The following is a 57,463-nucleotide window of genomic DNA, read 5'->3' on the forward strand; positions in this document are numbered from 1 at the left end:
AAGTAAGTCCAAAGAAACTCCCAGGTGTTTACCTTGAGTTCTGGGAGCTCGCTCATGCCATTCCCTAAGATATAGGGAGCATTGGAAGGGGAACAGATTCAGGGCATATTACAGATGATGAGTTCATTTTTGAATAGGATGACTTTGAGGTTACCTATAAGATTGCCAGGTTTCCCTCGTAGCTCAGCTGGTAAAGAATCTGCCTGTAATGCAGGAGGCCCTGGTTTGATTCCTGGGTCAGGGAAGATCCCCTGGAGAAAGAATAGGCTATCAATTCCAGTATTCTTGCTGAGAAATCCCATGGACAGAGGAACCTGGGGAGGTTCATGGGCTTCCCTGGTGGCTCAGACAGTAAAGAATCCACCTGCAATGCAGGAGACCTGGGTTCAATCCCTGGGTTGGGAAGATCCCCTGGAGGAGGGCATAGCAACTCACTCCAGTATTCTTGCCTGGAGAATCTCCATGGGCAGAGGAGCCTGGCAGCCTATAGTCCATGGGGTTGCAAAGAGTTGGACGCAACTGAGCAACTAAGCACAGTACAGCACATGAGATAGCAAAATAGGGATATTCCAGAGGCAGATAGATATATGGGTCAGGTGCTTAGGAAGTAAAGTCTAGGCTGGAGGTGTAGATAACAGAGTTGAAACCATTAGGATATATGAGACCACCTGGAACAGACTAGCTATCATACTTTCCTGCTACCTCAACAGCCCCGAAGTCTGTGAGTCCCCTGCCCAGGAGAAAAGGCGCACAGTATGAGGAAGCTGGTCCCTGCCACAAGTTCCCCTTCTTGTCCTATCCTGACTGTGACCTAGTGAAATCAAGCACACCAGTGAAACCCCTTCATTCCTTTTGCTGTGTACATCACCCTGATCCTCAGGGAGGAACTTGCCCACCGTCTTCAGGCTCTCCCAGCTTGGTTGAGCTGGGTCCCTTAGTGATCCTCCCACATAGTCCCCTGTATGGCATGCCTGCCTCTCTCTTCTACAGCTTGTGAGTATGGTAAATCTCTTTCACTTTCATATGCCTCAATGTGGTGTTATTCCATATCCATACTGATCATTAAAAAAAAATTAAGAAGATAGTTATTTCTTAAACATACTTAATCTCATTCTGCTCACTTTTTTTTCAAGCTTTAAACTTTTTATTTTGTATTGGCGTGTAGCTAGTACAATACAATCGGTGTTGGAGAAGACTCTTGTGAGTCCCTTGGACTGCAAGGAGATCAAACCAGTCAATCCTAAAGGAAATCAATCCTGAATATTCATTGGAAGGACTGATGCTGAAGCTGAAGCTCCAGTACTTTGGCCACCTGATGCAGAAGAGCTGACTCATTAGAAAAGACCCTGATGGTGGGAAAGATTGAAGGCAGGAGGAGAAGGGAATGACGGAGGATGAGATGGTTGGATGGCATCATGGACTCAATGGACATGAGTTTGAGCAAGCTCTGGGAGACGGTAAAGGACAGGGAAGCCTGGCGTGCTGCAGTCCATGGGGTCCCAAAGAGTCGAACGTGACTGAGCAACTGAACAACAGCCAATTAACAATGTTGTGGTGGTTTCAGGTGAAGAGCGAAGGGACTCAGCCATACATATAATCCCATTCTGCTGTTAATGTGTACAGCATTCTAACTGATACTGCTGGAGCTTGTGGTGGGGTGAGGCAGATGACCAGCAAAGGCAAGTCTGGGAAACAGGAAAGCACTGGGCACAGTAGAAAACATTAGAGAGAGCTAGAGGAGTCAGTAGTGAACTTGGTTGTCTGGGAACTTGAAGGTTGTCTGTTTCTAGAACAGAAAATTAAAGCCAGAGTTTGAAGGTTATAGGCTGGCACTTCATCATAAATTACAGACAGATGCTGCAGATAGATGCTCTCTCTCTCTGTTTCCTGACAATGTAAAGAAGATAAGGATAAAGGCACTAGGATTGCACCAGTTTATAATAGTAAAGGACATTTGGAAGCAACTTAAATATGTGCCAATGGGAGAATGTATACCTTGGTTACAGTCAAAGAATGGAATTCTATCTTCAGTCAGAATGAATAAAAAAGAATGCCATATATCATTATAAACCTCAAACATAATCTGATAAATGTAATGTAGCATCTTGGGTTGGATCCTAGAACAGGAAAAGGACATGGAAATGGAAAAACTGGTGAGGAAGTTCCCTGGCAGTTCAGTGAGTAGGAATCCAAGCCTCCACTGCAGCGGGCATGGGTTCAATCCCTGGTTGGGGAACTAAGATACCAAAAGCCACAGGGCAGCACCAAAAAATAAACTATATACTATTATTTAGTTTACATAATTGATACTGTATCAGTTATATCCATAAAACTAGAAAAAAACTTGGAAGATAAATATATTGGTGATCACTGTTACTCTTTATATGTTTAATTTTTTTTTCTAAGAAAGGAGAAAATACCATAAGGACTTTCTGAATTGTCACATTATATAATTGTAGAGCAGAGCTTAATTTCTCAATAATGTCACCTCAGACCTCAGTCCCAGGCTCACAGTAACTCTGTCAAAGTAGAAATTTTTAAAGCTTAACTCAGAAGATTGGGAAAGCTGATTGAGAGAGCAGTTAAAGAACAGAGATTTACATAATTACATGGGAAGGGAATGTTTAAATAAGTTTGCTAAAGTAGAGGCTTATGGACTGACTGTTTGTGTTCCCCAAAATTCAGATGTTGAAATGTGATGGTAATAGGAGGTGGAGCTTTGGGGAAATAATTAGGTAAGGAGGCTGGAACCCTCATGAATGGGACTAGTGCCCTTATGAAAGGGACCCCAAAGAGCTCCGTCCCTCTCTTTCAGGCATGTAAGGATATAATGAGAAGACGGCAGTCTGCAGCACAGAAGAGGGCCCTCAGCAGAACGTGACCATGCTGGCACCCTGATTTTGGACTTTCATCCTTCAGAACTGTGAAAAATAAATTCCTATTGTTTATAATCCACCCAGTCTATGGTACTTTGTTATAGCAAAACAATGAACTGCACTACATTTGGAGTTATCTTCTCTACTAGCCAAATATCATTTACACCTTTACGAGGCAAAAATCTACAAGTCAACTTGTAACTTCAGTGAATCTAGGCTGTAATTAGTAGTAATAGCAAGTCAAAGGTACATCCCCTAGAGAATTAACTAATAAATCCTATTGGGCTATAGTATAACATTGAAAAGACTCAAAAGAGTTATGTTGTCATTATGGCAGAATAAGAGCTTTCTACCATCGTCCTCCCAAAGAGCAACAATTTAGGCAATTTGAGATTGAACAAAGATGATAAGAGGACCAGTTCTGCTTTGCTTCCCCCAGAGAGGCACAGCTCAGTGCTCAGAGGGACCGTTTTGGCCCATGATCCCTCCCATGGAGGAAAGTGAGCTTGTGAGTGCGTCCCCAGCATCCTCAGTTTGCAGGTCACTGCCAAAGACTCCCACTTCTTTGCTGCTCCATCCAAAACCTGAGGTGTGCCGCACAACAGAAAGATAGGGAGCAGCAGTAGAGCCCTCAGAGGCCATCCAAGGGACACACATCCTAGTAACCGTGTCACAAACTCCATCAGGAGGTCTGCGCATGGGCCACTGGAGATGCTTCACCTTCAAATCTCCCCAACTGCCCCACGTCACCCCCAGAAGTCCACATGCCTCACCCCTACCTCAAGACTGGCTCCCTATCAGTGCTCCCAGCAGCGGTAAGAATGAGCTTTTGCAGTTGGTTAGCAAGCACACCAACTTCTAATTCATTGACTATGCTAAAGCCCTTGACTGTGTGGATCACAACAAACCCTGGAAAATTCTTAAAGAGATGGGAATACCAGAACACCTTACCTACCTCCTGTGAAACCTGTATGCACGTCAAGAAGCAACAGTTAGAACCAGACATGAAACAATGAACTTGTTCCAAACTGGTAAAGGACTATGTCAAGGCTGTATATTGTCACCTTGCTTTTTCAACTTATATGTAGAGTAAGTAAGTAAGTGAAGTCACTCGGTCGTGTTTGACTCTTTTCGACCCCGTGGACTGTAGCCCACCAGGCTCCTCCATCCATGGAATTTTCTAGGCAAGAGTACTGGAGTGGGTTGCCATTTCCTTCTCCAAGGGGTCTTCCTGACCAGGGGATTGAAGCCGGGTCTTCCGCATTGTGGGCAGACGCTGTCTGAGCCACCAGGAATCCATATATATATATATATACATACACTGCTGCTGCTGCTAAGTCTCTTCAGTTGTGTCCAACTCTGCGTGACCCCATAGACGTCAGCCCACCAGGCTCCCCCGTCCCTGGGATTCTCCAGGCAAGAACACTGGAGTGGGTTGCCATTTCCTTCTCCCAATGCATGCAATTGAAAAGTGAAAGTGAAGGCACTCACTCTTAGTGACCCCATGGACTGCAGCCCACCAGGCTCCTCCATCCATGGGATTTTCCAGGCAAGAGTACTGGAGTGGGGTGCCATTGCCTTCTCCGATATATATATATATATGTAGAGTACATCATGCAAAATGCAGGGCTGGATGAAGCACAAGCTGGAATCAAGATTGCTGGGAGAAATATCAATAACCTCAGATATGCAGATGACACCACCCTTAGGGCAGTGAAGAGGAACTATCCTAAAGGAAATCAGTCCTGAATATTCGTTGGAAGGACTGATGCTGAAGTTGAAACTCCAGTACTTTGGCCACCTGATGCGAAGAACAGACTCATTGGAAAAGATTCTGATGCTGAGAAAGATTGAAGGCAGGAGGAGAAGGGGCCAACAGAGGAGAAGATGGTTGAATGGCATCGCTGACTCGATGGACATGAGTTTGAGCAAAGAAGGCTGAGCACCAGAGAATTGATGCTTTTGAGCTGTGGTGCTGGAGAAGAACTTTGAGAGTCCCTTGGACAGCAAGGAGATCAAACCAGTCAGTCCTAAAGGAAATCAGTTCTGAATACTGGAAAGACTGATGCCAAAGCTGAAGCTCCAACACTTTGGCCACCTGATGGGAAGAACTGACTCTTCCCAATGGAAAAGATCCTGATGCTGGGAAAGATTAAAGGCAGGCGGAGAGGGGGACAAGAGAGGATGAGATGGTTGGATGGCATCACCGACTCGATGGACATGAGTTTGAGCAAGCTCTGGGAGATGGTGAAGGACAGGAAAGCCTGGTGTACTGCAGTCCATGGGGTGGCAAAGAGTCACACATGACTGAGCAACTGAGCAACAACAAAGCAAGCACACTGAGAAAGCCAGTCCAACTCTGTAGGCCTGGGAGAAATCACAAACTGAAGCATTCAGTGCCATTACCAAGAAAGTATGCAAGCTAAGGATTCTACCACAAGAGGGGACAAGTATGGAGCAGTGTACGCTTAGAAAAGGTCTGAGAAAGCCCCAGAATACCTAGCAGGGGTGACAGAAAATATTTCTACCCCAAAGCCAGTCATTAAGAATGAAATCGGTGATTGCCACTTCAAGTAGGCAGATAGCAATGCAAGGCTTCAAGTTATGCAAACAATCAAGGAAACATGACACCACAAAAGAAAAAAATTTTTTTTTAGTAACCAACCTCAGAGAAATGAATATCTGCAATTTGTCCAATAAGGAATTCAAAATAGCTGTTTTAAGGAAATTTGGTGAGCTATAAGTAAATATCAAAAAAGACAATTCAATGAAACCAGGAAACCAAGACATGAACAAAATAATCAGTAGAATAATTGAATATTGAAATATTGAAAAATAGTTCAATAGAGAGATAGGAACTTTAAAAAAAAAGCACCAAACAAATTCAAGAGGTAAAGAATACAATAAATGAAATGGAAAATGCAATAAACAGAAAGCATAAACAGCAGACAGGATACAGCAAAAGGAAGAACCTGTAAAGGACAGGACAGGATATTTGAAATTATCCAGCTAGAGGAGAACAAAGAACAGTCTTGAACATTCTTACCAAACAAAAAAAGAGTGAAGAAAGCCTACATGAATTATATGATACAATATGTCATATATGCAAACAATACAGTAAGACTCATACACATGAGCCTTCAAGTTGAAAACTTTCAACGATGCACATATGTGTTCTATCAACATCAGGCTTGAGTGAAATTGCAACTTGCCCTCTTTCTCCCATTGCTGACAGTCCTTTAGCTCTACCATATTCTACTTCTCCTCCTCCTCCAATTAGCAACTTACCTGTTGACTCAATGCCAGCCCCTGATGCCAGCTGTTGTACTTACTGTACTTTTCAAGGTACTACTATACTGTAAGATTTAAAATATTTTCTTTATTTTTGTGTTTATTTTTATATATTACTTGTTTACTTTTATATATTACTTGTTTACTTTTTATATATTACCGTATGTTATTTTTATATATTATTTTTGTATATTATTATTATTGTATGTTATATATATAATATTCTGAAGAGTATTATACATCTATTAAAATGCAGTACTATATGTCAGTTGTGTTAGCTGGATACCTAGGCTGACTTTGCTGGACTTACAAGCAAATTGAACTTATGAACATGCTCTCAGAGAGGAACTCATTCATATGTAGGGGACTTACTATATTTGCATTATAAGAGTCCCAGAAAGAGAAGAGACTGAGAAAAGGGCTGAATGCTTATTTAAAGGAGCTGAAAAATTCCCAAATCTGGAAGGAGATATGGACATCTAGATACACGAAGCTCATAGGTCCCCATATAGATTCAACTCAGAGAAGACCTCACTGAGGCACATTATAATAAAACTGTCAAAAAAGAAAAACAGAGAATTTTGAAAGCAGAAAAAAAAATTATTTAACTCATCTCATGCAAGTGAACCCCCATAAGGCTATCAGTGAAGTTCTCAGCAGAAACCTTGCAAAAAAGAAGATCATAGAGTGATATGTACAAAGTGCTAGAAGAAAAAAAAAACTTTCCACCTAAGAACAATAATAATAAAAAACTGCTCAGCTAAGAATACTTTAGCGGGCAAACTCATCCTTTAGAAATGAAAGGGCGATAAAGACTTTCCCAGACAAACAAAAGCTGTTCACACCACTAGACCTACTTGTTCTAAGAACTGGGAGTTCTTCAACCTGGAATGAAAGGACAGTAATTAGTAATATGAAAACACTGAAAAGTATAAAGTTCACTGATAAAAGTAAGTATATAATCAAATTCAGAATACTATTGTGATATGGTAAAGTGTTATCCATTTAACTCTAGTATAAATGTTAAAGGACAAAAGTGTTAAATATAACTATAGTTATAATAGTTTTAACACATATACAATATAAAAAGATGTAAATTGTGACATTAAAATCATAAAATGGGGGAGCAATAAAAAAGTAGAGGTTTTGTATGTGATCAGTTATCAGCTTAAATAAAATTGCTATATTAATAACTATATGTTGTTTTATGTAAGCCTCATGGTAATCACAAAATAAAAACCCATAATAGATAAAAAGAAAGGAATTGAGGCATACCACTATGGAAGATCATCAAACCACAAAGGAAGACAACAAGAAAAAAAGAAAGGAAAAATGGAACTGTAAAACATCCAGAAAACAATTAACAAGATGGCAATAGTAAGTTTTTCTCTATCAATAATTACCTTGAATGTAAGTGTATTCAATTCTCCAAGCAAAAGACAGAGTGGCTGGATGGATAAAAAATAAGACCCAACTATAAGCTGCCTAATAGAGACTCACTTCAGCTTTACAGACACACATAGTCTGAAAGTAAAAAGATGAAAGAATACATCCCATGCAAATGGAAACCAGAAGGAGAGCAGGTGAGCTAAACTATATCAGAAAAATAGACTAAGTAAAAAATGTTATGAGACAAAGAGGTCGCTATATAATGATAAAAGGATCAATGAAGCAAGAGGGTAAAACGATTGTAAATAAATGCACCCAATAAGAGCACCTAAATATATTGGGCAAATTAACAGATATTTAATTTAATAAAGGTAATAATATGCAACAATACAATAATAGTAGGAGGCAGTTCCCCATTTTTAACAATGGATAAATTACCAAACTGAAAATAACAGGGAAACATTGGACTTGAACCACACTTTTGAACAAAAAGAACTGATATATTACATTCTATGCAACAAAACAGAATACACATTCTTCTCAAGCACACACACAACCTCCTCCAGAATAGATCATATATCAAGTCACAAACAGGTCTTAGCAAAGTTAAATAGACTGAGATCATACCAAGTATCTTTTCCAACCATAATACTCTGAAACTAGGAGTCAGTAACAGGAGGAAGACTGAAGATTTCACAAATATATGGAAATTAAACACACTTCTGAACAATCAGTGAGTCAAGGAAGAAATCAAAAGCCATGCCACCAAAAATCTGTTAGGATAAAATAATTCAGTAATGTTGCAGAATACAAACTTGACATACAAAAATCAGTTGAGTTTCCATACACTAACAGCAAATTTTCAGAAAGAGAAATTAAGAAAACAACCCCATTTACAATAGCACCAAAAACAATAAATAATAAATTTAATTAAGGGGGGACAAAAGACTTGGATAATGAAAACTATAAGACATTGATGGAAGAAATTGAAGACACAAATAAAGAGAACAATATCTCGTGTTCATAGATTGGAAAAATTAATATTGTCAAAATGTTCATACTAGCTAAAGCCATCTATAAAGTCAGTGCAATCCCTACTAAAATTCCAATGACATTTTTCCTCCAAAAAAAAAAAATTCCTAAAATTCATATGGAACCACAAAAGACCCCCAAATAAACAAGCAATCCTGAGAAAGAAGAACAAAGTTGGAGGCAAAATACTTTCCAATTTCAAACTATATTACAAAGCTATATTATCAGGATAGTATGGCACTAGCATAAAAATAGACACATAGACAAATAGAACTGAATCAAGAGCCCAGAAATAAACCTACACGTATAGGTCAATTGATCTTTGACAAGGGCAACAAGAACACACAATAGGCAGGGGGGAGTCTCTTTAATAGAGTGTTAAGAGAACTGAATATCTACATGTAAAAGAGTGAAACTGGACCCCTCTCTTACACCACTCACAAAAATTAACTGAGTGAATTCAAGACTTACATTCCTTACATGTAAGTAAGTAAGGAATTCCCTGGTGGTCCAGTGGTTAAGAATCTGCTTGTCAATGCAGGAGACACAGGTTCGATCGCTGGTCCGGAAAGATCCCACATGCCTCAGGGCAGCTAAGCCAGTGCTCCGCTACCAGGCTTGCACTCTAGGGTCCGTGCTCTGTAAGAAGAGAAGCCACTGCAATGAGAACCCCACACAGTCAGCTAGAGAGTAGCCCCCTCTTATCATAACTAGAGAAAAGCACACACAGCAACGAAGATCCAGTGTAGCCGAAAATAAATAAAATAAAAAACTTTATTGAAAAAGAAAAAAAGACTTAAAGTAAGACCTGAAATTGTCAAACACCTAGAAGAATACATAGGGGAAAACTCCTTGCCATTGGTCTACATAACATTTTTTTAAATATGACAACAAAATCAAAAATAAGCAGTTGAGCCTTTTTTAAAACTGAAAAGCTTCTACAAAATGAAAAGGCAACCTATGAAACAGGAGAAAATACTTGTAAATCATCTATGATCGATAAAGGATTAATATCCAAACATAAAGAATTCATACAACTCAACAGCAAAAAACCAAATAACCAATTGAAAAAAATGAGTGGAGGACTCAAATAGACATTTTTCCAAAGAATACATTAAAAAAGGGCAACAGGTATATGAAAAGATGCTTCACATCACTAATCATCAGGGAAATGAAAATCAAAACCCCAATAAGACATCACTTCACACCTGTCAGAATGGCTGCCACCATCAAGACAAAGGTAACAGGTGTTGACGAGAATGTGGAGACAGAGGAATCCTTGTGCACTGTTGGAGAGACTGTAAATTGGTACAGCCTACTATGGAAAACAGTATGGAAGTTCCTAAAAAAAAAAAAAAAATAGAGCTACCATATTACCAAAAGGTCCTTTCCTGGGTATATATCTGAAGGAAATGAATTCAGTTTCTTAAAGAGATACCTGCATTCCCATGTTCATGGCAACATTATTCACAATAACCAAGACATGGAAGCCACTTTATGGAAACCATAAAAACTAAGGCAATCCTGCCACTTGCAACAACACGGAAGGACCTTAGAGTATTTTTACTAATGAAATAAATCAGACAGAGAAAGACAAATACTATAAGATCTCACTTATGTGTGAAATCTAAAAAAGCTGAATTCATAGAAACAGAATGGTAGTTGAAGGCAAAAGGAGGAGGCAGCAGAGGATAAGATGGCTAGATAGCATCACCGTCTCAATGGGCAAGAATTTGAGTAAACTCTGGGAGATAGTCAATGCCAAAGAATGCTCAAACTACTGCACAATTGTACTCATCTCACACGCTGGTAAAGTAATGCTCAAAATTCTCCAAGCCAGGCTTCAGCAATACATGAACCGTGAACTTCCTGATGTTCAAGCTGGTTTTAGAAAAGGCAGAGGAACCAGAGATCAAATTGCCAACATCCGCTGGATCATCGAAAAAGCAAGACAATTCCAGAAAAACATCTATTTCTGCTTTATTGACTATGCCAAAGCCTTTGACTGTGTGGATCACAATAAACTGGAAAATTCTGAAAGAGTTGGGAATACCAGACCACCTGATCTGCCTCTTAAGAAACCTATATGCAGGTCAGGAAGCAACAGTTAGAACTGGACATGGAACAACAGACTGGTTCCAAATAGAAAAAGGAGTACATCAAGGCTGTATATTGTCACCCTGTTTGTTTAACTTATATGCAGAGTACATCATAAGAAACGCTGGACTGGAAGAAACACAAGCTGAAATCAAGATTGCCGGGAGAAATATCAGTAACCTCAGATATGCAGATGACACCACTCTGATGGCAGAAAGTGAAGAGGAACTAAAGAGCCTCTTGATGAAAGTCAAAGAGGAGAGTGAAAAAGTTGGCTTAAAACTGAACATTCAGAAAACAAAGATCATGGCATCTGGTCCCATTACTTCATGGGAAATAGATGGGGAAACAGTGGAAACAGTGTCAGACTTTATTTTTGGGGGCTCTAAAATCACTGCAGATGGTGATTGCAGCCATGAAATTAAAAGATGCTTGCTCCTTGGAGGAAAAACTATGACAAACCTAGACAGTGTATTAAAAAGCAGAGACATCACTTTGCCAACAAAGGTCCATCTAGTCAAGGTTTTTCCAGTAGTTATGCATGGATGTGAGAGTTGGACCATAAAGAAGCTGAACTCTGAAGAACTGATGCTTTTGAATTGTGATATTGGAGAAGACTCTTGAGAGTCCTTTGGACTGCAAGGAAATCAAACCAGTCAATCCTAAAGGAAATCAGTCCTGAATATTCACTGTAAGGACTAATGCTGAAGCTGAAGCTCCAATACTTTGGCTACCTGATGCAAAGAGCCGACTCATTAGAAAAGACCCTGATGGTGGGAAAGATTGAAGGCAAATGGAGAAGAGGGTGGCAGAGGATGAGATGGTTGAATGGCATCACTGACTCAACGGGCATGAGTTTGACAAGCTCCAGGAGATGGTGAAGGACAGGGACCTGGTGTGCTGTAGTCCATGGGGTCCCAAAGAGTTGAACACAACTGAATATAAACATGCTGAACTATGTTGAACATATAAATATAAACTAATAGAAATTATTTCTTTGAAGAATCAAATAATCAGCATATGAAATAAAAGTTTAAGGAAGAACTGGGCTTTTTGACATTATATCTTAAATGAATAAAGTATTAACTTTCAAAAACTAAGAAAAGTAAAGCACATGGTTACATAAGATGTGAGATTCTGAGTGACAGGTATATATGGGAACACTCTGTATTATCATTGAAACTGTTCTGAAAATTGAGTTATTTCAACATAAGTTTTTTTAAAACTTCAAAAGAAGGAACATGTAGTGATCCTTTTGCCTTATTACCAGTTTTATACAATTTTTCTTAATAGTCCCCTGTTATGATCATAAGTATTCTACCAAAGATTATTCTTGATCACAAAGTAAGCCTGGCCTCACGTTGTTTGGCCTGATTCATGTACATCAAGCAGTAAGTCTTCTCATAGCCTGGTCAGCAGAGCTCGAGCGACATGGTGATGAGCAGGTACTAAAGCCAGATGTAATCTTTGTCCAGAGATTTCATAAGCAATCTAGGATTAAACTTTTAAAGACTTTCATTATTTGCCATTCAATCTTATGGCTAGGAAACATACCCCCCAAATTATTTCCACCATGTTTTACCTATAGTACTATAAAGACAGTGAGTCCTTTCTCTTTAAGATTTCCCAAATCAGCTGAGGTTTGGCTTACCAAACCATAGGAAGGGCCTTCCCTCCTATCTGAAGGGCTGCAATGCTGTAAACAGTAGAACATATAAGATGCCATTTCAGGTTCCTGGGAGGGCTTTGTGGGATTTGATTCCACATGTGAATTGAAACCCTTGCTCCTTAATCCGGTTTGTAGGATTGAATGAGATATATTCTTGAAGATGATGTTCCAGGAATGGGTGTCACTGCACAACAGATTTTTCCAATTTTGTACTGGTGTAAAGAAGGACCGACACTCATTATTGAACTCATGCTGATATCACTTTCATATAATGCTTAAGATGAAGAAAAACAAGATTTGTACACCAACGTTCACAGCAGCAATATTCACAATATCCCAAAGATGGAACAACCCAAGTGTCCATCAACAGATAAATGGATAACCAATGAGATCTATCAAACAATGGAATATTATTCAGCCATAAAAAATGAAATCCTGACACGTGCTACAACATGAATAAACCTTGAAAACATTATAAACAGAAGAACCAGGGCACAAAAGGTCAAGTATTGCATAATGCTACTGACATGAAATATCTAGAATGGTCAAATTCAAACAGACAGAAAGTAGACTAGAGGTTACCTGAGCTGGAGCATGGGTTGGATGGGAGAGTTACTGTTTAGTGATCACAAAGATTCTATTTGGGGTCATGAAAAATTTTGGAAATAATTAATACTGATAATCAAACAACATGGTGAATGCAATTAATGCCACTGAATTGTACATTTAAAAATGGCTAAAATGGCAATTTTTATGTTACATATATTGTATAATTTTTTCAGATCAGTCAAGGACATTTTTAAAATATTATTTTTTATTGAGGTAACTGGTTTATAACATACAAGCTTCATGTATACAATATTATACTTCTATATACACTACATTATACTCACCACCAAAAATTTAGTTTTCATCAGTCACCATAGTTGATCCCCTTTACCCATTCCTCCCTCCCTCCTGTCCCTACCCCTGCTCCCTGTTGAAATCACTCTTCTGTTCTCTGTATCAGCATGTCTGTTTTTGCTTGCTTTGGTCTATTCATTTATTTGGAGCATGTTTGCTTTTTATATTTCACAAATGAGTGCAGTCTCATGGTATTTGTCATTCTCTGTCTGGCTTATTTCATTTAGAAAAATACCTTAAGGTCTATCCGTGTTGTCACAAATGGCAAAACTTCATCTTTTTATGACTGAGTAATATTCTACTGTATATAGTTACTGCATCTTTTTATCCATTCATCTGTTGATGGACACTCAGATTGTTTTCAGGTCTTGGTTTTTGTAAAAAATGTTGCAATGAACACAGGAGTGCATATATCTGTTCAAATTAGCATTTTTGTATTCTTTTTACTGCAATTAAAAAATTAATATTGCAATATACCAAAACCATAAACCATTAAATCATACGCATTAAATGTGCTAGTTGTATGGTATCAACAAAGCTGTTTTGAAAAAAGAAAGATTAAGACAAACATAAAATTTAATGTGTTTAATTAAACCAAAGTATAATTCTGACAAATTTTTTGATAGCAACAGTAATTAGGTTCTGTAATGTTTGTTGTTGTTTCGTCACTAAGTTGTATCTGACTCTTTGTGACCCTGTGGAATGCAGCACGCTAGGCTCCTCTGTCCTCCACTGTCTCCCAGTTTGCTCAAATTCATGTCCATTGAGTTGGTGATGCTCCCTTGGAATTTCTAAGTGACTGAGAGTAATAAATATGTTTTTCGTTATGTCAATGAAGTGACTTTTGGACTGTCTCTTTTAATCACCTAAAGATGGGAGCTGGTCACCAGAGGAACCAACCGTGTGGTTGGAGGGTTGGGAACTTTCAATCCCAATCTGATTTCTGGGAGAGAGTGAGGAGCTGGAGGTTGAATTGATTGGCAATGACCAATGATGTAATCAATCACGCATGCTAATTTGCTTCAGTCATGTCCGATCCTTTGTGACCACGTGGACTGTAGCTCACCGGGCTCCTCTGTCCATGGGATTCTCCAGGCCAGAATACGAGAGTGGGTTGCCATTTCCTCCTCCAAGGGATTTTCCCGACCCAGAGATTGCACCCGAGTCTCTTATGTCTCCTGCATTGGCAAGCGGGTTCTTTACCACTAGTGCCACCTGGGAATAGTGGCCTATGTAATGCCTATGTAACAAAGTGTCCATAAAAACCCAACAGGATTTTGGGTTCAAAGAGCTTCTAGGCCCCACAGAGTTTCTGGGAAAGCAGAGCACCTGGAGAGGAAATGGCAGCTCCAAGCCCTTACCCCATGCGTTACCTTATGCGTCTGTTCCATCTGGCTGTCCCTGAGTTATAGCCTTTTGTAATAAACCAGTCATCTAGTGAGTAAAATGTCTCTCTCAATTCTGTGAGCCTCTCTAGCAAACTAATCAAACTCAAGGAAAGAGTGGATTGTAAGAACCTCCAAAATGTAGCCAGTTAGTCAGAAGCACAGATAACAGCCTTTAGAGAAGGGCAGGGTGGGGGAGGTTGTAGGTCTGAACCTTTCATCCGTGGGATCCCATGCTGTCTCCGAGTACATAGTGTCAGAATTGAGCTGAATTATGGGACACCCAGCATTACTCGTTATTGTGGGGAAATCTACACACACACACACACACACACACACACACACAATCGGGTCCAGGAACCTATAAGTTTTGATAAAATATTTGTTCGTGATAGACAGTTCTCAATGTTCTTGCTCTCTGAAGCAGAACCTAGTCACTTCGGTAAAAGTTATAATAAAGGTGATTGAAACTATACCAGGAGCAATAGTGTTAGAGGACTATATTGTGTATTAGAATGTTTGTGCATGAGAAAATAAAAGCAAACTGAAAATATCAAATAAATTAAAATATGTGTTTGTATTTGGAAAATCTGGAAAACGACATGTTTGTATTTTAGACAAAATTTTCAGATCAGTCTGACTTGTCCAAGGATTAAAGCTTACTCGATTACGTGAACTTGGATTTTGTATAAAATTGCCTCTGAGTCAGTCATTTCTATGAGGAAGTGTTTTTTTTTTTTTTTCTTTAACCCTTTTAAAGTATTAGAAGCTCAGTTTCTTTGTGTTCTGGGAATTTGGGCAATATTGGATTTATGTAAGCTCTTGTTAGTCTCTATAAACCAATCAGAACAAATCTCCTTTAATTTGAAAGTTTTTATAATCTAATTTGTTAACACCCTTAGGAGGTAGGAAAATATTCCAAGCTGGAATAATGAGATTTCAGGCTTTTCTCAAAGAAGTAAAAAATAATAATAAAAAGAAAAAAAACCTCTAAAAACAAAACAAAAAGTCTTTTCTCATTTATAGGCCTACAGGTGGTCTTTCATTTTACAATTTGCAGCTTCAGTTTTACAACTTTAGCAGAACAGTAGTACAACTAGTCATTCGAATAGACATTGAATCACAAAACTGCTCAGTCCAGATCTCAAAGGGCTCTTCTTTCCATTAGGCACAAAATATTTTAAAGTGACTTATCTCACAAATAAACAATCAGACAAACAAAAAGCACTAACAAACCAAACAATCTTTATCATATCTCACCCAACAGAGAGACCTCATCATCCCCTGGCAGAGATTACCAAATATCAATCATAAAACTAGATTCCTGACCTTTGCTGCTAATCTTGGGAGAAACTCATCACCCCAGCACAATTAGATTCTTTTTTTGTTGTTGTTGGTTTTTTGTTTTTATTTTTCTGCTGTACAGCTTGTAGGATCTCGGTTCCCCCACCTCGGTAGTGATGAACAGAGTCCTAACCACTGAATAGCCAGGGAATTTCCTGATTAACTTCTAGTATTAACAGATTATCAGGAATGCAATTCAGCCTGGCATAGAGGGCCCTATGGAAAGGGGCCCAGCTCAAAAGACAAGTTAGACAAATCACAGACAGACTTGACCAGAAACCAAAACAAAGAATCAAAAGGAAAAACGGAGAAGCATTGTTAGCAAAAGTAATGTTCTAGGCTTCCCTCATAGCTCAGTTGGTAAAGAATCTGCCCGCAATGCAGGAGACCCGGGTTCGATTCCTGGGTTGGGAAGATCCCCTGAAGAAAGAAATGGTAACCCACTTCAGTATTCTTGCCTGGAGAATCCCATGGACAGAGGAGCCTGGCTGGCTACAGTCCAAGGGGTTGAAAAGTCGGACATGACTGAGCAACTAACACTTACTTTCACTTTTTCTACTTTGAATTCCTTGTATCACAGCGTGACCTGTGGGAGAGCAGGGAAGGGAATGGGAAAGAGGTTCAGATTAAATTGCACTTGAGATCTCTTACTCCATACACATCTTTCTCTTTTGCCTCTTTTGTTCTCTGACATGTCTCTTTGTGTCTTCACATCTCTTTGAAGATGCCTTGCCTCTCCTCTACTCCCTCCAACTTCCTGTCCTGGTCCCTACCCTGCCCTAAACACACCATGAACAGTGGAGTTCTATCTGAAATCTAACTTGAGTGATTTCTTTTGAGGTTTCTCACCTGGAAACTGAGGAGGAAATTTTATATGGAGGGATCATCAACTCTCATAGTCCCCCAACATTCCATTGGACTTTTAGAACTTCTTAATCAATCTTCCTCAATTTGCATCTTAGAGGAAGAGATGATGGAAAGGAAATGTATAAGAATAGGGACAATGGACTTGCCTGGTGATACAGTGGATAAGAATCTGCCTGCCAATGCAGGGGACACAGATTTGATCCCTGATTGGGGAATACTACTCATGCTGTGGAACTAAACCTATGTGCCACGACTACTGAGCCCGTGCACCTAGAGCCTGGGCTCCACAACACGAGAAGCCACCACAGTGTACTGCAATGAGGAGTTGCCCCTGCTCGCCGCAACTAGAGGAAGCCCGTGAGCAGCAACGAAGACCCAGCACAATCGAAACTAAGTAAATGCATTTATAAATTATTTTTTAAAAAAGAGTAAGGATGGGGTGCGTTGGAGATAAGATGGAGATGGCAATGAAGACAGATTCACCATCACCAGGGATGGGTAGTGGAAAAGGGTAGAAATATACCCTGGCAGAAGCGGGAACTGATGATAAAGATGAATGAAGCTGAAGACAAAAATGAAGATGGAGATGCTGATGGAATGGAGACCAGATAGAGATGGGGATGGGATAGAATCTGAGGATTGGATACAGATCGGAATGAGAATAAAGATGGAAATAAGGATCTGTAGGGATGGGGAATGGAGCTGAGGAGAGGAGTACAGAGATGGGGATGAGAGTGGAGGTAGAATGGGAGAGGAAACAGGAATCATGAAATGTCACTTGGTATCTCCAGCACCTTCAGCTTTCTGCGCCTTGTCGGTTTTGGCAGCTCCATTTTTTGCAGGGTTATTCCCATCCTGGCTGGCATCACTCCTTTTCCCTTTGGGTGCCTTCTCTCTCTTCTTTGCAAGTGCCTTTTTAGGCTTGGGCTCTGACTTTGGAGGAGCAGGTTTAGTGATTACCTCGTAGATCTTCTCTGTGGTTTGTCCTTCACCTCGGCTTTATTTCCTCTAGCATCCCCTTCAGTCTTTCTCTTGGGCAAAATGGCAGAGGGGCTTAGGTGCTAGACACACAGGGATGCTGTTGTGCACGGGTTTTGTTTAGTCCACGGATCACTCCTCCCTCTTCTTCGTTGTTCCCGTCATTGGTAATTCCTATCCAATGACATTCCCACAAATGTTTTACAATATACTTGTCATGTTGGCATTTTCTTTGGGATTGCATTGAATCTATAAATTTATTTGAAGAGACTAAATACATTCTTCCAATCCATAAACAAACATGTCTTTCTATCTCTCTAGATCTTCTGTAGTGCCCACTTCGGCAGCACATAAACTATTTTGATCTTCTGTAATGTCTATCATTACAGTTTTACCATTTTTCCTGAAGAGGTCTTGTACATATTTTGGTAGACATATTCCTAGGACTTCTTTTTTTTTTTTTTTAATACCATTGTGAGTTTTTTATTTCAATTTTTGTTTTCTTACAGGAATATAGAAATAAAATTGATTTTGTTAATGCTGGTTTTATATCTAGCAACTGTGCTGTTATATTTATTTAATCTTTACATTATTTAAGGTTTTTAAATACCTCAAATCATAGGGTCTTCAAATAATGCCAATTTTGTTTCTTCCGTTCCAGTCCTTTATCTTTTCATTTTTCCCTTTTCATACATCACAGACTATGACCTCAAGGACAGTGCTGAATAGAAGCGATGATTGCAGGCATTCATGTCTTGTTCCAATCTCAAAAGGAAAGCTTTGTTGCTTGCTACAGGGTTTTTGTAAACAGCTTTTATCAGGCTAAGGAAATGTCATTCTATTCTTAGTTTGTTAGGAGTGTTCATGAATAGATATTAAATGTTATCAAGTGCTTTTTCTATGTCTATTGAAACTGTCATATGATTTTTCTTATAATTTGTGAATGTGGTGAATAAACATCAATATTTTGAATGTTCAGACTAAAGATATTTATTAGTTGGATTTACATATCTGAAATTCTGTCTTGGTTACTGTTGAAACAGCTTCCACAGATTTCAAATTAATTTTTGTTTAATGTTCATGTTAGAGGAGGGACTCTCTTACATTCAGCACCAAAATCTGTTTTCTGAAACCTCCAGCCAATCTTCTCCCACAGTTACCTGAACAAAAGGGTATAGGTCAACCCTCTAGTACTTTGACAATTAAATTCACTTTAGCAGTTCCCTTTAAAAGTATGTAAAATTGCAAATCAAAAGAGAAAACTGGAACTGTTTGCAGTTTGGATGGATATAGAGCTTATTTCACCTTGATTCAATACCTTTTAATACATACTTGGCAGAATTTCTATAAATCTCAGCAACTTAATTCCACTTAACTAAAATTTCACAGGAAAATCCAGTCTTTGTGCATAAAGGGTAATTTTACCTTTTCTTTATTGGTTAGCACTTTAAATTTTTCTAAAAGAATAATTATTCATAATTTCTAGCAAGTACCATAACTTTCCCCGTCTCTCATTAAAAATAAATCTCAATTGCACATTGTTTCTTCAGTTTAAGTAAACAGAATTTTTGAAAGCAGAGATGAAACCTTCTGGCTATTTAGGTGAGTTGGCAGAGATCCTGACCCCTCTTTCTTCTATTCAGAAACCACACCCAGCAGCTGTCACATAGCCACTGAAACAGCCTGTATCTCTTCAGCCTTGGAAAGACTTTGTATATCTCAAAAGCTTTGAGTCTGTGAAGGGATAAAGAAAATGTGGTGTATAGCTGAACTATTGTTCAGCTTTAAAAAGGAAGGAAAAGGGTGGGGGAATTCAATGAAGGTGGTCAAAAGGTACAAATCCTAGTCCTAAGATAAATGAGTTCTGGGCGTGTAGGGGCCAGCATGGTGACTGTAGCTAACGCTGCTGTGTGGTGTATTTGAAGGTTGCTAAGAGACTAGAACTTCTCAAGGGAAAAACAATTGTTTTTAACTATCTGAGGCAGTGAAAGTTAACTTACTGTGGTAATCATTTCACAGTACATGTATGTGAAGTTACTATGCTGTATACCTTTAACTGATTCAGTGCTGTATGTCCATTATATCTCAATAAAGGGGGAAAATTAAATTAAATTTTAAAACTAAATTTTGGGCTTCCTTCATAGCTCAGTTGGTAAAGAATCCACTTGCTATGCAGAGACCCTGGTTCAATTCCTGGGTCGGGAAGATCCACCGGAGAAGGGATAGGCGAGCCACTCCAGTATTCTTGGGCTTCCCTTGTGGCTCAGCTTAATGTTAAAGAATCCACCTGCAATGAGGGACACCTGGATTCGATCCCTGGGTTGGGAAGATCCCCTGAAGAAGGGAAATGCTACCCACTCCAGTATTCTGGCCTGGAGAATTCCATGGAATATATAGTCCACAGGGTCGCAAAGAATTGGACACAGCTGAACGACTTTCACTTCACTTCACAGAGTAGTCAAAACCATAGAAACAAAAAATAGAATGGTGGTTCTATTCAGGGGCTGGTTGGGAAGAGGAAATAGGGAGTTGCTTTATGAGTATAGAGTTTCGGTTTTGCAAGTTTTGAGATTGGTTGCATAACAATATGAATATACTTAACACTACTGAACTGTACACTTAAAAATAATGAGATGGTAAACTTTATGTTATGCTTTATCCTAATTAAAAATTTTAAAAAGTGTAGAGTCTATATCTGTATCAATGTATCTGGCTGTTAGTTAACAAAACAGATTTCTTTTTTCCTTTGAGGCATCATCAGTATTTTGTTTTTAAAAGACGCTCATTAATTTTTAAATAATGCCAGCTACACTTACAGCTTAGCGCTGTAACAGCACAGGAAATCCATTAGGGATAGGAATTTCACTACTGAAGAGGAGGATCTGAGCTCTTTGCGGCGGGTAAGCTTGAAAAGATTTTTTGGAGCAGTTGGAGCTATGTTTCTTTAGGAGCTGAATTGGGAGGTCATGATCCATATTCAAAGTCCTTTCCTGCCTGTATCCACATCTCAGCTACCTCAGCCCGGAAAGCCCCTCTAATTATATTTGGGGTGAAATCCTTATGGCCTGGAGTGTCCACAATGTAATAATTTGATTTTCTACTTTGTAAAATGTCAATGTCCATCATGACTTTCTTTTCCTTATCTTTGCTTGTGCCATCGGAGACTGTATGTATGTGAATATGGATTTGCCAGTCTCTTTAGAGTGCTATCTATACCTATGCATAGTTCTTCTGTCTATATTACCCAAATGACCCATCAATGACATCACCAAACCAATGACCGCCAGGCTGAGCTGCTGATCCTCTACATTTTCTCCCTGTTCTGCAGTAACAAACAACACCCAGATCTTAGTGGTTTGAGTATGATTGTTGTGCTGTCCTTATGACTAATTAGGGCTTCTTAGGTGGTTCAAGTGGTAAAGAATACCTCCCAATGCAGGAAACACAGGTTCGATCCCTAGGTGAGGAAGATCCCCTGGAGGAGAAAATTGGCAATCCACTCCAGTATTCTTGCCTGGAAAATCCCATGGACAGAGGAGCCCCAGGGGCTACAGTCTATGAGGTTGCAGAGTGAGGTTACAGACACTTTGCAACTGAGTACATGTGCAGGAATTAACTAATTAAGGTTATGCACTTTGGGGCAGGAAAATCAGGTAAGTGATGTCCCCGTCTCAGTGCATCATGTGTGTTAGTTGCTCAGTCGTGTTTGACTCTTTACAATCCCACAGACTGTAGCCCCTACATTCCTCTGTTCGTGGAATTTTCCAGGCAAGAATACTGGAGTGGGTTGCCATTTCCTTCTCTAGGTCAGTGCATCATATCAGAAGACATATGACATCTGTTGTCCTTTTTTTTTTACTGATGATAGTAACTTTCACCACAAACCTCTTCACTGTAAAGTTAAAAAAATAAAAATATAATTTTGTTGGTATGCTAAAAATATTTTTATTGATATACTAAGAAAGGAGAGAAAATGAAATCATATTAAACACTCAAAAAACCAGAAAAGGCAGAGAAAGAGTGGAAGTCAAAAATAGGAACTAGGAACAAGGATAACAAATAGAAAATAGTCACAAGTATGGTAGAAATTAATCTAACTATATCAATAATCACTTTAAATTTCAGTGGTCTAAATATACCAATTAAGAGACAGAGATTGTCAACACAGATAAAAGAATGCAAATATGTGTTTCTACAAGAGACTCAGTTTAATTTTTCTTGGTATGTAATACTTTCATTTTTGCAAGAGAGGAGTATGAAGACACTTGAAAGAGATTAGAAGTTGTGTTCTGTTCTCCCACTTGATGCTCCCCACTGGATGGGATTAAGAAAGCTACTCTACATCTAGGTTAAAGGTGTAGAGGAAGATATACCATGCTAACACTAATCAAAAGAAAGTTGGAGTAGGGATTCCTCTAGTGGTCCAGTGGTTAAGACTGCATTCTCCCAATGCAGAGAACTCAGGTTCAATCCCTGCTCAGGGAACTAAGTTCTCCCAGGCCTCGTGGCACAACCAAACAAACAACAAAAAAAGAAGTTAAAACAAAACAAAACAAAAAAGCTGAAGTAGCTGCATTAATTTACAACATAGCAGACTTTGGAGCAAGAAAATTATCAGGCATAAAGAAAGGCATTACATAATGATCAAAGGGTCAATTCTCCATAAAGTCATAATCCTTCATGTGTATTCACCGAACAACAGAGCATCAAAATACATGAGTCAAAACTGATAGAACTACAGTGCTTGAAATAAATGAATCTACTTTTCTCATTGGAGACTTCAATACTTCTCTATTAGAAATGGACAGATTCAGCAGATCTATGAGTAAGGACATAGGTAAACTCTACAGCACCATCAATCAACTGCATATAATTGACATCTATAGGCTATTTCACCCAACAATAACACAAAACACATTTTTCTTAAGTTCACACGGAACAAGACAGACCACACTCTGGACCATAAAACATACCTTAACAAATGCAAGAGACTGGAAACCATACAATATCTGTCTCAGACAGCAATGGATTTGAATTAGAAATCAATACAGAAGGATAGCTGGGAAATTCCAGAATACTTGCAGGCTAAAGTTACTATTTTTCCTTTCACAATCCACCAGTACTTTGTGGGGAGAATATTTGAGACTATGCTCATTTCCCTTGGTAGTTTTAGTGTTCTTTGAGGATTCTTCCCTGAATCGATTATTATTATTATGGTTGCCAGATATTAATTCCTAACTACCTCATCCTTCTGCATTTATTAATTGGCATTCTACTGTAAGAAATCATTTTTTCTTCTTCTTTGTTTATTTATTTATGTATAACAGTGTCAACTCTTGGATTCTTATTTTACTCAATGCATTCTAATCCATACTCTCACTTATTCTGATGCTTGAATTGTCCCATTTTTGGCCAGATGGAGCCACTTTAATCTACGTCCTGTGTCCTTTTGACATACACCAACGTTCTTTAACTACTTTCTTAATTCCTGCCACAACAAGATTGTCCAAGTTCATGTGTATTTTCCCAAGTTCAACCTACAAGCATTTTTTTGTTTTGTTTTGTTTTGTTTTTATTGTGGATTTAAAAACCAAGATCTAGGCACTAGAAGAGCTCATTGTTACAGAAGTGTTACTGTTTTTATACCCTCTTAGTGGACCAAGCTAGGAAATGTGTATATACATACACACATACACACATATGTCCAAACTAAATTTATTTCAACACTTCCAACTTTAATTCAATAGCACAGGGTTCATTCTAACCTTTCCTCTTTTCACAATTTTAACTTCCTTCTTCAACAGTAAGAAACTTGGTATATGTATTCAATCCTGGAATACACAGAAAAAGAAGTTTGAAAATCTCTAGCCCATACCATTGCAAAAAACAAACCAGGTCTTAGTATTAAACAGAACTCCATATTTCTGTTTTTATTTGACTGAACAATGTGTACACAAAATTCTGTGTTCAAAAGCTATCTGAACTAGCTCTTTTTTTCTTCTTCTGTGTGGTTTTGTTTTTCATTTTAAACACATTTGGTTTCATTTATTTCTTTGTATTCCATTGTAGGCTTCACCTCTCTTTTTGGCTTTTTATTTGTTTTTGTTTTTAGTATGTAAAACACTAGCATGATTCCAAAACTCAGAACTGTAACAACAGGTGTACTCAGCAAAGCATCTCTCCGCTTTCCCATTCTCTGTACCTTAATTCCATCCCCACATTCTTTCCACCCCATTCCTCCCACCCAGTGTGGGTCACCAGTCTCATTCATTTCTGCTGTCACCATTCTATGCTTCTTTGCACAAATAAACAGAAACATGCATATTTTCTTATTTTCATTCTTTCTTACACAAAAGGTAGTATTACTGTAGACACCCTTTTACATGTTTTTTTTTTTCATTTAACAATACATTCTGGAAATTATTCTGTATCTGTTCATCTAGATTCTTGCTCACAGTTGCCTAGTATTTGTGTGTGTCAGACACTGTCCTATGCATTTAGGTTGCTTCCAATATTTTGCAGTGTCAAGCATTGCGGCATGAATAACCTTGTCCATATTTTCATATTGTTAGACACATATCTTCTATAAGTGGGACAGATGAATCAGGAGATAAATACATATGCAGTTTCCATAGATATCACTAAATTCTCCTCCATAGGGTTGTGCCAATTTGCATTCCCATCAGCAATGTATAAGACTATCTGTTTCCCCAGAGCCTCACTGATGGAAATGTTTCATGATTTTTAGTTTTTAACCAGTTTGGTGAGTGAGAAATGGTATCTCAGAGTATATTTACTTTGCATTTTCTGTTATTATGAGTAAAGTTGAACATATTTTCATATGTTTAAGGGCATTTTAATATTTCTGTAAATTGTGTTTTTGGTCTTTTGCTCATATTTCTAACAGGTTTTGGTCTTATTTCCTTCAATTCTTTTTCAGAAAACAATGTATATACTTCTTTAAAGTATATTAATAATAACTATCATTTAAAGCAATAATACTTCTATAGTTCATTTTCATTCCATTTTAGATGAAAGTATATATAAAATTTCAAATTTAGTTAATTGTTCTTATAAAATTAAAATAGCAATTTCCAAATTAAATCTATCGAACATTTCATTCTCTTTGTACTTTTCTTTTTTTTAACTTTCGGCCACGCCCTGCAGTTTGAAGGACCTTATTTCCCCAACCAGGGATCAAACCTGCACCCTTGGCAGTGAAAGTGAAGAGTCCTAACCATTGGACCACCAGAGAATTCCCTCAAATATTTCATTATTAAAAAACAGTTTTAAGATGGTTGGGGGAAAATGGTTGGAAAGGAATGACCACTGAAAAACTCATTCAGTGCAGTGACAGTTCTTGAACACAAACTAGTCATTCCTTCAAATAACAGCGTATATATACGTGTATATATAATATGCATGTATATATATTAGAGAGAAAGAAATGCCAAAAAAAAAACAAAAGAAAAAAGAAAACACATACATGCACACACACTGCCTTAAGAGCGATTTTCTGTTCTTCATTTAGATTATAAAAGGCTTCAAAAGAAAACATAAATTTAATCAATTTTGTTGGTTAACATCTTTCATGTCTTCTTTAAAACTTGACTGGCTAAATTATCCCAATAGTGTGAGTGCCCTACTGTCAATCTTGGGCAGGCTATGGTTTTAAGCATTTTGATACTTCAGCAAAGAATAGTACAAATGATTTAATACAAGGACTTGCACATGGCTGCTAAAGCAACTGGAAATTTTTTTTAATTTTTTTTATTTTTTAATTGAAAGATAATTGCTTTACATGATAACATGATTTTTGCTTGTTTTTTTAAAGAATTATGTTTGGCACCCACAGGTAAAACTATGACTACCTCAATAATGTACTGGACTTGCTTGGTATTAATTTTATTTATATGTGGTACTTCAATACCACTAGATGCTCTGACATTTAATTTAAAACTCTGATTTAACTATCACAACTAAAATTCAGAAATGATTTGCTCAAGATACTCATTTATGCCTATATATTTTTTTAAGACAGCAAATAATTTCATTCTTCTTCAATAAGTTTAACTTCCTTCACTTTGTGATTGTTACAGGGAAGACTATTTTGAGATTTCTGAAAACAACTGCAGATTTATTAAGGAGTGTCAGCAAACATGCCAAGTATATGCCATCTTGCTGGAGACTAAAGAGGCTAATATTTCAATTTCATTCTTACCATCTCTACATTGATTTCTTATATCTGCCTAATTGTGTATCCTGTTATCTTACTTAATTCTTTTACTAAATGAATTAGTTTTATTTATTATCTAGGGATTTTCAGGAATACTATCATATCATCTAAAAATAAAATTAGTTCTACTTTTTTTTCTCAATTTTTATACCTTTAATTGATTTCTCTTGTCTTATTGCAAAGATTTATGCCTTTGGTGTTAGCCAATGTTAACAGTAATGAGGAAAAGGATCGTCTTTGCCTGTTCCTGAACTTAGTGGAAGTGTCTTTGGTGTTTCTGCCTTAAGTAAGATGCTGATTTTAGAATTAAGATACATACAATTTATCATGTTAAGAAAGCACTAGAATCAGATCAAGATGGTGGAGTAGGAAGACATGGAGCTCACCTTCTCCCACAAACACATCAAAAATACATCTTCACATGAAACAAGTCTCTTAGAGAACTAGCCAGAAACTGGCAGAAGAACTCCTATACAACCAAAGCTGCAAGAAAGATTTCCATGCAACCAGGTAGGACAGGAAAAAGGCATAAGGTTGGGACCTCCAACTCTGAGAGAAATCAAAAGAAGGTCCACACAGGTGGACCCTCACCCTGGAAGCAGGGCACCCCAGTCCTGGTGTCCTATACAAAGAAGGCAAGCCCCCTTGGTTGTTGGGAGAACCACTGGGACAGATGGAAGGGTGGAGAATCCTATACTCTACCCACAAAGAGTGCACAGGTGCTGGCTTGCTAACAAACAGGGCAGAGAGAGTTTTACACTGGCAGCTGCCTCGCCACACTCCCCAGTCTGAGTGGGGCAAAAACTCAGGCCCTATTCACTCCATACCACAGTTAGGTGCAAGATCTGGGCAGACTTGGCCCTGGGAAAATATTTGGTCTAGCTACACAGAGACCACCCCCGAGGGCCCTGGGATGTGGCCCAGACAGGAAAGCAGTAGCCATTGTCAGTACTTACTCAAGCAGTGCTAGGAACAAGCACACTAGGTCCCTGTTCCCAACACTGTTCCCAGCTAAACAAACAGCCTGCCCACGCCATGCCACAGTTTGGCACTGGACCTGGGGCAGACAGATCCTGGAAGAAGACTGCCACAGAGGCAGCCCAGATCTCTTGTAGCAAGACAGCAATGTAAATTCCTACAGCCACAATGCCCCAACCTAGCCCCAGCCCCAGCCTAGTGAGTACTCTGACCCTACCCACTCCATGCCACAGCCTTCCACTAGATCTGGGACAACACAACAGGTGAAGAGACTCAAACTTGAGCTGTGTCTGAGCAGAGCTTCAGACACCTACACAAGTAACACATCAGTTCTCTGTGAGCACACGAGCCTCATGTGTTTAATACTCCTCTCTTTGGGGGCAGAGCATGCCCTCAAGGAGAATGGAACCTTTTTGAGTTCAACCCTCAGGGCTTCTACTTCAACAACTGGGGAGTAGACTACACCCTTTTTAGTATGGCAGCAGCCATGGAGCAGAGAAGAAGTCCTGCCTCACACCCTTTACAGGCTTTAGATCCTCCCACACCAACCACAGCCCCTATCAAGGTGATGGTGGCCAGCCACCCTGAGAAAAGATGTGGCTGGTGTCCATATCAAAACCAACCCTGACACCGAAGACACGGGAAGCACGCAGCCTGCACAGGGATGCTCCCAAATAAAAACAGTCTTCAAGACCACAATAGATAATCCAGCAAGATTATCATTTAGAATGGGCAAGAGAAAGAATTTCTCAGACAAGAAAAAAATAATTTAGCAATACTAAAGAGCCTCTTGATGAAAGTGACAGTGGAGAGTGAAAAAGTTGGCTCAAAGCTCAACATTCAGAAAACGAAGATCATGGCATCTGGTCCCATCACTTCATGGAAAATAGATGGGGAAACAGTGGAAACAGTGTCAGACTTTATTTTTGGGGGCTCCAAAATCACTGCAGATGGTGACTGCAGCCATGAAATTAAAAGACGCTTACTCCTTGGAAGAAAAGTTATGTCCAACCTAGATAGCATACTCAAAAGCAGAGACATTACTTTGCCAACAAAGGTCCGTCTAGTCAAGGCTATGTGAGAGTTGGACTGTGAAGAAGGCTGAGCACAAAAGAATTGATGCTTTTGAACTGTAGTGTTGGAGAAGACTCTTGAGAGTCCCTTGGCCTGAAAGGAGATCCAACCTGTCCATTCTGAAGGAGATCAGCCCTGGGATTTCTTTGGAAGGAATGATGCTAAAGCTGGAACTCCAGTACTTTGGCCACCTCACGCGAAGAATTGACTCATTGGAAAAGACTCTGATGCTGGGAGGGATTGGGGGCAGGAGGAGAAGGGAACGACAGAGGATGAGATGGCTGGATGGCATCGCTGACTCGATAGATGTGCGTCTCAGTGAGCTCCGGGAGTTGGTGATGAACAGGGAGGCCTGGCGTGCTGCGATTCATTGGGTTGCAAAGAGTCGAACACGACTGAATGACTGAACTGAACTGAACTGAAACCTACCCTAAAAGAAATACTGAAGGATCTTCTCTAAATGAAAAAGATGCAAGAATCTGTATGAAAGGGAAAATCACAATAGGAAAGGTAAATAGATAAAAGAATTGAAGATCACTTAAACAAGTCAGTACACAGTTCAAAAAATAATCAAAAAATTTTAAAAGTGATTATAACTATAATAAACAGTAAAAACATAAACTTGAAGATATGAAATAAGACATCAAAATTACAAAATGTGGGGAGGGGAATAAAAAGGTAGATCTTTTAGAATGTGTTTGAACTTGAACAACTATCAGTTTAAAGCAAGTGGATAGTTACGGGTCAACATACTTGAAGTCCATGGTAGCCACAAAAAAAAAACATACAAAAGTTTCACAAGAACCAAAAAGAAAAGAACTCAAGCATATTACAGAAGAAAATCATCAAACCACAAAAGGAAAAGACAAAATGAGGAAATTAACAAAGAACTAAAAAACAATGGAAAATAAGGATTAAAATGGTAAGAAGTACATACCTATCAATAATTACTTTTAAGTGTCAATTATCTAAACGCTCTGATCAAAAGACAGTGATTGAATACAAAAAAAAAAAAATAGATCAAGAACCTACAATATTCTGCTTACTCGAGACTCATTTTATGGCAAAACACACACACAGACTGAAAGTTAAAGAATGGAAAAGGTATTTAATGCAAATGGAAATGATAAGAAAGTAAGGATAGCATTAGCCATATGAGACAAAATCATCTTTAAAGCAAAGGCCACAAAGAAAGGATCATGTATATAAGGATAAAGGGATCAACACGAGAGGATATCACTGGTTAACATACACACACCCAACATATGAGCACCTAAATACATAAAACAACACTAACAGACATAAATGGAGAAACGGATACTAAATCAATAATAGTAGGAGACTTTAACAAGCCACTGACATCAATGGATGGATCATCAGAACAGAATATCGATGAGACAACAAAGGTCCTAAATGATGCAATGGACTAGCTGGACTTAACTGTTATGTACAGGACACTATAACCAAAACCAAAAACATAGGGCACATTCTTTTCAAGTGCATATTAAACATTCTCTAGGATAGATCATCACATACTAAGTCACAAAACAAGTATCAATAAATTTAAGAGGATAGAAAACATTTCAAGCATATTTTCTGACCACAATGGTTTGAAACTGGAAACCAAACACAGGGGGGGAAAATGGGGAAAGAACGAACACATGGAGACTAAATAACATGCTACTAAAAAAACAATGGGTCAATGATAAAATCAAAGAAGAAATAAAAATACCTCAAAGACAAAAATGAAAACACAAACTTACAAAATATATGGGATACAGCAAAAGCAGTTCTAAGAGGTAAGGTCATAGCAATACAGCCCTTTCTCAAAAAACAAGAAAAATCTCAAATAAACAACCTAACTTACCACTTAAAGAATTAGAAAAAAAAGAAGCAAAAAGTCCAAAGCCAGATAAAGAAGGAAATTAGCAAGATCAGAGAGGAAATAATTAAAACAGAGATTAAAAAAACAATAGAAAAGATCAATAAAACCAACAGTTGATTTTTTAAAAAGATAAAATTGACAAACCTCTAATCAGACTCACCAAGAAGAAAAGAGAGGACTCATATAAACAAATTAAGAAATGAGAGACTTCCCTGGCAGTCCAGTGGTTAAGATTCCCCATTCTCAATGCAGGGGACATGAGTTTGATCCCTGGTCAGGGAACTAAGATCCCACATGCCTCATTATGCAACCAAAACAGAAATGAAAGAAAAGAAATAAAAACTGATACCAGAGAATTAAAAAAACAAACAGACAAAAGAATACAGTGAACAGCTACTTGTCAACAAATTGGACAACCTAGAAGAAATAGACAAGTTTCTAGAAACATATAACCTGCCAAAAGTGAGTTAAGAAGAAACGGATAATTTGAACAGACCAATTACTAGAAGTGAAATATGATCTGTAATTAAAAAAAAAAAGAAAGAAAGAAAAGTAAACAAACAAAAACAGCAAACAGAATCCCAGGACCAGACCATTTCGCTGAGGAAATTCTACCAAACATATAAAGAAAAACTTACAGCTATCCTTCTCAAACTATTCCCAAAAATTCAAGTGCAAACACTCTCAAATTCATTTTATGGAAGTCACCATTACTCTGATACTAAAATCAGACAAAGACATTATCCTAAAAGAGAAATCACAGGTCAATATCTTTGATGAACGTAGATACAAAAATCTTCAACAAAATATTAGCAAACCCAATCCAATAGTGCAAAAAAAGGACCATTTACCATGATCCAGTTGAATTCAGTCCAAGGTCACAAAGATGGCTCAGGATACACAAATCACGGTGATATGCCATATTAACAAAAGGAAAGACAAAAACCACATGATCATTCAATAGATACAGAAAAAGCATTTGACAAAATTCCATATACGTTCATGATAAAAACTTTCACCAAAGAGGGTTTGGGGGAATATATCTCAACATAACAAAGTTCATTTACAACAAACCCACAGCCAACATAATAGTGAAAAGCTGAAAGACTTCCTGCTAAAGTCAGGAACAAGACAATAATTTCTCTCTCCCCAGTTCATTTTAACACAGAATTGGAAATCCTAGCCACAGCAATCAGACAAGAAAAGGGAATAAAATATACCCAAATTGGACAGAAAGGGGTAAAACTGTCACTATTTGCAGATAACATAATATACTAAATAGAGAATCCTAAAGTCTCTACACAAAAACCAGTAGGACTAATAAATGACTTCAGCAAGGTAACAGGATAGTTGATTAATGTACAGACATCTATTTCATTTCTATTCACTAATAACAAAATACCAGAAAAAAGTAAAAAAGCAATCCCATTTAAAACTGCATCTAAAAAAATACCTAAGAATAAGCTTATTCAAGGAGATGAAAGACCTATATGTTGAAAACTATAAAACATTGATAAAGAAAACTGAAGATGATTCAAAGAAAAAGAAATATATTCCATGCTCTTGAATAGGAGGAATTAATATTGTTAAAATGGCCATACTACCCAAAGCAATCTACAGATTTAATACAATCCTTATCAAAATACCCATGACATTTTCCAAAGAACTAGAACAAATAATCTTAAATTTTATATGGAACCGCAAAAGAAAAGAATGGCCAAGGAAATCCTGAGAAAAAAGAACAAAGCTGGAGGTATAACCCTCCCAGACTTCAGACTATACTACAAATATACAATAATCTACAGCGTGTGTTGGTGTAAAAGCAGACACATAAATCAACGAATCAGAATAGAGAGCTCGTGAATAAACCCATATGCCCATGGTCAATCAATCTACATATAAAACAGTAAAAATAGAACATTTCTGATCACTATATAAAAAATTAAACTGAAAATGATTTAAAGACCTAAATGTAAGACATACCATAAAATTTCTTGAAGAGAACATAGACAAAAACACTCTCTGACATAAATTGTTTCTTACATCAACCATTCTTAGCAATGGTTTCTTAGATCAGTCTCCCAAGGAAAAAGAAATAAAAGCAAAAATAAAGAAATGGCACTAATCAAATTTAAAAGATTTTGCACAGCAAAAGAAACCATTGACAAAACAAAAAGACAGGGACTTCCTGGCAGTCCAGTGACCAAGGCTTCACCTTCCAGTACAGGGGGTGCAGGTTCCATCCCTGGTTGAAGAGCAAAGATCCCACGTGCCTTGCGGCCAAAAAACCAAAGCATAAAACAGAAGCAATATTGTAACAAATTTGGACCTTAAAAATAGTCCACGTTAAAAAAAAAACACAAAAATACAGAATAAAAAAAAAAGAAAAAAAATGAAAAGACAAACTACAGAATGGGAGAAAATATTTGCAAACAACGCAACCAACAAAGTGCTAATATAAAAAATATAGAAACAGCTCATACAACTCAATATTGAGAAAACAGACAACTCAGTCAGAAAAGCGGGCAGAAGACCTAAACAGACACTTTTCCAAAGAAGACAAACAAATGGCTAACAGGCATATGAAAAGATGCTCAAAATTTCTAATAACTAGAGAAATGAAAATTAAAATCATAATAAGGTATCACCTCACACTGGTCAAAATGGCTAGTATCAAAAAGTCTACAAATAATAAGTGCTTGAGAAGGGGCAGAGCAAAGGGAACTCTCCTACACCACAGAGGGAACATAAAGTGGCACAGTCACAATGCAAAACAGTATGAAGCTTCCTTAAAAAACCAAAAATGGACTTCCCTGGTGGTCCAGGTCCTCAGAATCTTTCAGGTAGCTACAAAGTCAAAACTAGTTGCATTACAGTACAAATACGTTATTTGCCTCTTTCACTCTGATTATCTTACTAGTGTGTGGAGTTTTCTAGAAGCTATACGATGTGCTATTGCAACAGATTGAATGCAGATATACGTATAAGAGAATCAGTTGTCTTCTCTTAAGCCAGACATTAAAGAGATTTTTTTTAATGTAAAAATAATGTCGCTCTTCACATGAACTTTTTGTTTTGAGAAATATAGTTGTTTTTCATAAAAATACTACATTGTTGCTTTTAAATTAATTTCTAAAATATTTTTAATTCTCAGTTTTAATATCAAATATAGTAAATAGTGGTAGATATAACCCACAAGTACAAAAGGTCTTCAAGGCACTCAAATTTTAAAAGTGTAACAAAGTCCTGAGACCAAAAAATCTGAGAACAGATACTTGAATGTGGATGGGTGTGTTTGATGGTAGTTTTTATTCTGCAATTTTTTTGGTTCTGTTTTGCGTTGCATGGCTCAACATTTTTCTCTTTTGGTTATTTTCCTCTTTACCATCTAAACTCCAAAGGGTGCCTTCTCCCTTCCTTTTTTGCATTCTATTCCCCTGGAAGAATTGCTTTTCTGAGATTGCCTCCCTAGTCCTGAAATGCCTTTTTATATCCCTTCCCATGGTTGGTGCTCTGATCCACAAGGATTCTTTTTCAGTATTTTTTCCCACAGTAGCAATTTTAGATCAATCTTTGACCTGCTGTTAGCTGTCCCCTCTTCTTTTCTGCAGTTTTTCCTGCCCTTGCTCTCCACAAAGATTTGCAATAGAATCATGAAAGACCTCACTGGGACTTGGTTTTGCTTTTCTACTTACAGGTAATTTGAAGTTTGGGCATTCTCTGTCATCTAGCTATGCTAAAAGTATAGGTTTTGTCTTTTTTTTTTTTTTCTTGCTCTATATCAGGAGTCAAGAAACTTTTTCTTAAAGTTCCAGATAATAAACATTTTAAGCTTGCAAGTTATACTATCTCTATAACTGCAACCCTGCCATTATAGCATGATGGCAGCCATAAAGACAATGCCTAAATGAAAGGGTATAACTGTGTTCCAGTAAATATTTATTTACAAAGACAGTTGCCCATCCCTTAGGACATCACGTGTTGACTCCTCTTCTATACTGCTATTTGGAATGTAAAGATATTCATACTTGCTGCTGCATTTGGAATGTAAAGAGATTCATACTTAGGCAGCAGCTAATCCTTTGCAGGGCTTCCTCAGTGGCTCAGCAGTAAAGAATCTGCCTGCAGTGTAGGAGACACAGGAGAGGAGGGTTCAATCCCTGGGTCAGATAGATCCCCTGGAAGAGGGCATGGCTACCCACTCCAGTATTCTTACCTGGAGAATCTCATGGAGAAAGGAGTCTAGCGGGCTACAGTCGATAGAGTGGCAAAGAGTTGGGCACAACTGAAGTGACTGAGCATGCGCGCATGTATGCATTATTCTTTGCATAGGGGTTCTTCATATATGCAAAATAAAATATGAGTCTCTTTGTGGTGGACACTGAGATGCACTACCTAGATGCCCCTTCAGACAGAACTTGTTTTCCAGCTATAGGGAGTGTATTAAGCAGACAACTTCCAGCTGTCAGCTGTTTCAGGATCTGCCACATTTGCAAGTGACTGCCCGCCCAAGGTCGGTCACATAACAGTGCAATCCGTCTCTGGTGACTGAGGCAGGCTGTGGGGTCTAAAGACCCAACTATTTTGACATAATATTGAACACTTTGACATGCAGTATTTGCTCCAGAGCTCCCTGACAGCTCTGTAGGACCTGTATCATAGTTTAAGTTCTTCCTCTGCCCAATCCTCCTTCCTCCCACTTCCTTTCACAAGTGTTGATCTCTAAAAAATTTCTTGTACCTCAAATTCTATCTCAACATCTGCTTCTGGAAAACTCAATCTGTGACATCCTTGTTGGTTATATGGATTGCAAATATCTTCCTCTGTGACTTATGATTGGTTATGCTACATTTTCCCCCAATAAAGTCCCACTTTACTTCTATTATCTATTTACCTTGAGCTGTTCTCTCTCCTTCCATAAAGGTTTAACCCCTGGCTTGCTGTCTCTCTCTACAATGCTGCTCCTGTGATAATCCTGATAATTTCAGTATGCACAAGATGGTCCTTCTAATGCCTTAGCCCCTCAGTTCCTTTGCATCCTTTCTACCTGTGGTCTTTTTACTCATCTGCCTCTACCTCAACCATTCATTCCCACTGTCACACCCTAGATCTTGTCATTACAAATGACTGCAGCTCCTCTATAATCCCTATTTCATACTCCCCTCTCCAATCAATTCCTCCTACACTTCCAGCTCATACCTTCTAATGCTTCAATTCCAGTTATCCATCATCTCACCATTACTTACAATCCATTAATCTTACCACCTTTTCACCATCCTAGATCCTCTCAAATCATTCCTTCTGTTATGGAGTAATTGCATTTCTCCAAAATCATAAGTTAGTGATTCCCTGGTGGTCCAGTGATTAAGATAGGATGCTTTCACTGATGTAAGCCAGGGTTTGATCCCCCACTGGGGAACTGAGATCCCACAAGCCACCTGGTGTGCAAAAAAAAAAAAAAAACACCCAAAAACAAAATTAAAATGTTTAAACCCCAACCTCCAATGTGACTGCATTTGGTGATAGGGCCTTTAAGGATCTCATTAAGATTAAATGAGATCATAAGCCAATAAGGGCTTCCTTTCCAAAATATACAAATAGCTCTAATAGCTCGACAACAACAACAAAAACAGCCCAATCAAAAAATGGGCAGAAGATCTAAATAAATATTTCTCCAAAGAAGACACACAAATGGTTAACATGCACATGAAAAGATACTCAACATCACTAATTATTAGAGAAACATAAACCAAAACTACCATGATGTACCACCTCACACTGGTCAGAATGGCCATCATTAATGAGTCTACAAATAACAAACACAGGAGAGAGTGTGGAGAGAAAGGAACCCTCCTACACTGTTGGTAGGAATGTAAGTAGGTGCTGCTACTGTACAGAATAGTATGGAGGTTCCTCAAAAAACTAGAGTTGTCATATGATCCAGCAATCCCACTCCTGGGCATATATCTGGACAAAACTATAAGTAAAAAATATTTTTGCACATCTATGTTCATAGCAGCATTATTTACAATAGCAAAGACATGGAAGGTCTTCCCTTGTGGCTCAGCTGGTAATCATCTCACATGCTAGTAAAGTAATGCTCAAAATTCTCCAAGCCAGGCTTCAACAGAACCATGAACTTCCAGATGTTCAAGCTGGATTTAGAAAAGGCAGAGGAATCAGAGATCAAATAGCCAACATCCACTGCATCATCGAAAAAGCAAGAGAGTTTCAGAAAAATATCACTTCTGCTTTATTGACTATGCCAAAGCCTTTGACTGTGTGGATCACAATAAACTGTGGAAAATTCTGAAAGAGTTGGGAATACCAGACCACCTGACCTGCCTCTTGAGAAATTTGTATGCAGGTCAGAAAGCAACAGTTAGAACTGGACATGGAACAACAGACTGGTTCCAAATAGGAAAAGGAGTACATCAAGGCTGTATATTGTCACCCTGATTATTTAACTTATATGCAGAGTACATCATGAGAAATGCTGAGCTGGATGAAGCACAAGCTGGAATCAAGATTGCCAGGAGAAATAGCAATAACCTCAGATATGCAGATAACACCACCCTTATGGCAGAAAGTGAAGAGGAACTAAAGAGCCTCTTGATGAAAGTGACAGTGGAGAGTGAAAAAGTTGGCTTAAAGCTCAACATTCAGAAAACTAAGATCATGGCATCTGGTCCCACCACTTCATGGGAAATAGATGGGGAAACAATGGAGACAGTGAGAGACTTTATTTTTGGGGTTCCAGAATCACTGCAGATGATGACTGCAGCCACGAATTAAAAGATGCTTGCTCCTTGGAAGAAAAGTTATGACCAAGCTAGACAGCATATTAAAAAGCAGAGACATTACTTTGCCAACAAAGGTCCGTCTAGTCAAGGCTATGGTTTTTCCAGTGGTCATGTATGGATGTGAGATTTGGACTATAAAGAAAACTGAGTGCCAAAGAATTGATGCTTTTGAACTGTGGTGTTGAAGAAGACTCTTGAGAGTCCCTTAGATAGCAAGGAGATCCAACCAGTCCATCCTAAAGGAAATCAGTCCCAAATATTCATTGGAAGGACTGATGCTGAAGCTGAAACTCCAGTACTTTGGCCACCTGATGCGAAGAGCTGACCCATTTGAAAAGACCCTGATACTGGGAAAGATTGAAGGTGGAAGGAGAAAGGGATTACAGAGGCTGAGATGGTTGGATGGCATCACTGATGCAATGGACATGAGTTTGAGTAAACTCCAGGAATTGGTGATGGGAAAGGAGGCCTGGTGTGCTGCAGTCCATGGGGTCGCAAAGAGTCAGACACAACTGAGTGACTGAACTGAACTAAACTGAACTGAAGACATGGAAACAAACTGATGTCCATAAATAAATGAATGGATAAGGAAGATATCATACATATATACAATGGAATATTACTCAGCCATAAAAAAGAATGAAATAATGCCATTTGGAGCTACATCATTGGACCTAGAGATTATCATACTAAGTGAAATAAGTCAGAAAAATAAAGGCAAATACCATGTGATATTGCTTACATATGGAATCTAAAATACGGCACAGATGAACTTATTTATGAAACAGAAACAGACAGACAGACAGAACAGATCTGTGGTTGCCAGGTGGGGGATGGCGGAGGCTGGATTAGGAGTTTGGGACTTGCAGATGAAATCTATTATATATAGAATGAATGGATAAACAACAAGGTCCTGCTGTAGAGCACAGGGAAGTATATTCAACATCCTGTAATAAATCATGATGGAAAGGAACATGAAAATATATAAAACTGAATCACTTTGCTGTATGCTGAAAACTAACACAATATTGTGAAGCAACTGTACTTCAATTTTTAAAAAATGAAACCATGAGGTTGGTGTCTTTATCAGAAAAGTAAGAGACACCAGAGATCTCTTTCTCTGTCCACAAGCATAAGAAAATGTGAGGACACAGAAAGACGGCAACTGCCTAAAAGCCAAGAGGAGAGGCTTCACCAGAAACCAAACTTGCCCACACCTTGATCCTGACGTTTTAGCCTCCAAAACTGTGAGAAAATAAATGTCTGTTGCGTAAGCCACTCAGTCTGTGGTATCTTGTTATGGAACGTGAGCTAAGACACTTCGTTGTGCTGCGTGTTCAGTCACTCAGTTGTGTCCAACTCTGTGACACCATGGACTGTAGTCCACATGGCTCCTCTGTCCAAGGGATTTCCCAGGCAAGAATTCTGTAGTAGGTTGCCATTTCCTTCTCCAGGGAATCTTCCCTACCCAGGGATTGAACCCACATTCCCTGCATTGGCAGGTGGATTCTTTACCACTGAGCCACCAGGGCCAAGACACTTCCTTACCTGGTTTAAATTCCATGACCAATCAAAATCAACCATTGCAAACACCCTTAACTCCCTTGGTCAGATCTCAATTTGTATTCTTTTCTTCTTGTTGTTCAGACGCCCAGTGGAGTCCAACTCTTTGCAACCCCATGGACTGCAGCACACAAGGCCTCCCTGTCTGTCCCTCACCATCTCCCAGAGTTTGCCCAAGTTCATGTTCATTGCATCAGTGATGCCATACAGCCATTTCATCCTCTGATGCCCTCTTCTCCTTCTGCCCTCAATCTTTCCCAGCATCAGGGACTTTTCCAATGAGTCAATGTTTGCATCAGATGACCAAAATACTGGAGCTTTAGCTTCAGCATCAGTCCTTCCAGGGAATATTCAGGATTGATAGCCCTTAAAATTGACTGATTTGATCTCCTTGCTGTTCAAGGGACTCTCAAGAGTCTTCTTCAGCATCATAATTCAAAGGCCTCAATTCTTCAGCACTCCGCCTTCTTTATGGTCCAGCTCTCACAACCACACGTGACCACTGGGAAGACCAAAGCCTTGACTATACAGACCTTTGTCGGCAGAGTAATGTCTCTGCCAACATTACTGTCTAGATTTGTCATCGCTTTCCTGCCAAGAAGCAATTGTCTGATTTCATGGCTGCAGTCACCATCCTCAGTGAATTTGGAGCCTAATAAGAGGAAATATGTCACTGCTTCAATCTTTTCCCCTTTATTTGCCGTGCAGTGATGGGGCTGAATGCCATGATCTTAGTTTTTTAAATATTTAGTCTTAAGACAGCTTTTTCACTCTCCTTCTTCACTCTCATCAACAGGCTCTTTAGTTCCTCTTTGCTTTCTTCCATTAGCACAGTATCATCCACATATCTGAATTCTTTGCTTAGCAAAACCCAAATATTGATGAAATCCAATTCTCCCAGCTACTCCATGTCTGCACCAGTGCTGCCAAATATGGCTGAAGAAAAGCAATTATGTTGACTAGACTATTTTAAATTCATGACCACTTACCTCCAGTGGGCACTTAACTTCCTAGCAATTATTCTACATTTTTCTAGTCCATTAACTCTCTCAGTTAATTATTTCACATCCTTTCCTCCCTCTTCATACAGGTTCATTCTCACTCCCTGCTGATGACCTTGCTTCTTATTTCACTAATAGAGGCCAGCTCGAGAGAATTTTGATAGCTCCCGCTACCAAATCCACCAATCACAGCATCTCTCCACAGGCCTCTGCCTTCTCTCCTAGGCTGTCCACACCCTCATTTTGCTCCCGCAATGTCCTTAGTTCTCTAACAACATAGATAGTTTCTCTCCAGTGCATAATCACCACCAGCATAGATCCATTAATATATGATCTCCCAACCCCCCAAAACCAGAAAACAAAAAGGCAAAGACTTTCCTTTACCTGTGTCCCCTTCCAGCTATTGTTCTTAAAACAAAATCCCTCACAGTAAGAATCTGCACTTGCCTTCTCCAGTTTCTCTCCATCTGAAGTCATTTCCATCGGGTTCTCACCCCTGTTGCTCCTCGAGACCTGGCCCACCTCTGCCCTCATCTTACCCAACTGCCAGCAGCACTTGACAGATTCAGTCACCCTCTCATCCTTGAAAGCATTTTTTTTCCAGTGGGCTTCCAGAGCAACATAAATCTCCTGTTAATCCTTCTACCTCAGTGAAATTTTTACTGGTTCCTCCTCATTTCCCAGATCTCCAATAGCAAGAATGCACCCGAGCATTTCTCTCTTTTCAAGTGGAACTTAGGTATATAGTACTTACTACTCATAATCTTGGCGTGTCCATCCCTCAGACAGTCACATGGCTTGCTTTTACTTCCTTCTGGCTTTATTCAAAGGTCCCCTTCCAGGAAGCCTTGCCCTGGCCACCGTATCTAAGATTGCAGTCCTCTTATCACTGACCACATAGGTATTCTCTATCCCATTTCCTTGCCTTTTTTTTCTCATTAGCACTAAGTACTGTCTAACATAATATAATTTTACTTCTGTGTCTTGTTTCTGTCTTCCCATTTGAATGTGATCTCTGTGAGGGAAGGAATCTTTGCGTTCTTTGATCACCACTTTATCCCCAACACATAGAACAGTATCTGGGATATAGCAGGTACCCAATACACATTCACTGACTGAACAAAGAGTAACATCACTATGGCTTCACGCAGTGGAATATTCAGTTCAATTCAGTCGCTCAGTCGTGTCCGACTCTTTGCAACCCCATGAATTGTAGCACGCCAGGCCTCCCAGTCCATCTGAGTCTACCCAAACTCATGTCCATCGAGTCAGTGACGCCATCCAACCATCTCATCCTCTGTCGTCCCCTTCTCCTCCTGCCCTCAATCTTTCCCAGCATCAAGGGCTTTTCAAATGAGTCAGATTTCTCAGCAGGTGGCCAAAGTATTGGAAATTCAGCTTCAGGATCAGTCCTTCCAATGAACACCCAGGACTGATCTCCTTTGGATGGACTGGTTGGATCTCCTTGCAGTCCAAGGGACTCTCAAGAGTCTTCTCCAACACCACAGTTCAAAAGCATCAATTCTTTGGCACTCAGCTTTCTTTATAGTCCAACTCTCACATCCATACACAACTACTAGAAAAACCATAGCCTTGACTAGACGGACCTTTGTGGGCCAAGTAATGTCTCTGCTTTTTAATATGCTGTCTAGGTTGGTCATAACTTTCCTTCCAAGGAGCAAGCGTCTTTTAATTTCATGGCTGCAATCACCATCTGTAGTAATTTTGGAGCCCCCCAAAATAAAGTCTCTCACTGTTTCCACTGTTTCCCTATCTATTTGCCATGAAGTGATGGGACCAGATGCCATGATCTTAGTTTTCTGAATGTTGAGCTTTAAGCCTACTTTTTCACTCTCCTCTTTCACTTTCATCAAGAGGCTCTTTAGTTCTTCTTCACTTTCTGCCATTACTTAGCCATAAAGAAGAATGAAATAATGTCATTTGCAGCAACATGGATAGACCTAGAGATTATCGTGCTCAGTGAAGTAAGTCAGAAATAGATAAATATCATATTGTTTATATGTGGAATCTAAAATATGACACAAATCAACTCGTCTATGAACAGAAACAGACTCACAGACATAGAGAAGAAACTTGTGGTTGCCTAGGGAGGGGTGGGGAAGGGATGGATTGGGAATTTGAGATTCGAAGATGCAAACTATTATATAGAATGGATAGATAATAAAGTCCTACTATATAGCATAGGGAACTATATTCACTACCATTATTATTCAACAGTGGAAAAGAATATGAAAAAAAGAATATATATATACACATAAATATATATAGAAGAAATTAGCACATTGTAAATCAAAGATACTTCAATAAAATAAAAACAAATTTTAGCTGCACTGGGTCTTCACTATGGATCATGGCCTTCTCATCGCAATGCAAGGGCTTAGTTGCCCTGTGGCATGTGAGATCCTAGTTCCCTGATGAGGGATCAAACCCAGGTCCCCTGCATTGGAAGGCAGACTCTTAACCACTAGACCACCAAGGAAGCCCCTAAAATAAAATTTAAAAAAAACAAACAGTAACAACAACTTCCCATAAATATGAGTGGCTCATCCTCTACCACAAAGACATGGGTAAATATTTAGATTTTTTTCTGCCCAGGCAGAGAAATGATGTTTATTTGATTATGAGCTTGGTAATTCATGTGTTTTTAGAACAGAGAGAAATTAGCAATGAGTGAAGGCTAACACAGTCACCATTCATCAAAGGCTCCTAAAGAGCTTCACTCTCAGGTTTAGGGAACGTTATCTCTCAATAGTGATCAGGGTCCTCAGATTGCAGGTCAAACAGTAAAGGAAATGTGTAAAGCCTATCAACACCAATGCTTTCACTGTTTACATCACCTGCAATTAGTTCAAATGGTAGAAAGCCAAAAGGAGATTTTATTTTATTTTTTTTTCAAAAGGAGATTTTAAAAAGTAAATTGGCCAAGAAGTACAGACCCAAATGATTAGCTGTCCTGCCCATAATTTCCAAGACTATGAAATCTGTAGCCAACAGAAGGACTGGGTAGACTCAGGAAATTCCTGGCCATTCTCTTGGAAAATATTCAAGTGTTAAATGGTAGTTTGCTACTTAATTACAAAACATTATTGAAGTGTTTTGAAGCTTTCTAACCATAGCAACAACAAGCCTAAACAACCACCCTGCTAAAACTGAGCTACTAACTGAAGACTGAACATACGTTAAGATTAATCAGAAGAAAGAAGCATCATTTGAGCTTCCGTGGAGGGATGCAGGCAGCTTGTACTTACTACCTGTGTTCCCTGGGTTTTTTTAGCTTTCTACCTGAAGAAAATGTGTGCCCTGAGGGCATGGTAGCGTCTTGTACTAATTTCATTGACTTTTAACCTTAATGAATGATTTGGTGTATGTTTTATATTGGCTCATTAGCTGCCCTCTGGATGCTTAGCGATACTTAATCAATCACAAGAGGCTGGAAGTGGGCCAGTCTGTGAACAACATAAGAGGGTACAACTTTAAAGAGAAGAACTCTGTCACTAACCTCTCTTCTAGAAGGAAAAAACTTAGGAAAATTATCTAGCTGCTTTTATTAAACCAAAAAAAAAAAAAGCCTTACTCTTACTTCAAAATTTAAAGATACAGTGAGTGTGCCGATCCCCTCTCCTCTGGCAAACAGACCAAATGGTGAGGTCAGCTCCACCATGCAGTCACCAAGGCAGTGGTCTCTTTCAAAAGTGTTGGTTCAGCCTGGGGTCTTGCCTTCGAGGTACAGAAAACTTGCCATTCCAAAGTGAAAAGTATCTTCTACTCTGGAGAGAAAAGAAACATATAAACGTTTGAAAAAAAAATCCAGAATGATTGATTTATTTGTCTGATTACTGTTGTATAACTTTTGAGTAGCAGATGAATGGATAAGAAAGCTATGGTACATATACACAATGGAGTATTACTCAGCCATTAAAAAGAATACATTGGAATCAGTTCTAATGAGGTGGATGAAACTGGAGCCTATCATACAGAGTGAAGTAAGCCAGAAGGAAAAACACCAATACAGTATACTAACGCATATATATGGAATTTAGAAAGATGGTAACAATAACCCTGTGTACAAGACAGCAAAAGAGACACTGATGTATAGAACAGTCTTATGCACTCTGTGGGAGAGGGAGAGGGTGGGAGGATTTGGGAGAATGGCATTGAAACATGTAAAATATCATGTAAGAAATGAGTTGCCAGTCCAGGTTCGATGCACGATACTGGATGCTTGGGGCTAGTGCACTGGGACGACCCAGAGGGATGGTTCGGGGAGGGAAGAGGGAGGAGGGTTCAGGGGAACACATGTATACCTGTGGCAGATTCATTTTGATATTTGGCAAAACTAATACAATTATGTAAAGTTTAAAAATAAAATAAAATTTAAAAAAAAAATCCAGGGATAAAAATACAACTCTCCTCTTAAACTATTCCTTCTGTTCATGAAGAAACTTTATATCTTGAAGTGGTTGGATCAGTTCTCCTGGGACACCCACAATGCCTGTGTTCCTCCTCTAGGAAGACTTTTGAAGTCTGAGGATGCAAAAAAAAAAAAAAAAAAACTTGCTCTGGTTGCTGCTGGAATAGGACCAATAAAACTCTCCAAATACACCCTGTGCCCAGGGTAATTTCTAATACTCCCATACTCTTTCTACAAATAGCCATTACCACTAAAAGGTTTTAATGTTTCATTCAAAATGGATTCGTTCCTGTGAACCGGAGCCAATGTAAATTATAATAAATGCTGTATTAATCCTTATGATATTTCCTTGAATTCAATACATCTCTGCATCTTAACCTTCTGCTATCCAGCTGTTCAACTGCCCAATTAGATTGCTGGTGATCATTTCTTAGGACTTGTTCCACCTGTGGTACCTGAGCTTACTGTTGGCTCAGGAATTTGTCTGGACTATGTGATTATGGGAATATTATCCTGGTTATTCCCTACTTCCCATCTTTCCCCTAAGCACAATTATAAGATCTCAGAGAAATAATTGAAACAGAAAGACTTTGGATATGAACTTCCCCAATATATGGTGTTGCCAGGTCCATTAACAAAAATAATCTAACATTTTAGAATAAGTTAGTAATGATACATATCCTAAAACACTAGAAGATACTGCAACAAAAAGACTTCTCCACCAGCAGTACGGCTCACTAGAAAAAGCCCTCCTGCTTAAAAATATATTGATACTGGATAAATTTCAACAAATATATACTCATACACTTTGTTAGGACTTCAAAACACTAGGGAAAATCTCCAGGGGCCTAAAATGAATACAACTTTCTGAAATTAGTGACATGCTAACATGAACACTAAGCTGTCCTCAGGGGGAAGTGCCAATACCAGAAACCTAGAACTCTGGAGGTAAATAGACATTATGGGAAATGGAAGGTAAGTACTGGGCCTACACAAGGAAAAACAAGAAAAACCTGCCTGTTTTTGATGCAACTTGAATGCAAATAATAATAATAATAGATTCACCAGAGAAATTTAAACTATGAACTTGCCCTCTCATGAGCCTGGGGTTCAATTTTATATAATCTTAATTTTATGGCTTGTTTAACCAAAGATAGCCAAGCAATAAAAAAGGAAGTCTGCCACATGAGGAAGTAAACCACTGTGAGCTAGAATCAATAACAAGATTTAGTTCAACATTTAAAAAGCAATCAATGTGATTCACCATAGATGAAAGAAGAAAATGTAAAATCTATACAATCATCTCATAAAAAGTAGCGAAAAGCATTTGATTAAAATCAGAGATATTTTTGAAGAAAATGAAAATGGTGAAGGGAGGCATGCTTTACTAGACAATAAAATGTATTATGAAATATGATAATTGAGACATGGAGGTATATGTTGTAAGAGTTTTATAGTTTAGTTTTTACATTTAAGAATATAGTCCATTTTGAGTTAATTTTGTGTATGATGTGTGAAAAAAGGGCTTCCCTGGTGGTTCAACTGGTAAAGAATCCACCTGCAATGTGGGAGACCTGGGTTTGATCCCTGGGGAAAAAAGTTCAACTTCATTCTCTTGCTTATATTCAGCTTTCCTAGTACCATTTGTTAAGAAGATCTTTCCTGCACCGAATTGTCTTGACATTTTATCAAAATTCAATTGTATGTAAATGTAAGAGATTTCTCCTGAGATCTCATCTCTTCCTATGATCTATATGTCTATCCTTACTCCTGCATCATACTATCTTGATTATTGTCATTTTCTACTAAGTTTTGAAATTGCAACATATGAATCTTGGCACTGTCCTGTTCTTTCAAGATTGTTTTTGTTTAGTCTGGATTCCTTAAATTTCCACATGTAGATTAAGATCAGCTTGTCAGTTTCTGCAAAGAAGCTAGCTGAGATTTTGGCAGGAATTATATTGAATATATAGATCAGTTTGGGTAGTCTTGCTATCTTAACAGTATTAAGTTTATTGAACCACAACTATTGAGCATGTGCTCTGTAGGTCAGGAGCCATGATACTGAGCACATGCATCCTAGACTCCATGCTTCCCAACAGGAGCGGCCACCGCAATGAGCCACCTAGGCACTGCAACTACAGAGTAGCTCCTACTCACTGCAACTAGATAAAAGCCCTTTCTACAAACAAGACCCAGCACAGCCAAAAATAAATAAATAAAATTATTTTAAAAATCGATCAACTTCATTAGTAATCAGTAAGATGTAAACTAAAAGCACAATGAGGGGCCTCCCTGGTGGCTCAGAGGTGAAGAATCTGCCTACTAATGCAGGAGACACGGATTGATCCCTGGTCGGGGAAGATACCACGTGCTGGAGAGTGGCTGAGCCCATGTGCCACAACTATTGAGCCTGTGCTCTAGAGCAGGAGAAGCTGTAAGTACTGAGTCCACATGCTGCAACTATTGAAGCCCAGCTCTGCATCAAGAGAAGCCACTGCAATGAGGAGCCGCACACAGCAACTGGAGAGTAGCCTCCACTCTCTGCAACTAGAGAAAAGTCCATGCAGCAATGAAGACCCAACACAGCTGCACCTCCCCGCAAAAATTGTTTTTTTAATTCATAATAAAATAGTGTAAAAGGTGTCAATTTCAAGGATGTTCGTTAATATGGACCTTGAACAAGATAGGATTCTTGGAGGTGATTGTTAAATCAATGATACTCACCCAAATGTTGCATAGAAGACAAAGAGACTTGGGCCAAGGTCTCTACATCCCTGGTCTCAATGATAATATATCCCCACTTGAGAAATCTTTATTAGATCCTGATTTAAATAAACATTTTTACAAGTCAAATTTATATACAACATGAACAGTAGCAAATTCAACCATGTTTTTTTTTTTCCACAAACTCACATGTCTCTTAGCTTTATTCTAACCAAAAAAAAAAAAAAAGAAGATTGTGCCCTCATTGGTAAAGAATACTATTATACATTCAGAAAATTCCAAAGAAAAGTTGTCAAACACCAGATTGAGCACTAAGCCCTATGATCTTTGGTTGGCATCTTACTAAGATAGCTAAGAATAAAATAAAATTACATAGTTACATTGGAAATAATAGTTTCATTAATATGTATCAGTAACTAATTATATATTAAGTATATGAAGATATAATTAGTATAATATCTATAAATTGTATAATTAATCCATTGATTAGAACATATATACATTTTTGTCTAGCCTTGACTAGAAGGGAATTCTAGGTCACAGATTGGTATGGGAGGAAAAATTTATAAAGAGAAGATAAAAATCTCAAGGGCATGAGAAATGTTTTACTTATTCAGGTCCTGGGCTGATAATTTCTCTTGAAGATAAGATAAAGAAAGATACAGAGTACTTATAACTCCCAAATCCTTGTTAGTTGACTAGTCAGTCTGGAACAAAAACTAAAGTTCCAAGTGAGATTCAGTTTGACTTGCTTCATCTTTTTTTAATCATAGCTTATAGATACTTTCCCAGGGTTTCCTGACACTGGAAATTAAGAAAAAAGAGCTCTCTGAGAAGGCAGATTATTTTACCACAGAGACTGTCTTCATCTACAGGCTTGGAACCCCCAGGCCCAAGGCCTGTGATAATGCCAACATATGCAAAATATATTTTAGAAAATCTCAGGAAGTCATTTATTATGTCTATTGTAGGGAATAGTGCTAGTTCATAAAATAAGCTTTTTAATATTTACTTAAGTAACTGAAAAAAAGCATTTCCATCTCTTTCTTCCCATAGCTGCTTGTATTAACCATGGCTCTGGCAATTTCTAACCAATACACAGTACAAAGCTATGTTTCTTCCCCATGATGCTGAGGCAGATTAGGTATGGCAAGAGGAAATGGGAAAGCGATGGTGATGGAGATGGAGACTGCATGTAGATGGCAAGAGAACAGAATGGGAGAGGAGCAGAACAGAGACCATGATGGCAAGGACAAAAGGAGACTGTGATGACGCAATCAGGATGAGCAGACAGGATGTGGGTGGGGGTAGTGCTGAGACGGGTTAGCAGGGGAATTAAGCTGGGGGATGGAGGAGACGAGACATAGATGAGGGTGGCTACTCTCAGGATAAGGGTAGTACGGGGGGGAAGGGTGGTATGGGAATGATGGGGATGGCAGTCGAGATAGGTTAGAATGTTTCCTTGGGTGAATGGGGATGGAAAATGGGAGGAGATGTGGGTTATAGGAGAATGAAATAAAAATCAGAATGGAATGAGAATTGAGCATGTTGCCATGGGCATGAGGGAAAGATTCACTTCTTCCTTCATTCTCAAATATTTACTGGGCAACTTCTATGTGAGACACTAATACTGAGTATTGGCAATATAGGGTGAAGAAGACCAAGTATCTCCCCTCGTGGAATTTATATTTTAATGACAAAGACAGACAATAAACATATTTATTCTGTAATATTATTATGACAAATGCTACAAATAGGGTTCCCCAGGTGACTTAGTCATAAAGACTCTGCCTGCCAATGCAGGAGACACAGATTTGATCCCTGAGTCTCGAAGATCCCCTGGAGGAGGAAATAGCAACCCACTCCAGTATTCTTGCCTGGAGAATCCCGTGGACAGAGGAGCCTGGTGGGCTATAGTCCACGGGGTCACAAAGCGTTGGACACGACTGAACAACTGAGCACGTGCTAACAAATGAAAGTAAAGCAGGGGACTTCCCTGGTGATCCAGCGTCCAAGACACCGTGCTCCTTATGCAGTGGGTCTGGGTTCAATCCCTGACCAGGAAACTAAATCCCACATGCTGCAACTAAAACCTTCTCATGCCACAGTGGTGCGACTAAGAAAGAGCACGGCCAAATAAATAAATATTTTTTTAAAAAGGCAGGATAAAAGGATAGACAGTGATGACTGCACAGGAAAGATTTCTCAAAGAGCAGACACTGGAGCAGAGTAAAGGGAGAGAGGAAGCCGTGAAAATAGAAGAGTTTCTGTCTAAAGCCAACCTCCCTGTTCAGGGAGTAGGTCCTTTAGTCTCTCAATCTCTCGAGAGTTTTGTTCTTCTAATATTTCTTCCCTCTTGTTTCATCAGTATTTCCTCTCTGCTGGATCAATCCCATAAATATACAGAAATAATCTATCTGCTGTTATTTATCCCATATTTAAAAACAAATAAACAAAAACACTCTCATGATCTTCATTAACCCTCTAGCAGACATCCACTTTACTGTACCCTTTCTACAGCAAAAAAAATTTTAACAACTTGTCTAACTCCAACCCCTCTCTCTTTTTTCTCTTAGATGTAATCCCACAAGCTTTTGCCACATCATTTCCTGAACTGTTCTTGTCTGCATCATCATTGACCTTCCTGTTATTAAATCTCATGGTCAATTCTCAGCCCTCAGCTTACTTAACCTTTGACACAATTGACCACTTCCTCCTCCAGCAAATCCTTTTGCCACTAGGCTTTTGGGGTGCTACATTTTCCTGTTTTTCCTCCTGATTTTTCTCTCCTGAGGCTCATCTCCGCAAACTTTTAATGCCAAAGGCTCCTAGGCCTCTTCGACTTTTTATGAAACCTATACCCTCAGTGCTCTCATTCAGTCTTGTGGCTTTAAGTTTCGCCTTTCCACTGATGACTCATAAATTTACAGCTCCAACTCAGATCAGTCCCCTGAACCAGATTCATATACCTAACTGGATTTCTAATAGCCATTTCCAGTGACGTATCCAAAACTGAACTCCTTCTCTTCCCATCCAAACCCGTTATTCCCAGTCTCCCCCCAATCTGTTAGCGGAATTCAGTTTTTCTAGCTACTCAGGCAAAAATAAATAAACAAATAACAAAACTGGAAAGTTATCCTTGACTCCTTTATCTTCCCACATTTTCAAATCCAACAAGTCCTATTGTATTTTCCTTCAAAATATGCCCAGAATCTCATCAATTTATTTTTCTTTTTTTTTTTTTTTTTTTTACATATATCCACTTGTTTTAAAAAAAAAAGATTTTTTCCCATATAGGTCATTATAGAGTGCTGGGTAGAGTTCCCTGTGCAATATAGAAAGTTCTTATTAGTTATCTATTTTATGGTGCTAGTGATAAAGAACCTGCCTGCCAATGCAAGAGACATAAGAGATGCAGGTTCCATCCCTGGGCCAGAAAGATCCCTTGGAGAAGGAAATGGCAAGCCACTCCAGTATTCTTGCCCGGAAAATCCCATGAACAGAGAAGCCTGGTGGGATAGAGTCCATGGGTCACAAGAGTCTGACATGACCGAAGCAACTTAGCACAGAGTGTATATGTCAGTCCCGATCTCCCTATTTACCCTCCCCCCATTCCCTAGTAACCATAAGTTTGTTTTTTACATCTGTGACTCTACTTCTAGTTTGTAAATAAGTTCATGTGTAACTTGAACTTATCCCCTCCCCTTTTTTCCAGAATCTCATCAATTCTTACCACATCCATGTCACCACCCTAGTTCACATCTCCAATATCTCTTGCCTGGGTATTTTTGTCCCAAAAAATAATACAGGAGAGGAGAAAAGACAGCCCAAGCAGGAGGGGGAAAGCTCCAGGTAGCTACACATTGTTGGAGCGGAGAATGAGAGCCAAGGCTCTCCTAAGCACATGCACACCTGACATTGGGAACCAGGAGATGGAAAGTCTGAAAGGCCAGCCTGAGCCAATGAGAAATCACTAAAACCCCATCAGAATGACTTCTGTATGGAAAGTGGACTGAACAAGTAGAGACTGGGGAGACCACTTCAGAGGCTATTGCAAGCCAGAGATAATGGCAACTTGGACGAGGGTGGTAGCCAGGAAACAAAGAGAAATGAATAAGTCAAGATAGTTAAGAGACAGAGTCAGTAGGATAGACCTGGTAAATTGTAGAGGAGTTTAGGTGAGGGATGTCAGAGAGAAGGTTTTGAGCTTAGAGTTTGAATGGATGATGGCACCTCTCCCAGAGACAGAAGATGCTGGAAAAGGAATGTTTCGTCAGACACCTGAGAACTCTAGTTCAGATTTAGCGAATTTAGGCGCCTAAAAGAGTACACAATGGGATGCACAGATCTACAAGTCAGAAGCTATGGCTGAGCTAAGGAAAGCTGTTTGTTTAATTTTATTTATTTTTTTAGCCACAGCGTGTGGCCTGTGGGGACCAGGGATTGAACTCAGGGCCTTGGCAGTGAGCCACAGAGTCTTAACCACTGGATCATATAGGAATCCCCAGGAAAGCTGTTTAGAAGTAATCTGAGTGCAGATGGTAACTAAAGCCACACAAGTGCAAGAACTATCCCAGCAAGAGATACGTAGAGAGACAAAGAAGACCAGCTCAGGACTCTGGGGAACACAAACATTCCGAGAGGAAGAACCATGAGGATGTCCGAAAGGGACAGGTTTAGGAAGTAGAAGGGAACCCCGGAGAGCAGTTGTCACTGAAGCCACAGGAGAGCTTTTCAAGGCTAGAGGTGACGTCTGCTGAGATGGCCACAGCTGAGAGGAAAAGACATCCATCAGATTTCTCAACGTGAAGGTCACTGGCGGCCTTGGCAGGAGCACTTGATGGTGTCTGAAGACACACAGGGTTGACGAGCTAGAGGTGAGAAAGAGAGAATTAACACCTTTAAAAGGTGAGGGTTAACCACTGGACCGCCAGTGGTTAAGACTCTGAGCTTCCACTGCAAAGGGCAAGCTGGGGGGCCAGGAAAAAAGATGAGGGTTCCCATCCCTCCTATATGTGACACAAACTAATTTTTGATTTTCAAAATAATGTAAAATTTGTATGTGTGATGAAATTCAAGTAAGCCTTTTCTAAATTATCTTAAACACCACAACATTGATTTATTGCCACTTTTCGTTGAAATGCCCTTTCCTATTCCCATGGCACTTGTTCCTCTTGGCTGGCTCTTGATGTAAGTCCCTGGTTTGTCTGTTAGGTAACCCCACAGGGTCTGGAGACACACAAGAGGGGAGAACCAGGGGCAGGATGCGTGAAGAAGGGAGATTTGGGCTTTTTACTTATTTATTTATTTTTAATGAGGAAGGTTTTTGCAAGTTTATAGGTTACAGGTAGACACTCAAAGACTTGGAGACTAAAAATGGCAAGTGATAAGTGATAATCAATAAAACAACAGGGTGGAAGACGGAGGCGTCCAGAGCACAGGGGGAACAGCTGAGGGTGTGGAGTGACCTCCTGTGTGCTACAGAGACAGAGGTGCCCCCTCTGAATGCAGTGGCCGCAGCTGTGTGGGACAGTGGTGCATGAGGTCTGAAGGAAGAGACAGGCATTGACTGTAGGTGGGGCAGACGCTAAGGATGAACAAGAGGGAAAAGAGAAAGGGGGAAGCTGGCACCTTTGGGTTGAAGCTGAGGCCCCTGATTCAAGCAGCCGGGGGTGAAATTAGATACAGCCTTTCTCTCAGCATCTTCAAGACAGGACTAAGTGGAGGAGGACCACCAACTTGGGGGGATCCTGCTGAGCCTCATCTGGCCAAGGCCCCTCCCAGAAAGCTCCCACCCCCTGCTCAGGCCCCCACCCCACGCTGCTAAGATGCCCCCATCTGCCAGCCACCCGGAAGGATGGGAGAACTGGAATGTTGAAACGGCTCCTACCCAGGCCTGTCTCAGCCGCTGAACTTCCGGCACCAGCCTGTGGTGGCTCTGGCTTCCTGTGCGAGTATTCGGAAAGGTATAAATCTCTGCTGAAGGTGGGGGCTGACCCCTGGGAGCAGGTGGCAGGGGAAGGTGTGCAGAAGGCACAGGGCAGACAAAAGAGCAGAGGTGGCAACCTCTGTGTTGGAAAGAGGGGCAGGCCAGGGGACACTCCTTTTATTCAGATTGTTTCCTGGATGGCCTGGGTGAGAATGAGGAAGTATATGGAGTGCCCAAAGCCCTTCACAAGGCTCCCTTTGGTGCCACCCTGGAGAGAACAATTTCCAGAATCCTGGGTTCTAGCCCTAGAGAAACATGCTGGCAGAGCAGGGGTTAATGCCTCCTGGTCTGCCCTCCTGTGAGGCCAGAATGTTCCACTCCAGACTGAGGCAGGCAGCTTGGGGGAAAACTGCCTATCACCCAATGAATCAGCCATCACATTGAATCCAGCACCTTCAAAGCCTGAGATCAAGGCCAAGTCTGGGGCTGCAGAGAGCAGCGAGGAGGGAGGGGGAAGCAGGTTGCTAAGAGAAAAGCCTAGTTCTCTCTGCCTGAGTAACAGGAAGGATGACACTGATGACTGGGGTGGATGATGATGTGCTTGGCACTCTCTGGAATGAGAAGCTAAGGGGAGGGCTTGGCCTGTCCTTCTGTGTCCCCATGGGGATGAGAGATCACTGCTTCTCAAGGCCAAGCCCCCAGGGTCTCAGGCTGCACTTCCAGGGTGCACAGACAGCCTCCTCTTCTGTTCTCCCCACCTCGCTGCCCTCCTCCACCCCTCACCTTGTCCCAGATCTCCCCTGCCCTTCCCAGTGAGGTCAGGTTGGTGCTGAGTCACTTCCAGGGCTCTGCCCTGCTCAGCGCACCCAACTCCAATCACTGTCTGAGCTGGTGGCCCCTTCCCAGTCACGTGGAAATCAACTCCCTTGGAGGCTAGGCACCCTCCCTCAGGTACAAAGGGCTAGCCTATCCCACTTGCCTGAAACGGGAGCCAGTTCTGTGGTACCATCATGCTCTGATGCTCCCCTGAGAACCAGGCTGAGGACAGTCTCCAGATGAGAACACTCCCAAATTCTTGCTTAACTTTCTTCCTCTTGTCCTGTCTGGTTCCTCTCACTCATCTTCTCCCAAGAGCACTCCTTAAATAAATATAATAAACAAAGAGGTAATCTCTTAATCAAGATTAATTAATTAATCTTAATTAAGTTAATTAATGTCTTGATTAATTTAAATTAAGATTTAAAATAAATCTCTTAAACAAGAATCTTAAGTAAGAACCTCTAGAGCTTCCCTGGTGGAACCAGTAGTTAAGAATCCACCTTGCAAAGCAAGGAACACCTCTTCAATCCCTGGTCCCAGAAGATCCCATATGCCTCAGGGCCACAACTATTGAGCCTATGCTCTGAAACCTGCAAGCCGCGCCAACTACTGAACCCACGTGCAGCAACAACTGAAGCCCACGCACCCAGGGGCCATTCTCCACAACAAGAGAAGCCACTGCAATGATAAGCCTGCAGACCGCAACTAGGGAGTGGCCCCCACTCTCTGCGACGACAGAAAGCCCACTCATAGCAACAAAGACCCAGCAAAAAATAGTAATAAAAAATACTTTTTAAAAATCTCCATTGCAGACTCTGTTCTAGGGATCCCACCCTATGAAAGCCTCATTATTCATAATTAGCATCAGCCACAATTTATTGCCTCTAAAAATTCAGCTTTACCCAGTACCTGAGTGAGTGAGTGAGTGAGTGAGTGAAAGTCGCTCATTTGGGTCCAACTCTTTTGTGACCCCATGGACTGTATAGTCCATGGAATTCTCTAGGCCAGAATACTGGAGTGGGTAGCCTTTCCCTTCTCCAGGGGATCTTCCCCAACCCAAGGATCCAACCCAGGTCTCCCACATTGCAAGCGGATTCTTTAACAGCTGAGCCACAAGGGAAGCCCAAGAATACTGGAGTGGGTAGTCTATCCCTTCTCCAGCAGATCTTCCCAACCCAGGAATTGAACCAGGGTCTCGTGCATTGCAGATGGATTCTTTACCAACTGAGCTATCAGGGAAGCCCACCCAGTACCTAGTACCTTGTAATACATTCCTTTCTTTTTAAACTGAGTATTAGAGTCTGTGGTTTGCATAAAGTACTTTGACCAATACAATGATTCACACCAAAAACAGTTGTAGCAATAAACACTTAAAGGAGTGGGAATCTGGCATCCTGAGGGGTGAGATTGGTCATCCTATCTGGTCAAGTTCAAAGGCAATGAAGATCCTATTAGTAGTAAAGGATGATATGGTGAGGACTATTCATTTCTTTATTTTATTTTTTAAAATAATGTAATGAGAACCCACGAGTTTGGTACTCATTCCCAAGAGCTAAACTATTATCAGTAACTTAGGTTACCATGTACTCCTCTCCTATCCAATACTCATGCCTCCCCCAAGAGGTCACAATTATCTGAGGGTTTTATCACATATGTTGATGTCTAAATAAGATATTGTTTTGTTTTATTTGCTTTTGATCTTAGTGAAAAGAGTGGTCTTTTGACACTTGCTTTTCTACTCAAAATTATAATTATGAAGATTAGCCATGTTGTGGCACAAAAAGGAATATCATTTTCATTTTTACTGCTGTGTAGTATTCCATGTGCGAATACACCACAAACTATCCCTGTGGTCAATGGGCTTATGAATTGTTCCTTTTCTTCTTCTCTCTTACAGACAGTGTTACTGGCAACTAGTTTGTTCTCTATATCTGTGAATCTGTTTCTTTTCTGTTATATTCACTAGTCTGTTGTATTTTCTTAGATCCCACCTATAAGTGCTATCATACAATATTTGCCCTTCTCTGACTTATTTCACTGAGCATAATGCCTTCCAAGTCCATCTATGTCGCTGCAAAAGGCAAAATTTCATTCTTTTTTATGGCTGAGATGTGGTATATATACCACATCTATAAAGTTCTATTTTCTTTACCCATTTATGTGTTGATAGATACTTATGTTGCTTCCACATCTTTGCAATAAATAATGCTGCTATGAACATTGGGATGTATGTATCTTTTTAAATTAGTGTTTTTTTTTTGGTGGGGGGAGGATATATACCAAGGAGAGGGATTCCTGGTTCATGTGGTAGTTCTATTTTTAGTTTTTTAAGAAACCTTCATACTGTGTTCCACAGTGACTGTACCAATTTACATTCTCATTAACAGTGTACAAGGATTCTCTTTTCTCCACATCTTCGCCAACATTTTTTATTTATGTTCTTTTTTGATGATAGACATTCTAATAGATTTGAGATGATATCTCACTGTGGTTTTGATTTTCATTTCCCTGATTGATTAGCAATATTGAGCATCTTTTCATGTGCTTGTTGGCCATCTGCATTTCTTCTTTTGAAAAATGTCTATTCAGGTTTTCTGCCCATTTTTAAATTGGGTTGTTTGATTTTTGTTTTTGATGTCAGATTGTATGAGCTGTTTACATATGTTGAATATTAATCCCTTTCGATCAAATCATTTGCAAATATTTTCTCTTATTCAGTAGGTCGTCTTCATTTTGTCAGTGGTTTCTTTTGCTATGCAAAAGCTTTTATGTTTCATTAGGTCGCATTTGTTTATTTTTGCTTTTATTTCCTTTACTCTAGGAGGTGGATCCAAAAAAATATATTACTGCAATTTACATCAAAGGGTGCTCTGCCTATGTTTTCCTCTAGGAGTTTTATAGTATGCTGTCTTACATTTAGATGTTTAATCCATTTTGAGTGTATTTTGGTATATGGTGTTAGAGCATGTTCTGATTTCATTGTTTTATATGTAGCTGTCCAGTTTTCCTAGCACGGACTTATTGAATAGACTGTCTTTTCTCCATTGTATATTCTCGCCTCCTTTGTTGTAGATTAATTGACCATTAGTGTGTGGGTTTATGTGTGCCCTTCCCAGCCGCAGTGGGGATCCCCGGAGCACAACTGGGACCGACCCCCACCCACAGCGATCGGAGTCTCCACCCGCGCCGCCCGGGTTGACCCCGCCCCGGGTGCGCTCCCGGCGCGGGTCCAGCCCCAGTGGCGGCCTCCGAGAGCACAACTGGGATGCCCGCCCCCGCTCCGCCATGACCGGACCCCCGACCCCCGACCCCCGCCCCCCGCCGCCCGGGTTCACCCCGCCCCTGGTGCGATAGTACAGCCTCTTGCATCTGATTTCTTTTGGTCAGAATTATGTGAGGGTCACCTCTGTGGTTATACTGCCCATACATTGCTCCTTCTTTGCTGCTGTGTAATACTTCATCGAATGGACACATCACAGTGTATTTCCTCCTCCTACTGCTGCTGGACTTCTGACTTGTTTCCAGAGTGGGTTATCATGAGGACAGCTGCTGTGAACACATTCACCCGCGCCTTCTGGTGGACAGAAGCACTCATTTCCATTAGGCACATATTCAGGAGGAGAGTTGCTTGGTCAGGGGTATATGTATGCTTAGTTTTAGGAAATGTTGGGGGAGATTCCCAAAGTCGTTGTACCAGTTAACACTTGCACCAACAACGTAAGGTTGTCCTGGCTTTTCCTCATCCTTGACATTATGATATATGGTTTTGGGACTTCCCTGGCAGTCCAGGGAGAAGGCAATGGCACCCCACTCCAGTACTTTTGCCTAGAAAATCCTATGGACAGAGGAGCCTGGTGGGTTGCAGTCCATGGGGTCGCTAGAGTCAGACACAACTGAGCAACTTCACTTTCACTTTTCACTTTCATGCATTGGAGAAGGAAATGGCAACCCACTCCAGTGTTCTTGCCTGGAGAATCCCAGGGACGGGGAGGCCTGGTAGGCTGCCGTCTATGGGGTTGCACAGAGTCAGACACGACTGAAGCGACGCAGCAGCAGCTGGCAGTCCAGTGGTTAAGAATCTGCATTCCCAATGCAGGGGGCATGAGATTCAACCCCTGGCTGGGGAACGAAAATCCTGAATGCTGTAGAGCAAAAAAAAGCCTAGCTGAGTCAATAAAAGTTAAA

At 39.6% G+C, this 57,463-nt stretch overlaps 1 pseudogene; it reads right to left on the minus strand.

Moving 5' to 3' along the window:
• Positions 1–17,627: 17,627 nt before the first annotated feature.
• Positions 17,628–50,272, minus strand: LOC102285671 (non-histone chromosomal protein HMG-17 pseudogene; annotated as a pseudogene).
• Positions 50,273–57,463: the final 7,191 nt, after the last annotated feature.

Source organism: Bos mutus, chromosome 3, assembly GCF_027580195.1.
Source record: "Bos mutus isolate GX-2022 chromosome 3, NWIPB_WYAK_1.1, whole genome shotgun sequence".
NCBI classification, from domain to species: Eukaryota; Metazoa; Chordata; class Mammalia; order Artiodactyla; family Bovidae; genus Bos; species Bos mutus.